The sequence below is a fragment of the Cupressus sempervirens genome, chromosome 7, assembly GCF_028749045.1.
Source record: "Cupressus sempervirens isolate cs-2001-9-10 chromosome 7, ASM2874904v1, whole genome shotgun sequence".
NCBI classification, from domain to species: Eukaryota; Viridiplantae; Streptophyta; class Pinopsida; order Cupressales; family Cupressaceae; genus Cupressus; species Cupressus sempervirens.
Genome location: NC_143124.1, coordinates 172,559,447 through 172,631,535, shown reverse-complemented (window position 1 = coordinate 172,631,535; position 72,089 = coordinate 172,559,447). Strand labels below are relative to the sequence as shown.

Below are 72,089 nucleotides of genomic sequence, written 5' to 3'. Positions count from 1 at the left end.
ATTGTCAAACTTTTTCTCAACTTTTTCAATCAATTTTTCTTGACCTATGGAGTCCTCATTGAATTTATTTATTGCTTCCTCTAACTATAGCAAAATATGTTTAGATGAATCAACATCTACTCCTATGGCTTCTATCAAAATATTCTTTGCACTCTCAATTATCTTGAATTCTCTATATCTTTCCTCTCTAAGATGCTTCTGTCTAGCCTTCTGTTCTGGAAGTTGGCTAACAAATCTCATTTGTTCCATAGTAGCATTGTCAAGATCCAACTTAGGAATTTTAATCTCTTTGTCCAAATCTATATCTTCATCAATTTCTTTTCTAGTAATCAGAAGTTTAAGAGGTGTCCTTGGTTCTACTTTTGATATAACTGCCTTGGACTTAGAAATAGAAACAATTGTAGAAATAGTAGGGCTTGCTGTGAAAACTTGAATAGGGCCTACTGAAGGAATACTGATTGGAGTACTAACAAAATCCAAAACTGAAGTGCTACCCAAAATTGAAGTGATAATAGGTGGAATACTGACTGAAGTACTTACAGGAGCATGCAAAATTGAAGTTGAAAAAATTGTAGAACTTGATGTTGTACTTAATGCTAATGTCCCTAACTCAAGAGCTGAAGAAGAGGAGGGCTACAGCTTGGTGGATGAAGTGGTAGACACTTCCATTATTGATACCTAGATCTAAGAGGTAGCAAATAGTGATTGAACAGATGATGTGTCTATTGTGGTTGCAATCACATTTGTTGAAGTTGTCTCCATGCCAGATGATGTAGCAATCTTTGGTGAAGAGTGAGGAAGAGAGGCTATAACTTGTGCAGCTATCCTTACTAGACCATTCTCTTCTTCTTCTTCTTCCTTTTCTTCCTCTTCAACTTCTTCCTCATTCTCTTCTTCACCATCCTTCATCACTGCCTGATAGTCCTCGACATCAATAGTGACACAAGGTGTGTTATCTTCTTCATTATCACTATCATCATCATCATCTTTGATCTCCACTGTATCTTCACTTGGTTTGTGTACATGATGAACATTTTTCCACATATTTGTAGCATCTCTAACTACATGCTCAATGTCTTTGACCAAAATCAAATAGGTATGAAATATGATCATCATTTTACCTTCATTATCCTTCATTATTGCCTTAACCTCTACATTAGTAAGACTCGGTAGCAATTGTCTCAGAGATTGCTCATATATATCCTTTGTTGTCTGCACAGCTGATTACCATCTTAGTTTTATCCTTGCCAATAATTCATTAGAAATCTGAGGGACAATTTGATTTGGGGAATATTTACATTTTCCCATCTTAATTAGCACTAGCTCCTCAATCTGCATCTTTTCTGCATCAATTCTTGTTTAATACTTTAAAGCTTTGAAATTTGTAATACCAGCACCTTCTTCTAATTTCTTTAGACTTCTTGGAAGGTGAGTAGGAGCTTATTGAACACAATCTCACTGCCACCTTTCTTCTTGGATCTTCTTATGAACACAATTATGGAGGCATTGGGTGGCTTGGTTATAATCACCTTGCCTTTCTTTCTTGCAGGCTCTTCCTCCTTTTCTAATAGCTCTCTTCATCCTCAGACTCTTCTTCATCTTCTCCTTTGCCCTCAATAAGCATAAGAGGGGCACTTGAAGTTTTCAACTTTGCTATCTTCCTCTTACCTTTGCTTACCGCCTGAGGTAGCTCGATCTCAAGCTCTATTCTAGCCTTTGCATCATCATATGTTCCAAAGATAGGTAACTTTGGATCTACAAGTTCATTCACCAAGGTTTCAATTATTTCTTTTGTTTCATCAATATTAACCTCATAGGGAAGAGGTTTCACCCATACAATTCTAGGCCTAACTGCCTGAATGTACACTCTGTCATAATCAACCATGAAACAAACATCATCCTTGTAGTCTTCAACTAGTTTTGGTGGAATCTAGAACATGTTATTCATTTTCTCCTTAAAAAATTCAAAATAGTTGTCCATTATACTGTCAAAATTCTCACCCATTTTTGCAATAAACTCATTGATTTGGTACAAAATTGGAGTATCCTTTCTCCATACCACTAATCCTTTTGATGGGAAAAAATTTTGATAAAAGAACACAATATCACTACCACCTTTCTTCTTGGATCTTCTTATGAACACAGTTGTGAAGGCCTTGGGTGGCTTGGTTATAATCACCTTGCCTTTCTTTCTTACAGGCTCTTCCTCCTTTTCTAATTCCTCTCTTCATCCTCAGACTCTCTTTCATCTTCTCCTTTGCCCTCAGTAAGCATAAGAGGGGCACTTGCAGTTTTCAACTTTTTTATCTTCCTCTTACCTTTGCTTACCACTTGAGGTAGCTCAATCTCAAGCTCTATTCTAGCCTTTGCATCATCATATGTTCCAAAGATAGGTAACTTTGGATCTACAAGTTCATTCACCAAGTCTTCAATTATCTCTTTTGTTTCATCAATATTAACCTCATAGGGAAGAGGTTTCACCCATACAATTCTAGGCCTAACTACCTGAATGTACACTCTATCACAATCAACCATGAAACAAACATCATCCTTGTAAGCTTCAACTAGTTTTGGTGGAATCTAGTTATTCATTTTCTCCTTAAAAACTTCAAAATAGTTGTCCATTATACTATCAAAATTCTCGCCCATTTTTGCAATAAACTCATTGATTTGGTACAAAACTGGAGTATCCTTTCTCCATACCACTAATCTTTTTTATGAGAAAAACTTTTGATAAAAGAACAAACAAGTTAACAAAGAACCAAATTTACACGAATTATTCTTTGATGTCCTAATACTTTCCACGTTCCTGTTAAGTTGTTTCAACATCAAATCTGCCAAATCATACACCAAATTCTTCTTCACAACTTTGTAAGCTAAGTCTACAGCCTCACACAGCACACTATTCAAATGACTGGAGTTGTATATCTTATGGGCAATCATATGAATACCAAACCTAAGTTCCACATTAGATACATTACTGATCTCCAATCCTCTACCATCCCATTCAGCTAGAATTTTCTTCTGTAGCTCATCCTGATGTAGGGTTTTGGTAACCTTAACCTTGTTGAGCATGGGGAGACACATTATTCTATGAATCATCTTCTTTGTTACCAAGACGAGTTGCTCTACTCATAACTTACCATTGTGCACTCAGCTCAAAATATACATAATCCACTTAATTTGGAAGTTCCTTGGCAGGTGTGAAATGTGGGTCAAGCCTTTCTCCTCTAAGTGTTTATGCTCAAGTTTGAGGGTTCCATCCACACATAATTTAGCTAGAGCACTGTCCATTGCTAGGGTTCCAATTTCTTGCACAACACATTTAAAATGAGTACAAATATTATTTATAAGTACCATTGCCAAAATTTGAGACTGAGCTCCATTAGGGTTGAGTGATTCTGCAATTGTTGGCACTAGCTTGAAGTTTGGAGCCTTCCATTTGACATGATGTACCAACACCTCCAAACCTTTCTTTGCCTTGATGTTGCTACTGGTGGATGTCATGATTGCTCGATAGACTGATAAAATCTCCTTCAAAAATTTCACTGCAAACTATGCTCAAGATCGCCTGGATGCTCTAAAAATTGCTTTGCTCTTGGATATACTGCACTTGCAGTGCAAAATGAAGTCAAAATTTTTCCTTTTTGGTGAAAACCTTCCATTAATACTCGATACGATGAGAGCCATAATGGCATAGTGCTTGACAGGCTGGCATCCACTATCTATCCACATAACTTAGTAGAACCTTGTAACTTAGTGACCAAACAAAACTTTTTACTCCCAACCTCGCTCGATATGGTCTAGCCTCGCTCAATGATTACTAACACTAAGCTTTCTATGACCCCTTTGTATCTGCAATATTGATTTGGATCTTTCCTTTCTTTTATTAGAACTGCTTAAGATGTGGCTTGAAGATGCAGTTCCAGTTCTTCCTTAAGAACCTAATTGGAAATGGTGGAGTCACCCACTTCTTGAGCGACATGACCATCATTTGAACTAGCTTGCTCGGTAGATTTGAGAATCCACTATTGTCTCATATGTTTCTTGATGTTGTCAGCTTTGGCTTTCTTTTTATCTTCAACTCTACCTATATTCATGCAATTCTTAGCTATATGACCAAGTTCAATGCATGTATAACATCTTATTGTTCTATCCTTCTTTCTCAAGTGATGCCTTGCACAGTTTATGCCAATGTGTCCATATTCTCCACAGTAATGACATGTACACCAAGTATTGTAGTCCCAACCAAATATTGCCTTTGCAAATTTTTTAGCTGGATCGAATGGTTTAGATCTAAATTCAAATGCCTTATGACCTTGTTTCTTGCATTTGTGACATTTACCTTCAAATTTTGGTTTCTCCTTGCATTCATTAGCTTTATGACCATGTTGACTACAATTGTAGCATTTTTCATTGAATTTTGCCTTTCCATTGCTCCAAAATTTGTTTGATGTGTGACCTATCTTACCACAATGATTGCAAGTAGGTCTTTGATTCCTTTTAGCACCTTGTTTGGAGGATTCACCTTCTTCTTTGTATCCAAGTCCTATTTTACACTTTTTCCTATAAAGATTCTGCACTTTGTTGATTTAGTTGATCCATGTCTGCTTGGGATCTCATTATTCTTTCATTGAGTTACTTCTCAAAATTTAGATCAGTTTTCAACCTTTCATTAATTTTTCTTTCAGTGCTTAAGTCATTTCTTAACCTTTCATTTTTAGATCTTAGACTCATGATTTCCTCATTTGCATTGGAGAGATGATTTATAAGATTTTCTTGCTGAAAGCATTGATTTTGAGTTTCATTGTTCCTTGCCTCCAAGTCTTCACTTGCCTTATTCCTTTGTTCCAGGATTTCACAAATTCTTATTGACTAAATTTCTTGTTCTCTTTTCAATTTTCTTACCTCTTCTTGCAGAGAGCCATTCTTTTCCATGAGTTCTTTGATTGCTTCATTTTCTTCATCTGAACTTCTTGAAGGGAAAAAGTCTTCAATCTTTTCTTCAACATACTCGTGATCATTCATCTATTTTTCAAATTCCTTCCTTCTTTTTAAAGATTGGGAAAGATGCTCTTTTGCTTCCTTGAGTTGAGCTATGGCCATCTCCAGATCTAGCTTCTCATTGTCAATAGTTTTGTCAAGTCTAAATATCTCCATTGTCCTTGATATTTTCTCAAGTTGTCAAACTTTATCTTGAGAACCACAAAGCTCTGATACCAATTGTTGGAAATAATCAAGACTAGCTAGGTTATTGAGAGGGGAGGGGTGAATCAGTAACCTCAAATTTTTTTATCAAATTCAACACTTAATTAACATAATTCATTCACCATTAATTGATCTAAACTTCTGCATGCATGAGAAACTAAAAGATAAACATTCATAGCACATGAACACAATACTTGGTGACCCAAAAACCTTCTAAATAGAAAGTAAAATTGGGGTGGGGATGATACCCACAAAACTTCAATATTGTAGTATAAAGTTAGCCTATTAAGGCTTACAATGATCACTTCTGATGATCTACCCTATTAGGAGCAATTAGGACTACTAGGTCCACCTTGTTAGAGGTTTTACAAACATACAATGAAGTATGCACTATGTTAAGAGATTTAGAGAAAAGATTGTTAAGTCTACCTTGTTAAAGGATTTAAATCTGATTCACCTATTAGGAGGAAACAATAGATCTAACTTACAACTTGATTTCTGATTAGATCATTGAAATGTTGATCACCTCTTGTGATGGATGTAAGTTGACTGCTCCTTATAGACCTTGTTGAATACTCTACTCTTCTTTTGATTCACATTCACTTTTCTCAAAGCATTACTTGTCATCATGTTGAAGAATGATATAATACATTACATATATACCATTCTAATTCTCATAGTTACAAGGTTAGCCAAAACACAAGTTAACACAAATATTACTGAGTCAGCCCAAATGTAGAAACTTGGATTCTAAATAGCTAACTTGGTGACCTTTTGATACTCAGCATACACTACATTACTCGGCATTGTTATGCATTTGGTAGAAGTAAAGGCTCGGTCCATACTAGTCACTCAACATAGCTTCGAACTCAGTGAACATTGGAGACTTGGTAGATATAGTATAACTCGGTAAGAACTGAACACTATGTTTACCTTGCTTGCACTTAGTAAACATTGCTCATCCCATCACTTGGTAGACACTGGCTTCACATCACAATAACTTATGACTCGGTAAATACAATGAAGCTTGGTATCCACTAACTGCTTGGTATGAACTACTAAATTACTGAACTTACTTGGCAACCACTGAATGCTCGTTAAACATTGGAGACTGAGTGATGAACTCAGTAACCATACAGAATTATGAATAAGTTTTGTCACTAATGAAAAAAATAACTTAATGCCAACACAAGTACAATGTGGTCTTTGTTAAATGGAAAATCCCTATAGTTATGCTTTTGAATATTATTAGAAAAAGTCTTATTTTCTTGATTGTCCTCTTGTACATGAGTCGTCACATACTCCAAGTGTTTCTCCTCATAAAATAATTTTGAAGATAACTCACATTTACTGAACACTACTTCTCTTTTTTCAAGAATTTGATCATATTGGACACTTAGGGAATTTTTAGAACTATTATTCAACACATTCTCCTCATTATGCTTGTTTGGCTTTATCTAATCTTTAATTGTTTGATATACTTCTTGCTCATAGAATGAACTAAAAGATGTCTCATCTTATAAATGCACATCATGATTCTTATTAACCTCAAAATCATCATTAGGCCTACTATCATCATTATGATGTTGATGAACTTGATTGCATAGAAAATCCTCTTCTAGTAATAGATTCAAGAACACAGAGAACCTAGACATATCTTCTTATGCTTCCTCTTCAAACGATGGGTTCAAGAACATGAAGAGTTCATGCATACCTCCATGAGAACTTACATCTAGATCATCTAGTGTTCCATTACACAAGATATCAAAAAATTGTATACCTTTACTAAATTCATCCTTTTGAGAATCATCATCTTCTTGATCAACAAGACTGGTATCTTTATTAGCATGATCTCCTGAAACTTCCTCATCTTCACCTACCATTTGTAGTGTTATTCCATCTTCACTATTTGATTCCTAGGAATTATGTTGAAAATAATTGAAAAAGATTATGAATGAAGAATAATGGAACTGGTAAAGAATGTTTTCAATCATTGTTTTGTCATTGATGTCAAACTTGCTACTTGCAAGAATGACAATTGCTTAAGTGATCCAAGTACTATCAATTGGTTGATTGACAAGGAGGAGGAAATCAATAAGATGTAACTAATGCACCTAGAGAAAGGTTGAAGTTATGATGTTGTAAAGAAGTATAAGGATCGGCTAAGCCATTGATGAAATAGTGTATTGATGACATACTCGAAGAGAATGGACACACTAAGACACATCAAAGATGTAAGGATTAACTAAGTCATTTTTAAAGCCTAACTAAGTTCATTTGAGAAAGCAGAGCAAGCTAGTTAGAGCCGAGCAGATTCTTAGTTGAAGTCGAGCAAGTTCAACTTCAGTGTGAGCTGAGTGATTATTTAGGTGTCGAGTAACACAGAATCCTTTAGGTGATGAGTATCAGAAAAAGGTAATGGATGTCAAGAAAATTTCTTCAGGTGTCGAGCATCAGTAAATATAGTAGGAGTTGAGTAACACAGAAGATGTCGAGCATAAGTAAACCAATTATGCCAAGTTGTTGCATTATTTGTTAAGTCAAAGATTCACTAGATCAGTAACGATAAGTTTGTTACATTCAAATTTGTGAATTAGTTGGATGATAAGGATGATGAGTAGATGTCACAGAATTTTATGTAAACCATGCAAACCAATTCAAGGTGAATGCTAATGTACTTATCATGAAGTTTCTAGAAGAAGCAATTTGGAGGGAAAATGATATAGTTTTCTCAAATCAAATCAATATTTGAGTGGGAAATGAAGAACAGAACTTCTTTATAAGGAGTTACAAGTCAGAGATCATAAGAGTGTAAGAGGGAGTTGGTCATAAGTGCGGTCATGCAAAGAAGCCAAGAGAAGCCTAGTGTGAAGTGTCAAGAAGAGGACACAATGAGGAGTAAGGACAGAGCATCAAGACTCTGAGTTGATCAAGTGACCATAGATTCAATTGGCATAATGAGTGGAAGAACTCAAGGAGACAGATCTTGAAGGGTGAACAAGTTGTCAGCACTGCAAGGGAGAAAAGCCAAGCAAAGAAAGGAATTGAAGAGTGATCTAAAATTTGCAAGGTTAAAGTTGCAATCTTTATCAGGTCAAAACCTTTCTAATACTTTCTTACCATCGTATTAGATATTGAAATCCTACATTGCTAGGTTAGCTTAACAGCTAGGTGGATAAGCCTCAGGAAAAGGATAGAAGATCCCCAGGAGAAGGATAGGAGATCCTTAGGAGAAGGATAAGAGATCCTTAAAGAGGGGTAAAAGATTCTTTTGAGAAGGTGACTGTAAATCCCATGGACTTGGGTGGGCCTAACAGATCTATGTAAATCCCTTAATAGGGTGGCATTCTAAGTTGAATGGTCTTAAGTCCTCTAACAGGGCACACTCCTAACAGGGTGCACAAATCCTTTAACAAGGTCAAATTTAACAGTGTGTTGTAGCCTTTAGCAAGCCAGACCATTAGAAGTGGTTGAAATCAATTGTGCAGTTATTTTGTGGGTATCATCCCCACCCCAATTTTACCTTCTTATTCCTGGAGGGTTTCTGGGTCATCAAAATCCTCTGTGTTATGGTGTGATGCATGTTTACTTTTCATGTTTAATTCTATGCATGTTAAGAAAGTAAAAAAGGATAGTACCCTTGATTCACCCATGTTTTATTAGAAAGTTTGAATTGGACATTACAAGACCTTGAATAACTGATTCACTCCCCCTCTCAGTTATTCCAAAGAATTCTAACAAATTATCATCTCCTTCATCTAGTATCCCTATATATGTGTTGATCCGTCAACCTATTTATAGTGGTGGATTGAGAAAAAATTCAACCATCTTTCTTAGCATGTGTTTAATACTCTAATTCTAACAAGGCTGAAATTTCTTCCACGCTAAGAGAATCAACTTCCTCATTTTCATTTTTCATACAGTTTATTTCCATGCAAGTCTCATCATGGTTAGATTATTTTTCATAGTATCTAAAAATTTCTTCTCCGTTCAAATCTGAAATATCATTATGTTTTCGTCTCACTTCAGTATATTTTTCCTCATCTTTATCTTCTTCTTCTAATATCTACAAAAGAAGCTCAAATCATATTCATCTAGAAAGATTCCCAACTCAAAAAACTTTTTTGGAAGTCCTTGTGTGAAGGTATGATGACTATTGATATCTCATGATAAATGCTTGTTATCCTCATTAACAATTGTGTTCAAGAATTCCCTTTAAATCTTTCCAAATTGAAAAATGCATCAAGCATAGACATGTTAGGATCTTCGTCCATGTTGCAGCTTTAGTCTTTATATTTTTCATAACACACATTATCTAAATTTCTTGCATCATGAAATTCATATAGGAACCATTGTTTTAATTCTTTCTAAGATGAGATACTATGTGTAGGTTACTCATAAGCTTGCCTCACATTGTCTTTTAAAATCCTAACAAATAGCTTCATCACATGATCCTCTGCATAAATCTCATAATCTTCTACAAATGTATACAATGCATTTAAATGTTTAAGTGTTGATTCATCCCATTCTCCATGGAACTTTGGTACTAGTTGTGAAAGATTTGGGAATAACTTGTTAGGTTTACAATCAAATATTCTAAGATCCAAAAGTCTAATGCCATCTAGAATAAAAGGTTTTCTTTGAATGATTGATATATTTACAACTAGCAGTTGTATGTTATGTACATGCAACAATAAGCCAATAGAAGTGATTTGTCTAATTGAATGTAAGAAAAAAAAAAGAGGTATCTTTGCTATGGAGACAAATAGGTAGTAGTATAATTTTTAATGACTAGTATAGAAATGTAAATTTAATTTATGGTGTTGAGTTGACATAATAAGAAATATTAAAATTAAGCAAAGATAAGAAATAGTAAAAGTAAACAAAGATACTCCTTGATGAAGTGCCAACATAAACCAGTCTATGTGATGTAACAATTTAGTACAATGTTAAAGAAAACATAGGTAATGTGACAACTAAACAAGTTAGAACACAATAGAGAAGAACTATTTTTTTTTTTTTATTAATATGCATTTCAATAAATTCTCACTTTGGTGTACTTTAGTTACATGTTGCTTTTGAGAAAATACATATATTTGAAGAAAACAAAGTATTCTTCAAAATAGAAATATTGTATTTGAGAAGAACAATTAGAAATCATCTTGTTAGCATATGATCTAAAACATAATAGTAAAGAGTTTCAATTTTCAAGTGTTGTAGTTTGTAGTGTTCAAAATTGTGATGTGTAGCATATGAGATGTTATAAGAAGGCTTGTAGTGGAGAGTTGAAGTGGGCATACTGTGATATGCAAAAGAACATTAATTAGAATCCTTTTAAGTTAGTTGAAGGTTCTTTTCATGCAATGTTACATTAATTTTTTGTTGTATAAATATATATTTATACAAACAAAATGTTACGACAAACATTTATAATTAGGATTAAACTTTATTAATAAGATTAGGATTAAGATTTATTGACAATTAGGATTATAGTTACGCATAGAGTTTAGGGTTAGCTTTAAGATTGAGGTAGGGGTATAAAATATCAAAGTTAGTGATAAGAATAGGTTTAGGGACTCAATATAGTTTAAGTATAGGATCGGGGTTGTGGTTAGGGTTACAATTTAAATCATCTTTAGGATTAGGTTTAGAGTTAGTGGTATTATTAGGGAAAGGATTAGAATTATGATTCATGTTAGAATTATGATTAAGGTTTCCTACTATGCTTTGGTTAGGGATCAAATTAGGTGTTTATTAGGGTTCATATTAAGATTCAGTTAGCGTGGTTATTAGGGTTGTGGTTAAGATTACGATTATGGATATAGTTCAAATAGGGATGGAGTAGTTCAATTAATATTATTTAAGGACATTTAGGGTTAGATTTAAGATTAGGTTAGTGTTGGGGTGTAATTGGAGGGAAATCTTAGTATGATTATTGTAGGAACTTGATTATTGATATGATTTAAGTATACTGAAGGATGAGATTATAGTGCAATTAGAGATAAATTTAGGGTTGTGAAAATATAACTTTAGATTTAGGGGTAGGTTTCAAGTCAATTGATTTATCTGTGTCTCTTAAACTTAATAATATAATTTAGGATTATAGTCATCTTGTTCATATTTTATGTTAAGGTTTCATTAGGTTTAAGATTAATGTTATTGTTAAATTTGGTTTAGTGTAAAGGTAACAATTAGGTTTAAGGTTTAATGTATCAAGTGATACTATTTTATTTATCTAAACTTGGAATGGACATTTGAAGCTTATAATTAAGCAGGGGTATTTAAATAAGAATGAGGTTACATTTTGAAATAGAAATTGGGTTAGCGTATTAAGGATAAAAGAAAAAAATTGTGTTTAAGTTAGCTTTATCAAAGAATTGTAACCTAAATTATAATCCTAATATTTTTGGAATGCTAACTAAGCTCATCCTATAATTCTAACTCTAAGCCTAATTATCTAAGTAATCTACCTTTGTTAATCATAAGTTTAAATGATATATTATCTTGAAAATAATTAAGTTTTAATTAGATCTTAATAATTTAAAGATTTATGTATCATACATTCTTTCTAATTGTTAAAATATTTGAGCAATATTTCAATTGCATGCAAATCAATTCAAAGTTAATCATTAATAGTTTTAAAATAAAACATAATTTCAATATAAACATTGGATTTTATTTTTCAAAATTTAAGAACTATTTGTATTTTATTTTTAATATAATTTACAATTGCTAAATATGAAACAAAAACAACATACTTATAGATTTATTACAAATATAATTATAAAAATATTTCTATTACATGCAATTAAATTTCTATTTGTTAAAAAATTTAAATAATATTTCAATTACATGTCCATAATTCAAAGTTCATCATTACACTATTTTCTTAACGTATTTAAAAATTTAAATAATATTTCAATTACATGTCCATAATTCAAAGTTCATCATTACACTATTTCCTTAACGTATTTTTTGTTATTGAATTAATAGTAGTTTTAAAATATAATATTATAATGAAATCTTTCTATTTTTATCTTTCATATTTTTAAAAAAATCTATTTTTTAACTATAATTTATAATTGATAAATAGAAAATAGAACAAGCCACTTATAGATTTATTAGAAAAGCATATTTAAAAAATATTTCTATTAAATGCAAATCAATTAAATCTATTTGATTAAATTATTATTTTAAATATTAAATAGTTTTAAATTAAAAATTAAATATAAATAGAATCTTTCTATATTTTTTAGATACGTAAGAACAATTGCTAAATAGAAAATAGAAACATTATATTACAAATATAGATTAATATAATAATTATTATATTAAAACTTTACAACATTTAGAGAATGTAAATTCAATTACCAATATTATTTTTTCTCAACTATGCTTTATCTCTAATTGATTATGCCCTCATCAAATTTTAAAATGAAAATAAATCAGATTTAAAATGAAAATATCTATTCTATATCAAGAAAAGGCATGGAACAACAACTAGGAAACAAGAGATAAAACATAAATTAGAAAGTTTATCTTTGAGACTAAAAGGAAATTAAAATTTTACTTATGAAAAATTAAGTTTATCTCAGTAATTTTTTACAAATGCGTCATGAGAAAAGCCACTTAAAAATCTAATAATCGAGAGTACTAACAACATTTTCGACTAGAATTTAAATTCTAAGAGATAACCTCCCACAAATAGCATAGCAGCTAAACTAAATCATCCATCATTTTCTTTTGAGTCTTCTCTGTTGGTAGGGTTATCAATTCAAATATTATTGAGTAGAGTTCCCACCTCTTTCAAGAAATGTATTAGTTTGTTGATCTTTCCCACCTCTTTCAGGAAATGTATTAGTTTGTTGATCTTTTGGATTCTCACTTCCAACAAAGTATGCTTTCAAACAAATTAATAGAACTACTTTCTAATTCTGATCTAGAAAATTGAAATTCTGAATAACTTCAAAACATATATTGTGAGAAACTCTAATAGAGTTTCCAATATGTTGGTTCCCAAAACCAAAAATTTGAAATCTAAGAGATTTGTCAATTTTTCAATAGGATTACTCAATCAGTTTTGGTCGATGAATAGGAATGATCTCCTGATTCAATTCCCCTACACTTTAGGCTTTACTAAACCTTCCTTAAACCCTTATGACTTCAGTCAAATCTTTTCTATAGCTAATTGAAACTTTTTGAATTCTTTAAGTTTCAAAAATCTTTAAACTTGATAATTATAAAGTTATATGGATGCTTTATTTGTTTACTTATGAAATGAATATTATTTGACTGAAGGCAACAATATTTATGAGTTATGGATATGATAGGATATCAAACTTCAAGACCTCATACCTCAACCCACTCTTACAAAATAAACTATAGACCAAACCCTTATCTAGCCTTGGGAAAATAAAGACAAACTTCCCAAGACCCTTATATACAACCCTGAGAGACTATGCGTGTACTATCTACTACTTTGTATATTGAAGCTTCAATTGGAAGCACAAACCTTAGTCGAATTGACTTTAATTTCTTTGAAAAACCAATTAGACAAAATTCACATAGACAACATTTAGTTTGCAAATTTTGATATTCAAAGACTTGTATTGAAATCAACCTATTCAGCATTAGTAGAAATTAATGTCACAAGGAATATAAATCTAAATGAAATATTTTTAACTTAAATTTTTAAGACAAATAAGAAGAACAGAGCTCTTGCATTAATTTGTAAATGAATATACTGAGTCTGTATTTTAATTACAATATCCAATTTATCCAAAAACTACATGAATAACTACTCATTTTCTCTTTTTCATCTCTCCTTGATGCTCCTCTTATATTTTTATGCTTATGTTATTATGTTGTCTCTCAAAAAATCATCTTCTATTTATGCTCCATAGATGATTCATATGGCCATGTTTAATAGATTGACTTTTAATAAATATAAACATAACTGATTAATTACCAGTGAGTGTGTTTGTTTAATATAATTAAGACTTAGTATGCCATCGGTTTCAAATCGTCGTGCATAAAAATATATCCTGATACTATTAATCCTTGTGTGGCCAATGTCGACAACCAGGTAATGATAGATCTTGTGTGGTTGTATAAATATTACTTCTAGCATTTTGTAGAGGATACATTGTGGTGATGATCAAATCTCCCCATGTGATGATAGACCGCAAGCTATGCACACATTGAAAGAGGTTTTCAGGGAAGACGGGGAGAATAATGTTTTTCCATCTATCATTACAGTAATATATGCAACTAACAATGATCATAGTGAATGGATGAACCTCTTGAAATGTTGCCTGATGTGGTTCAATAGCAGAGAACTTCAACAAATATCTGCATTCCAATGTAATGATCAAACACCTAGCTTTTCCTGAATATCGTTTCCAACCAACAGTAGTTGCAGATGCGAATGAAATTTTGATTGTCACCTACATACTAAAAAAAATTATGGCATAGCTTGTATAGGTTTCCAAAATATACTTCTTGCTCCACGATAGCAGTCACCAACTCTCTAAATAATATTATGCATGTCATTTCATCACAATCCTCCACTAACAAACTCATTACAAGCTTGCTCATATTTAAAATTGTGCGATAAAAATGAAGAATTAATTGCGTTGGAGATGGCTTCCTAAACTTCTTAGCCACCAGGAAGACACTATGGTTGTTTTTTTATTTCTTTAGAATAAGCATAAAGTAGGAGAATGACAACAAGGGAGACATGTACAGCTACGGAATTATTTGTTTTTTGAAATGATGTCAGGACATAATCCAATGCCTGAAATGTTTAGTAGAGACAACATGGATCATTTTTTTGTAGTGAGGAACACTATCACTAGAGCCACCCAACAGGATCTTTAGTGTCCTCTTTCCGCTCCACCAAAGCTATCCAACCTGCTTTTCCTTCCATCCATTTGAGGGCCTTGTCATGTTGAATATGTTCGGTTTATGGATGGTCCACCAAGGCTATAGTAAAATATAAGTGTTTTCTACAGGTGGTATGGTAACAGTTTGTGCAATTGCCTTAGCTACATAATCCCCCCTTTGCCTATGCTAAAGGATCTCGGCCATTAGATTATGCAAGTCCACCTCAGAAGGTAACCATTCCTCTGTGGTTCTTGCCCATGTGTGTTCATGGGATATTTCCCCACCTGAAACTCCTTATTGCGTCATCTGGTAACAAATATCTTAAACCTTTTCCTAGCAATCCTTAATTACCTTTCAGTAGAAATAATTGCAAAGCTTCCCATAATAATATCAATTACATCATGGACAGTCCTACACCGGAAAGGATCTGGATTTTAGAACGAAAATGTTTAATGCTAAGTGACATTAAAACCAAAAGTATAGGAAAATGTGCATGTATGGAGATGCAAAAATTTGGGCTCCATTAGGTTGTTCTACATCTCGTGCTCCTTGGAGATGTGAGTTTGATGGGTGGTTAGCCATCATCTATCAAAACTCTTCATAGTTGATGCACTTGATATGAGACAGTCTATTTATGGATTCAAGATTATGATATAGCAAGGGTTGTATTTATTGAATCCAAGGTTCACCCACCTAGGTCTTGTAGAACCGAAAGTGTAGAAGGATTTATCCTTGTTAGTTGGTCTAGCCCTTCCTAGATTCGAGCATTGGAGTTGGCTTGCTCCTTAAACTTGGGTCCTCCCTTCGCTTTATTCAATTACTCAAAATCTCTTTTATGCTCCAAAACTAGGTTTTCTCATAATTTGTGGCTGATTTCCTAAAATTGAGACCTATTTTGGGACCTCAAGGGATTCCCATGTTGACATATCAATCAAGTTTGTTATTAGTGACACACACTTATTCAAATTTTGTATGGCTACTGAGCTCATTGAACAGTCTACAGTGTTTGCCATGTAATCTAGTAGCTACCAAACAATTCAACAGTTAACAAGTGTATTTAGTCAATTTGAAGCCTAGTAGTTCAAACCAAGCAAATTCAGTCTAGCAGTTCAACTTGAGCATTTCAGTGTTACCAAGCATTGCAATTTCTACCGAGTTCATAGTTCATGTAATGCGAAGCTAGTGTAAACCGAGTTTATGTGTTTACCGAGTGATTTTGTTTATGTCAAGTTACATAGTATCTATCGAGTCACCAGTGCAAACCAAGTTCAAGACTACTTTGAAGTGATTAGTATGGACCGAGCCTCTATGTCTACCGAGTGCATGACGATGCCGAGTAATGACAATGGACACTGAGTATCAGAACTTCACCAGGTCAGTCTTCAGAACCTGAATGTCTTCATTTGGGCCGACTTTGTGATATATGTGTTCACCTATATGATGGCCGACTTTTTAATTTTCTAATTTGTATTGGTATATATATATGAAATGTATTGTATCACATCCATAAGTATGATAATGAGCATGTAAGAATGTGAATGTGAATAGTTGAAGCTGAGCAGCAGATAAAGAGTGAATTGTGAAGGCCATATCAAAAAAGAAGTAGCAAAGACATATTCATCACAGAAAGGTGATCAGTACAATTAAGGAATCTCTATCAGCAATCTAGTTGTAAGTCAGAGATCTATTGTTTTAGCCTAACAGGTGAACCAGTCAAAATCCTTTCACAAGGTAGACTTAATAGTCTTTCTTAAATTTCTAAATAGAGTGCATACTTCATTGTGTGTTTGTAAAACCTCTAACAAGGTGGACCTAGCAATCCTAATTGCTCCTAACAGGGCAGATCATCAAAAGTGATCAATGTAAGCCTTAACAAGCCAAATTTATGTTGTAGTATTGAAGTTTTGTGGGTTTCATCCCCACCCCAATTTTACTTTCTATTTGGAAGGTTTCTGGGTCCCCAAATCATTGTGTTCAAGTGTTGTGGATGCTTTTATATTTTTAGTTTCATATGCATGCAATTAGATCAGATGTGATAAATTAAATGTTAAATGGTTTATTGGATTCAGAATTGAAATTGGTGTAGAAATTTTAGAAGTTACTGATTCACCCCTCCTCTCTCAATAACTTAGCATAGTCTTGAATATTTCCAACATCCCAAAGATTTTGCAACCTACTTAATATGGATGCAATACATCTATGCTTGATAGGGAACACGTTACAACCCTTTTAGGGACCTATTTTTAGATCTCCTCCTTGGGCCTTATATCATGAAATATTCAACGAATTGATTGCAAGTCTAGTGCCACAATAGCATGAGGAAATTAGAGAGAAGATCCAAACGAACAATTTGTAATACAAAGAAAGTATAATAAGAAAACGAGAGTTAAGTTATTTGTAATTCGTGATTTAGATTAGTATTACAAAAGGAGAGGTTTCCAAAAGGGGTTTGCAATAAACTTAACTACTATAAATTTGGATGTTGCAAGATTCTACAAAACTGTGAGGAAGCAAGGTGTGCAAAAATGCTTCCTACATCTTGACAATAGCCATTAAGAAGATGCTCAATATAAAAAACATTAAAATATTACATAAATAATGTTCACAACATAAGACGTGTGTGGAGAAAACCCTTTAGCAAGAAAAATCCCTCAGTCTAGAAGTTTGCTCAATATATAACAATAAATACTTTGGTTACATACACTTGTAGAGAAAATTTATAATATCCTCATTTTTTGCAAGCTTCTATAGATGATCGAGTTAGTTCATTATAGAGACCCTCCTAGGTTAACATGGTGATTTGAGGATCTCAGTGGTGGACTTATTATTTTTAGTAAGTCTAATTCGGGCAATTGTCTTATTTGGCAGTGTAGATGACAGCAGTGGCAGTCGGTCATCACCAAATAAGGCTATTTATTGCATAAGCTCATATTTATTAATTAATTGTTATATTTTATATTATTATAAAGATGTTTTATTTTTATTATATGTTATAAAGTGATGTTGTGTTGGTTAAGCTTCTTAAGTGAAGTATCATTTGGGAAACAAATGCCTTCGGGGGATCATAAATACGAGCTCAATGTGAAGGAAAAAGTAGTAGATTATTCGATTATCTATTTGGCTTTTGTTTTCTTTGTGACATTTTTAAGTTTGATGATTTATGTGCCTTTGCTGAAGTAAAAGTATTTGTTCCCAAGAATTGAATTTGCAATCATTTTGTAATTTAGTTTTTCAAGTATAGCAAATTGCTTTGCTTGTTTACTATTCCTATTGTTTCTAAGAAGTCTATTCATGCTAGGAGATTATCAGTATTCAGAGAATTATGTGGTTGTGTTATTTTTATTATACTTGCATTTGAGGTTGGAGATGCATGTACATGTTCTTAGTGGCTTTGGTCCCTTTTGAGGCAGAGTTTTGCATTATTGTGATCAGTGATCAATGGAATCAAACCTATGTCCATTTCTATAGGCCTGCAATTCATTATACAGGCCATGCAACTCACATTACAAGCCCTACGAACATAACTAGGGCCTTGTGTTTGCACTTATAAGACCTATGGATACAATTAGTGCCTTGTGATTTGATCCCAGTACTTGCAACTTGGTTATTGGGAGTTGGGAATGCCTACGAAGGCCTTGCATTTCCAAGATTGGTCTACAATGAAAAAGTGTGTGGTTGTGTGAAAGTGATGCAATTACCTTCTAAAATTTGGCATGGTAAGAGACACTATTGGTCTGAGCATTAATGTCATTACTTCCTTATCTATGGTGTTATTTCCTTGTTCACTAAACCCTATCAAGTGCTTGATCGAGAGCTGCAATTGGATGTTTATTGCGCATGAATTTTAATGTCCCTACTGGAGTGATATTTAGATCTATTGTGAGACTGCTTGACATTCAGTCAGGCCTTGACACATCTTATTAAGACCACCTTCTCGCCCCCAACTCTGGTTCGGGGTGTGAAGCATCCATACAGTTTCCTTAATACGAGTCATTCTAGATCTGTGAGACATCGCAAGGGACCTCTTCACCAATGACACTCCTCTCGTAGCACTCAACTTCATCACAGGACCTCTAGTAGCCGCACTGATCAGTCACTGTTGGATTTTTTTCCCAGTGAGGACAAGTACCTAATTTTTAATGTGATGTCTCATGCTTTCTTCTTCTTTTGTTGTACTTGTTCTTTTGTGGACATCGTTTATTTTCTTGGTGTAAGCTTCCAATCCCATAGACCCTCGTTGTGGTCTTTTGTTGGACATTAATATTATTATCTTATCTTATTATTATCATTATTATTTGTTGGAAAATATAAGAGGGATCGAGTCTGAGGAAATAGCTAGAGAGAATCATTGGACTAACCTTCAATCAACCACAACAGATTTCTTGATATTTGAAAAGATGATTTTAATATTGTTTGAGCTAGTACTAATTAGGCTACAATTTGACCAAGTTGTGTATTGTTACAAGTAATATTGCATCGATTTTAAAGATAAATTGATTGTATTTTGAACTAAATAGTTGTGATTTCTTATTAGCTATGTGTTGTGGAACTTCTTATCATGTTTTCCTTCACATTTGACTCTACAAATCTCATTTAATGAATAAAGGAGGAATAACTTACATTGCCAAAACTATATGCAGTTTATGATAATTCATATACAACCAACTATGATCAATTATTTATATTTTGAGATTTAGTTTTTAGCATTATGTATGGTGACAAGAGCTTTGGAAATCTTCTCCACCTAGAGATGGAAATCTTGATATTCAGTTTGGTATAGTGGGTGACGACGGAGTTGGTAGATTGGGTGGTTATGTTGGCATGCATTTTAAGGTCAATACTGAGGTTTGGGCTACATTGTGGGACTTGGTTGTAGGACAGAACCAACTGGCAAGTGGATTGGTGTATCTTTCTGATAGTTTGCAATGGATAGCACTCCCTCGAGGATGGAGTAGGGAGAGGGATCAAGATGTTTCTATTGGTTCTTATAGATCTCAATTTGATGATAGAACCTAAGATGGTGATGATATAGAGATGGAGACAAGGTTTGAATTGAGCATCAAGGTAGGTTACCTGAAAAAGTTGACAAATAGATTGGCACATATGATAGGTTGCAAAGGCCCACATTTCTAAGACCTAAGGTGGACGTGTCAGCATTGAGCCTGAGGCCACTCTTTTTGTTGATGATACAGTGGAAAACTTTGCAAAGTGGGATGCTTTACCGTAGACAATAAAGTAGTATTTGAATTTTGGTAGGTTTCTAAGTCAAAAGAAGAAGTGTTCTAGAGTGAGGTTGATACCTAAAAGATAGAGGCCTCGATAGACTAATTTGAGAGATATTGTCAGTAAGATGACGTTGGAGCATTTCAATGGTAGTGAGTAAGTTACAGCTCAAGCTTGGATTCATAAGCTTGAAACTTATTTGGCTTTGCATCTTATGTCTGAGGTAGATGCTATCAAGTTTGGAGTTGATATTCAGAAGGATTTTCTCATGACTGGTAGTACCATGGGTTAGTTTTCTTGTGACATGATCATATCACTACCTATCAGTATTTGTGGATCATCTGATTGTCAGGTTTGATAGAAAGGATCTTGAGATGTACTTTCATGAGTTGTCTCAGAGGAGGTAGTCTGGTGGTTTAGAGAGATATATCAATGAGTTCTAGAGGCTCTCAATTATGTTTTATGATATATTAGAGTATAGACGTGTGATGTTGTTTATGGAGGGATTGGTTAAGCCACTTTGTGGACGGGTGAAGTCATTGGATCCATCTTCCTTATAAGAGGCCATAAGGAAGGCAGGGAACTAAGATTCATCTTCTCAAAGAAAGGTTCTTTTGAAATCATTTGTTCCTTCTCTTTTTTATGAGTAGTCCCCACTAGTTGTTGAGAATAACGAGAAGTTGGCAGGGAAGTTTGATGATACATTTAGAGAGAACCTAAGGAGGAGACAACCTTTCTATTGGTGCAAAGGGCCTTTCTCTAAAGGTTATACTTGCACATTAAGGCCAAACAGAGCACAGATTTGTGGAATCTGGGTTTATACTAATATTGTTGAGGGGGAGTTATCATAGCAGCCTGAGGATGGGGATGGGAATGGTCATAGTTGCAGTAGATTTTATACTATGACGAGTGTTTACAATCTTGTATTTGATTCACATATTCAAGATTTATATTGGGTGTAGAATTAGTATATGCCTAAGTTGGATTGTTCGCAAGATGATTAGGTAGGTATAGTGAAGGAAAGTGTGCTTAGATATCTTATGGACTTATTTTCTAGTGATGTCCTGACTTCTACATCATCAATGTAGGTGTTGGGTGCTATGTTGCAAGTCGTGTTATTAATTCTGATAATTTTCTTGGCATGCAATTGGTTTAGTGATGACATGGATGTCACATGCTTTATATGGGATCATTTTGGAGGTTTTAGTGTGATGTTTGATTTCTTGAGGACAAGCGATCTCGGGCGAGGACTGTAATGTCCCAATTTTTGGTAATTTTTGTAGATGATTGAGTTAGTTCATTGTAGCGACCCTCGTAAGTTGACAAGGTGATTTGGGTGTCTCAATGGTAGACATACTATTTTTAGTAAGTCTAATTCAAGAAGTTTTCATAGTTAGTAGTGCATATGGTGGCACTGGCAATTGGTCATCACCTACATCGAATGAGGTTATTTATTGTGTGAGCTCATATTTATTAATTAATTATTAAAGTTTATATTATCATAAAGGCACTTTATTATTATATGTTATAAAGTGAGTTGTGTTAGTGAAGCTTCTCAAGTGAAGTTTCATTTCGGAAAGAAATGTCTTTGAGGGATTATAAGTATGAGCTCATTGTGAAATAAAAATTCTTTGATTATCTGATTACCTATTTGGCTTTTGTTGTCTTTGTAATGTTTTTTGAGGTTGGTAATTTGTGTGCCCTTGATGAAGTAAAAGGGTTTCTTCCTGAGAGTTGCATTTGCAATCATTTTGCAATTTAGTTGTTGAGGTATAGAAAACTGGTTTGCTTCTCTATTGTTCTTACTATTTGTAAGATGGTTGTTCATGCTAGGAGATTATTAGTATTAAGAGAATTATATGGTTGTGTTTGTTTTATCATATATACATTTGAGGTTGGAGACGTGTGTACATGTTCTTAGTGGTTTCCATCCCTTTTGAGGCATTTTTTTTTGCATTTATTGTGATCAACAATCACTGGAATTAGACTTGAGTCCATTTCCATAGGTTTGTAATTCATTATAAAGACCATGTGATTCACTATACATGCCCTACAAACATGATAGGGACCCTAGGTTTGCACTTACAAGATCTGTGGATACAATTATTGTCCTATGATTTGATTCTCAATGTCTGTGACTTGGCTACCAGGAGCTAAGAATGTCAATGAAGGCCCTGTGTTTCCAAGCTTGTCATGTAATGAATCAGTGCATGGCTATGTGAAATTGATGCATTTACCTTCTAACAATTGGAATGGTAAGAGACTCTATTGGTATGAGTATTAATGTCATTCCTTCCATGTCAGTGGTGTGTTTTCATTATTCACTAGGTGGCTTCTAAACCCTATCAAGTGCTTGATCAGGTGCTACAACTAGACATTTATTGCACATTAATTTCAATGCCCCTACTAGAGTGACATTTAGATATGTTGTGAGCCTTCTCCACTAGTGTTGGAAAATACGAGGGATTGGGTCTAAGGAAATTGCTTGAGGGGATCATTGGACTAGTCATCAATCAATCACAACATATTTGTTGTTATTTGTAAAGACGATATAATATTATTTTAACTAATAATAACATATTAGGTTCCAATTTGACCAAGTTGTGTATTATTGCAAGTAACATTACATCAATTTAGAGATAATTGAGTGTAGCCTAAATTGACACAAGAAGGAATCTGAATAGCTAGGGCCAAAGGCTTGCCTTGCTATCCAACCACCTCGTTGAGTAACACATCAAAAGAAAACAACATAGAAAACATCACCAAGGAGAGAAGAAACAACCACACTTTATTGACTCATCCAATTATTACCATACATGCACCGCTATAAGGCCTTCTAGCTTGTGGCCAAATACAATACAACTTCAAGATCCACGATCCAACTTCAAATTTGCTCTTCTAGAAACATTTTCTCTGAACTCTCTAAGTCCTTTTTTAATCTAAACCTAAATGCCTTGTTTATACTTACCAAAACAGCCTATAGAAGATTTAGATCATTACATAATAAAAAGGTCTACCTTAAAATGGTCTACACGCATCCCAAGACAAGGTCCTAACATTAAATTCATGATCCAAATTAAATACATAAGTCAACTCAAACTAAGAACCAATCACAGACAAACTTGGTCAAAGAAGGAACCGAGCATTACCAAATATCAGGTTCACTCGGCACATGAAGGAACACTCGGCCAACACTGGACACCTCGGCCAACACTAGATAGCTCGGCCAGTATTGGACAACTCGGCAATAACTGGAACTTGGCAATAACTAGCAAAATTCAAACAAAAATGAGCAAGGTTACAAGGCAACCCGAGATGCTCCTGCATCAAACAACTGATGTTGAAAGAAATGATTTTCCTAAATCATTGAGATGTTACAACTTGAGTTGAATCCAACTCAAATTGAGAAATACACGTAGCATCTTCAACTACTCTGTTCTTTCACTTGACCAAATACTCATAGTAATTTTTTCGTCTTATGTTTTTACCAACTCTTTGATCCAACATATGTTCAACCTCTTCAGTATGCTTCTTAGGATAATCATCTGATACAACAACTTTATCATCTGACTCATGATACTTATACAAATCAGCAACATTGAATATAGGAGATATATCCATGTTATTAGGTAACTCAACTTCATAAGAATTACCACTGTCAAACTTCCTCAAGATCTTACAAGGTCCAAACTTCTTCAATATCAACTTATAATACGTTCTAATAGCAAATTTGTCTCTCTTCAAATGAACCATCACCTCATCACCAACTTCAAAAACATGATGTCTTCTAGACTTATCAGAATTCTCCTTATACTTCTAATTACTTTGATCTAACTTCAACTTCACTTCCTCATGCAAAGACATCATAAAACTAGCAAATTCTTCCCCTTTAGCACTTATCTTCTCTTCACTAGCAATGTCCCTCAAATCTAATGCTCCTCTAGGCTGCATTCCAGTGTAACAATCTCAAAAGGTGTTTTTCCTGTACTCCTATTCACAAAATTATTATATGCAAACTCAATTTATGCCAATACCATATCTCAATTACTTGGATTAACTCCAACTAAACATCTCAAAAATTACCCAAGCTTCTATTCACAACCTCTATCTATCCATATGTCTATTGATGAAATGTAGAACTAAACTTCAACTCAGTACCCATCTTTCACAAATTCCTCCAAAAGTAACCAACAAACTTACTGTCTCTGTCAAACATAATACTTTTTGGTAATCCATGCAATATAACAATCTCTTTGAAGAAAATCTCAGCAACATGCATAGCATATGATGTCTTCTTACATGGTATGAAATATGTCATCTTAGAAAATCTATCCACAACAACACATATGGAGCCATATCCTCTTGTTTTCCTAGGTAATCCAAGAACAAAATCCATATTGATGTCACTCCAAGGCTTCTCAGGAATAGAAATAGGTGTATACAATCCAGTATTCTAACTTACTCCTTTTGCAACTTGACAAATTCCACAACTCCTTACAAACTTTTGAACATCCTTATACATATGTGGTCAATAATACTTATCCTTCATCAAACTCAAGGTCTTATCAATTGCAAAATCTCCAGCCAATCCCCCACAATGCTTTTCCTTAATCAAATTAACTCTCATAAAATATCTTGGTATACACAATCGAATTTCTTTGAACAACATACCTTGTTGAATGAAATACTCATCAAACTTACTCATTTGACTTGATAGATTTGATGCTTTGCACTCTCTCCACGCCTCAAAAAAATCAAGGTCAATATCATACAACTCCTTCATTTTATCAAAACCAAGAACTTCAACCTTCATCTCGGTCAACAAAGAACGTTTTCTGCTTAATGCATTAGAAACTCAGTTAGTAACCCTACTCTTATGCTTGATCACAAATGTGAAACTCTGCAAGTACTCAACCCACTTTATATCTCTTTGATTCAACTTAACTTCCCAGATACTATAAAGCTTTATGATCAGTATACAACACAAACTCGTTAGGAATCAAATAATTTGTCCACTTCTTCAAGGCTTGAACACTAGCATAAAACTCTTGATCAGACACAGAATACTTCCTTTTAGAATCATTCAACTTTTCACTAAAAAAGCAACAGGTCTACCTTCCTAACTCAACACAACTCCTATTGCACTACCACTTGTATCACATTCAACTTGAAATACCTTAATGAAATCAAGAAAAGCCAATATAGGTAATTCGGAAACCTTTTGTTCTGAAGTCTCAAAATTGTTATCAGCTCCACGTGTCCACTTGAAATCCTTCTTATCCCCTCTCATTGTCTCAATCATAGCATTACAAACAAAACTGAAATTTTTTATAGACTTTCTATAAAAACTAGCCAAACCATGAAATGATCTTACCTCACCCACATTCTCAAGTGTAGTGTTGGAAATATGAGATAGGCTAAGTTACTAAGAGGGGAGGGGTGAATCAATAACCAATAAAACTTAATCTTAATTCACCAATTAATCCTTCATATATATTATGATCTAATTACATGCATGAAAATGTAAAAGCATTAAAACATTCATAACACTTTGACACACAATATGATAACCTAGAAACCTTCCAAATAGAAAGTAAAACTAGGGTGGGGATGATACCCACGAGCTTTAGTACTACAGAATAAAGTTTTTCTGTTAAGGCTTACAATGATCACTTCTGATGATCTGCCCTATTAAGAGCAATAAGGACTACTAGGTCCACCTTACAAAAGGATTTATAAACATACAATGAAGTATGCACTCAGTAAAGAGATTTACAAAAGATTGTTAAGTCTACCTTGTGAAAGGATTTAACTGTTCCACTTGTTAGGATGAACCAGTGGCTGATCTTGGATCTGCAAGTTAGATTTGTTGAATTAGATTCCTTTGGAGTGTAATGATCACCTTGTTGTGATAGATAAGTCTTTGTTGCTCCTTATACTACTTGTAGCATTTTACCTCGCACTTATGCTTCTTAATACTTATTACATTCTTTCATACTTCTATATCATTTGGATGTGATACAATACATTACATGTATACCAATCCAATTTACAATTCCTCAAAGTCGGCTACAATATAAGTTTCACCAGAGTATGCAAAGTCATCCCATTTGTAGGTACTCGAGTTCTGAAGACAAACTCGGTGAGGTTCTGACACTCAACAACCATTGTCAACACTTGACATCGTCATGCACTTGGTAGACGTAGAAGCTTGGCTCATACTAATCAATTCTAAGTAGTTTGAACTCAATCTGCACTGGTGACTTGGTGAACACTGTGAAACTCGGCATATAAAATGAATCACTTGGTTGACACTACACAGCTCGATCAATACTATCACTGCGAGATCGGTATAAACTGAATCACTTGGTTGACACTACATAGCTTGGTCAACACTATATTCACATCACTAAAGTTGCGAACTCGATAAGCACTAGAAAACTCGGTTTACATTGAGAAACTTGGTAAACACTATGAAACTAGATTTACACTGATAATCACCAACTTGGTAGATACTGCTAGGTGAGAACTGAATATTGTTCTTGAAACTCGGTAGCAACTATAGAACTTGGTAGAGCCTGAATTACTTGGTTAACACTGTAAATTGTATTATAAGCTTGATAGTTGCTAACTATCTGATTAAGTATGTGTGTGTGTGTGTGTGTCACTAATAAACAAACTTCATTGTAATTTCAACATGTAGGCCATTCCAAAATTGCTTTAACCTGAACTCAAGATCCATTCTCAAATCGTCAGTTAAAATTACAAAATCCAAATACACAATCTCCTCTTGCTTAAAGGAACACTTCTTCCTCCTCTTTCAATCTCTACAATAACATGCTCAAAATGTTCTTCCTTAGTCTTACTGAATATCAAAATATCATTCAAATAAACAATCACAAACTTACCCAAGAATCTCTTGAGAACTTCATTTGTCAATCTCATGAAATTATTAGGTGTATTAGTCAAACTGAAAGGCATAACCAACCATTCATACAAACCATCTTTTGTCTTGAAAGAAGTCTTTCATTCATCACCTTCTCCGATTCTGATCTAAAAATAACTACTCTTTAAATATTGGTAAAATACTTTGCTCCACTCAAACAATCCATTATTTCATCCATCCTCAGCATAGGAAACTTATATTTCATTGTGATCTTGTTAATAGCTCTAAAATCAATACACGTCATCCATTCTTCTTAGGTGTTAATATAGCAGACATAGCACAAGGACTCAAGCTTTCTCTGATCAAACATTTCTACAATTCTTGCACTTGTCTGTTAAGTTCTTCATTCTTTGTAGGTGTCAACCTATATGGTGCTTTATTCAAAAAACTAGCTCCAGGAATCAAATCGATCCAATGACTTATACTTCTTACTAGTGGTAAATCATCAAGTGTATCCTCAACAACAATTTATTTATACTCATTCAGCAAGTTTTCAGTTTATGTTGGTACTCAACTAACGCTATCAGTTTCTACTGTCACTCGGCCTCTACCAATTTTTTCTGCTTGGCTATTATCTGTTGCTCAATCTTTACTACCAAAACTTGGTTCTCTAGGAATTATAGAAAAATAAACTTGATTCCTTTTCATTCCTTTTTCAAATTGCTTTCCATTAATCATGCAAATTCTCACAGTAGTACAATTTATTCATCATGAGACTCAATCAAAGGCAACAATACTTGCTTTCTTCCATTCACGCAAAGAATATATTGCTCAATCTTCCATCATGCATAGCATATCTATCATACTACCAAGGTCTACCCAACAAAATATGACAACAATCCATAGGCATAACCTCACACAGAACTTCATCAAACTAATTTTCAACCTTGAACTTCACAACACATTGTTCACTTACTAGCAGCTTATGTTCATCCTTGATTCATGAATCATGATAGGATTTGGGGTGTCTCAACCTCTACAACCGTGACTTTGTAGCCAACTCCTATGATGCTAAATTTGTTGAACTTCCACTATCAATAATCACTTTGCAACATTTTCCATCCATCTTACATATGGTCTTGAAAAGACTTCTTCTCAAGAGAAGTTCCTCATCAATTCCTTTATTACACAGAGTTATTTCCGCCATTAGATTTTCTCCAGCCTCAAATCCACTTGGTGAACCCTCAAGGTCTCCTTGAATCACGGTATTTATGTTACCTTGTTCATTCTCACTAAAATATCCACACTCAAAGTGTATATATCCTTCTTTACCACATCTAAAATAATTACCACAAAAACCACCTCTAGAAGAATGAGAATTACTTCTTCCTCGATAAGAACTAGTACCTCCTCGGTAAGAATTACCACCTTTCCATTCGATCTTGCCTTTGTCATCATTTTTGCACTCAGATTTTCCCTTATCTTGCACAAAATTGTCATATCTGCCACCTTTTCCAAAAGATGTACCTCTTCCTTTTTGGAATCTACCACCTCTACCTCTTTGTCTTTGTTCATGCTTCTTTGTTAAGATCTGCTTAGCCATCAAGGTGTATTGATAGGCTTCTTTGACACTTTGCAATTTCATAAAACTTATCTCATCTTGAATTCCAGATCTCAATCCATTCAGATACCTTGCAACTTTCTCAACCTCGTCATCCACATGTCCAGATCTAATGTCCAATCTATAGAATTCCTTAGTATACTCTTTCATAGTCATCTCCTTTTGTCTCAAATTTTGCATCTTTCTCAACAATCTAACTTGGTAATCAACAAGGAACTTCTTCTTCACCTAGTTCACCATTTTCAGCCAAGTCCTAATCTTCTCCTTTGTCTATTAGTTTGCAAATGCTCCCACCACAGTGAGGCATGACCTTTCAACCTAATGATTGCAATTTTCACCTTCCTATTATCAGGAGTACCTTCAAACTCAAAGAACTTCTCCATATCAGAGATCCAATACAACACAGCATTGGTGTCCAATTTTCCACCATAAGGGAAACCTTCTACAGTGGGCTTTGAATGTGCCCTAGACAATACTCTCAACAATCTTTCTTCATTCTGATCTTCCTTAGGTTTCGGATTAGGGTTTGGTGCTATTGCTTCATCATCACTCACATCATCAAGATGCGCTCCTCTCCCCTAGGTTGTCTCCACAGCATCTAATCTGGCTGCAATTTGTCTCAACATGTCCATAATAGCAGTGTCAGCATTTCCTCTACCTCAAACCATCTTTACAAACAAGTTCCTACAATATCATAACCCTATGCAAGTTATAGGTCAAATCCACAGATTTGTCACCCTACAACCAAATTCGACTTAGGGTTGCATATGATCAAATCTCCATAAGGATGAACCTTAAGCTCTGATACTACCTAACGCAAGAAGGAATCTGAATAGCTAGGGCTAGAGGCTCGCCTAACTATCTAATCACCTCGCTGAGTAACACAACGGAAGCAAACAAAATAGAGAACAGCACCAAGGAGAGAAGAAACAACCACACTTTATTAATTCATCCAATTATCAACATACATGCCCAGTTATAAGGCCTCTGAGTTGCCGCTAAATACAATACAACTTCAAGATCCATGATCTAGCTTCAAATTCGCTCTTCCAAAAACATCTGCTTTGAACTCTCTAAGTCCGTTTTTAACCTAAACCTAAACACCCTATTTATACTTGCCAAAATGTCTTACAAAAGATTCTAGATCATTACATAATAGAAAGGTCAACCTTAAAACGATCTACACACAAGACAATACCCTAACATTAAATTCACAGTCCAAATTAAATACATATGTCAGCTCAAACTAAGAACCAATCATAGACAAACTCGATCAAAGAAGGAACCAAGTATCAGCAAATATCAAGTTCACTCAACACATGAAAGAACACTCTACCAACACTGGATAGCTCAGTAAATATTGGACAACTCGACAGTAACTAGCACTCAGCAATAACTAGCAGAATGAACAATAATGAGCAAGATTACAAGGCAACCTAGATATTCTTGCATCATAAACTGAATGGTTGTAATTGGCAATTAGCTATGTTGTAGAACTACTTATTATGTTTATCTTCATATTTGACTTTGCAAATCTCATTGAATAAATAGAGGAGAAATAACTTGCATTACTACAACTGTATACAATTTATGATAATTTATACACAACTAGTCGTGATTAGTTATTTCCATATTCCAATATTGTGATTGAATTTTAGCAATAAAAAATATTTGGTATAGCAAACAGTGGGGATTATTACAAAGTTTCTTCAAACAATACATGTGTTGAATTTCGCAATGATTTGGCAACATAATTATACCTAAAATAATCTCACCTTATAACTCCAATCCTAACACTTGTATTTTGAGTTTACAACTCCAAAGCAAGGCTCAACATGGAAAGCTAGCACCTCTTATAGAAATTTTCCATTTCCAAATTTGTCCCAAGTTATCTTTAACAAATGAAACCCATAGAAAAATAAATAAACATGTTCAGAACAATCAAAGCTTGAGACAAAAATTCTACCATTCTCCCAATTGTTGAACTCCTTTGAAGAGAAAAGGGAGATAACAAGACTTGAACTACTCTTGCCTATGAGGCCCATAGACTTTGAACACCATATGAACTTTTCTATGTTGAAAAGCTTGTCAGGGGCATTTACAACATTCGCTTCTATGTTGATTTTCACTAATTTCACCTTACAATCATTTATGATGCCATAAACAAAAGGGTATATCTATCATCTATAGATAACCTTGTCCACAGCAAAACAAGACTACAAGCTAAAATGCTAAATGTCTTCAACATTGAGTTCAAATACTCACTTGGGCTCAACCAAAGCTTTGTACTAGCTCTATCCCTTTTGACCTCCATTCCTAATATATAACTAGCCTCCCTTAGATCTCATCTCTAAATTATATTGAAAGTTCAAGTTTCAAAATCAAGATGCCAAAAAAGAACTTTCAATGTACAATGCAAAATGAGTGCTACCATTAGTGGTCTTGAAATAAACAAATCAACTAATCTTGATATCAAAAAATCCAAACTCAACACAAAGGCATCAAGATTTTGGTAGCACATCCCAAGAGGTCATTTGTAACCATACAAAGATTTCAACTTGCATACCAATTTTTCTTTATCTTTTACAATGTCATGCTTAGGCAATGACATACCTTTCTTGCTCCAAGTTACCATGAAGGAAAGTTAGCTTCACATCAATCTTCTCAACTTCAAAATCATAAGTTTTAACATGTGACAATAAGGATGTGATTGACATTAACTTTACGACAAGAGAAAATATTTCACCATAATCAATTCCCTCCACTTGTAACCCTTTCCAATCAGCCTTTTTTTATGCTTCTCAATACAACCATTTGGATCAAAGTTCTTGTTTTACACTCATCTATAATCAATCGATTCATGTCCATCATGCAAAGGTACTCAATTCAAGGTCTTATTTATTTAGTGCAACCATCTCTTCTTCCATATGTTTTATCCAAGAATATGCATCACTCATACCCATAGCTTCTATTATAGTCCTTGGCTCATCTGTATTAGGAATCAAAACAAAACCATAATAAGTTTCCAACAACAAATATCTAAACCTTTCATGTTGTCCCCAACTATGTGTAGACCTCCTCAAATATTGAGGTTGAGATTCTTCTTCTTTAAAAAATTTAGAACTGCTAGAGCTTACCTCATCATGAGCTCTATCATGGGCTTCCCAATTCAACTTTCTTAGTGCCAAAAGGAAGTTGGACCACATCTTCTTTCTTCAATTTCACCATAGGATACAAAGGTATTGGAAAAAAATTGTCACTCAAAAGATAATGCTTCTATTGAAGAGAACTCTCTCAATTACCAAATCCTCCACAAGCTTGGACTCTTTCACATCAATGCCTTGCTCTCTGACTTGGACCTCTTTCCCCTTGCACATGAGCATATGCCTTGCAACCAAATACATGAATATGTTTCATTGAGGGCTTCTTTCTCAACCACATCCTCATAAGTGTCTGCTCAACAAGTGTCCAATTAGCAAGTAGTGGCAACAACTTGAGCCCAAAAAAATTATTCAAAACTAGCTCCACTCAACATGCTCCTAACCCTCTGCATCAACTTTCAATTCATCATCTATGCAACTTTATTTGGTTGAGGGGTGTATAGAGTTGTTTTATACCTCTCAATCTCATGTTCTCTACAAACCCTATCAAAAAACTACATAACGAAACTCCATTATCGATCCTCAAAAGATCTTTTTATCACTCTGATTTTCAAGAAAAGCCTTGAACTCTTTGAATTAACTAAAGACTTTAAGTTTGCTTATGAGAAAATAAACCCTCGTTATTCTATGGTAATTATGAATAAATGATACAAAACTAAACTAATCTTGATCAGAAAGGAACATTCATGGGACCATTTACATCAGTGAACAGTAATCTAACACTTCAAAACACTTGTGATAATGTTCATTAAAAAATGAGCTCAAGATTAAAATCAGCTAGACCTTAAAGGATGCTTCTATGGTTCAAAACTCTAAGACCCTTCTCAACAATATGGTAAAGTTTCTATTATCATAACATTGTCTTCTCAATTGGAAGGTGCATCTCCAAAGCTTGCACACCCTTAGGTACTCATAAAGACTGACCATCAGAAAGTAGATTCAACACTCCTCTTTGCTTTCAATTCCAATGGTGAGTGTGATGACTCTAAAACACTTATTTTAATGCATTGTATCACGGATGCATTTTGCAGAGATAAATTGTCTATCATAACACCCCCATCAAGCATCATAGCTCCTCTCATCGTCTTTCTTGCTCCATTCAAGAAGGCAAACTATACAACCACATTATTTAATTGGCTTACAGAGAGCAAGTTCCATACCAAACCAAGGATATGCAAAAACATTATTTGTCCGCTTTACCATTTAAAAATCTCATCTTGACTCTTCCATGACCAACTATCTTCAAGTGAGAGCCATCATCCAAGTAGGCCTTCCCACCATCATATTCTTATTTGAGAACCAACCCCAATGTATGTCATGTCGAAAGATGCATTGGAGTCCATCAACCACACATTTTGCAAAGCTTGAGTTACCAATGCAATGATAAAAGCTTCAACCTTATATTTAGAGAATTCAAATTAGAAACATTTTTTAATTTTCTTCTTTTTTACACTTGCAAAAATGACACAATTCCAAAACTTTGCCTTGGACTTGCCAATAGACTTAGATTTCCCACAAGATTTGGAAATAGACTTTTCTTGTTTTGTATCCTTCTTATCTTTCTCTTTTGGTCTACCACAAATAACAAGGGCCTCAACCATTGTAGAATAATTTTTGCATCTCTTTATAAAATAATATTGCAACCACTTCATTAATCTTGAAGATGGTAGTGGTACTCACAACTGCCATGACAATGTGACTTCATGAGTCCAACAATGAACACACCAGTCATGTAATAATCATCCATTTTTACACCATGGAGTTCATTTGGGCAAAGTTGCAAATACACATATTAAACGTATTTAAATAATCCACGACAATTCTTCCTTCCATCCTCCAAATAAATTTTATTTTGAAAGTACAAGTTATTTACTAGAGGTTTAGCTTGAAGTTCATAACAAAGTTTTCGTGCAATCTTCCCTTCATAAATGTTTGGGAGGACAAAATCAACCAAACATAATCTTCTCAAATGTGTGGCCTTCCAATCCATCTAATCCCAATCTTTATGTTTGATGCCCAATGACATCTTTCTAAATACAACAGCTTATTGATCCTTATAAACCAAAATGTCTTCCATCCTGAGTTTACATAGCTCATAGTTGCCGTCATTATTTTTCTCTCTCTATTCTTCTAATTGTCTAACCATCTCCTTTTTGCAAAGTCACAAAATGCTCTACAACAAACTCCCACTCAAAAGATCAAAATAAATAAAATTTCTACCCAACAATGGGACCAAAACTTCTTGCACCAGTCTATTGAGGAAATGTTGTGCAAACTTTTCCAAGCTTCTAACAATCATTGTGAAGAAGATGCACACTATAGGAAATATTATGGTAAAATTACATAGATAAATGCTTGCAACAAAAAGTGTAAATGGAAAAAACCCCTCCATGAGAAAAGTTCAAAGACTCCAAAAGCTTGCTCAATGTATTATAATAAGCAATATCACGCATATAGTTGCAGAGCAATTTTCTTCCAAGAGTACCTAGTGTTGAATTTGGAATCATTCCGGCAACATAATAGTTTTAAATAATCTCATCATACAACTCCAATTCTAAAATCTATATTTATAGAGTTTACAAATGCAAAATTGTAATGTCCCCTTCCTAATGATGCTTAACAAAGGTGAAGCATGTAGCCTTTTTATTGCCTGCAGCCAGGAATTTAAATAAACGATAAGGGAATGACTGAGTAATTTAATAATAGCCAAAAAGCTGAAGTTATCTGCAGTCCTCTAGCCATCCCAGGGACTACTAGTTGTTTCCAGGACCAAGAGGCAAAAAATAAGATAATTTTATAAAATATTTGCAATTGTTTTAAGTCTTGTTGGGGGGCCACACCTCAAGGAAACCCTCAGTATTAAAATAGGTTATTACTAATATCAAATCTTAAGTATATGATTAAAAATATCAAATTGAGGATTATTTGCAAGTTGTGTATAGATTGGCCCAAGAGAACAAAGTTGTGCTCAAGTGAATAATCGTTTGCACTTGCTGCTAATAGAATGGAAATAGAGTTATTTGTGAATTCTGAAAGTCTTCGGTTAAAATCTGCAGATTGAGAGTAAATCTGAACAGTATTTAGTATTCTCAGACCAAATCTTAGGGCCAGCAACATACTATACTTGATTTCATTTTGACTTTGAAGTTTGAAACCTATAATATAATATGATGCAGTGATGCAGTGATAATCTAATCTTGATATATGAAATGATACTTTTTAGTCTTCGACTTCTCATTTTGTTGAAACTTGCAGCGTCAATTCATTCAATGCTATTTTCTATGATAATCGGATGAATGATAATCAGTTTCAGATTAATAAATGTTGTTGCTATTATTAATGCTACAATGTTATATAGTTCATGAATACATTTGAAAGTTCAGATTTCCATATATGCAGATAGATAGATAGATAGATTGATAGATTGATAGATAGATAGATAGATACCATCCCCAATTCAGTTAAAAAAAAAAACATCCCGGAAACTAGATACCACGTCCCCTTGTCCTGGAAACATGGGGTAACATATGATATCTGCAAATATTTTATTACTCATTATGATCTAATGTGGGGGGCTACTTTGAGTTGCGAATGTATTTAATTTATAACTACACGAAATCTTCATGATGATCATCAATAAGAGATTTTGGATTCAATTGTGTTGAAATTTTCTGTATCAACATTTCGAATCACAATCTGTAGTTTCCTTATGCTCTCTTGCTCATCCTGATGATGAATCACAAAGTGTGATTCAAAACGTTGATGCAAAAAAATTTAACATAATCAAATTGAAACCAAAAACTCTTATTGATGATTTCCATGAATTGTGGAAATCTATTCTCTTTGATTTTCATCGGAGGTAATATTAAATGGAAACTGTCTAAAATTGTGATCTTCATGAGGTGATCATAGCTTTTTGGGAAAGAGGTTGAATTATAATTTATAATGGAGTTCAATGGGAAAGAAGAGGCATTCTAAATTTATGTTTTTCGTTATTTTCTCTCTGCAATATGTATTCCTGGTACTGGATGAAACCCCTGTAGAAACAGTTGTTCTGGATGCAACCCCAGCACACAATATTGATGGATAATTTTATCAGCACGTCAAGTCAAGGAACTGTAGCAGCAAGCCATGAAATATAGTTGTTCTGAAAGCAGTCAAGGGATTTTGGGAGCGATCTGCAAGTACACAAGGCTTCCCTGATCTGAAACCTCATGCCATTCTCTGGTATTGTAATAGCAGGATTAATATAGGACTCACAGCCTTCGATAGTTGAAAATACACACAGCTGCCTGGTGTCTACAGTTGATTTTTAAAGCTCAATAATTCAGGTTTCATCAGCACAGCAATCTGGTATACTTTTAGCTCATATTCATTGTATAACTCCAAATTCTGCAATCACAATTAGATGGTGAATTCTATCAGAACATTTCTAGTAATTTAATTAAAGCAAGTTCCATGCGAATAAAGGGAAACTAAATAATACTTGCATAAGATTTCCTATTACTTGTGTGATTGAATCAGTTTGTAATAATTCCATGACTTTTTTGTATTTCTCCTAAGAGCTAATAGTCAGGATATTTCAAAAGCACATCCATATGAAAAAGACATGCACATGCAAAGCTCACACATCTTATAGAAACTTTCCATTTCCGTCTCTGTCTGGAGTTATTTTCAACAAAAGGAGCCTATGTAATAATAATTAATAAATAATAAAGTAGGGAAATAAATAGATGAACATGCTAGGAATAATCAAAGGTTGAGATACCTGTTTCCGATCAAAAAATTCTCTCATAACTCACGAGGTTGGCCTTCCACCAAGGATAGTTATTTCACCAGTCTTCAATGTTGCTGATCTGCATCCATATGAAGTTGACAATAGTGTTGATATAGGAAGAGGTATTATAGATATCAGTTATTGAATTGATTGAATTTCAGAACGAGGCATAGAAGAAATTAATAAAATTCTACAAGGGTTATGAAGAAAACTAGAAACAGAGATTATAAATAGTATGCAGGAAGCTAGAAATGAAAGGGGTTTGCAGAGGATTTATGGTTCGCTAGAGCATTTTTGTATGATTAAGATATAGTTCATTTTGTAGGAGCTCAATGAGTAGGGAATGACAATTTTGCAACTCAGACACTCACTGCTGGAGCTCCTTAAAATCCAAGGGCGATCCACTTCAAACCAAAAAAAAACAAATAAATGAATTGAAAAAAGAATGAGAGTTTCTATTTCATCTTAGTTGTTTTCTTCGAGTGTGATGAGAAAAAGATATCTGATTCTATTTTATATCACAAACTTCTAGAAGCATACCCAATATTATCTTGATAAGTAGAAGATAAGTTCCACAGCAAGTAAAAATTATGATATTGCTATTAGGATTTAACTGTGTAGTTTTTGAGTCAAACTCATTGACCCATATTTCATGACTAGTGATTCAACACCAATCCATCTCTCATGAGAATAAATGGAACACTTAGCACTCATTGGACCTAGGTGATGCTCACAAAGGTGAAGCACCAGGACTTACTGAGAGGTCACCCATCCCAGTACTACTCTAGCTTGAGCGCACTTAACTACAGAGTTTCCTCCATGGCAAAATCCACTCTACTTGCAACCCCATTTGCAAAACCTTCACAAGTGTTGTGCCTTATGAACCATTCATTAGAAAGCCCCTTAAGCTCATTGATTGATAAGTAGGATATAATTTCCACAGCAAGTCAAATTATGATATTGCTATCATGATTTATCAGTGTAGTTTTTGAGTCAGACTAATTGACCCATATTTCATGAGTAGTGATTCAACACAAATCCATTTCTCATGAGAATAAATGGAACACATAGAACTCATTGGATCTTGGTGATGCTCACAAAGATGAAGCACCAAGACTTCCCGGGAGGTCACCCATCCCATTACTACTCCAGCTTGAGCACACTTAACTATAGAATTTCCTCCATGGTTAAACCCACTCTGCTTGCAACCCCATTTGCAAAACCTTCACCGAGTGTTGTGCCTTATGATCCATTCATTAGAAAGCCCCTTAAGCTCATTGATTGATAAGTAGGAGATAATTTCCATAGCAAGTCAAATTGTGATATTGCTATTAGGATTTAACTGTGTAGTTTTTGAGTCAAACTCATTCTTATTTTCACAAGTTTCAAAAGTACATCAGATATTATCTTATCCTCATAAGTTCAAGAAGTTTCCAAGATAGGAAGAGTAGAAGCAAAGCCTATTTAAAGCAATGTTACACCAGTATGGGGGTACTTCAAGACGCCGAGACACCAGAGTGAGCTTCCAGGACATGAGGGAAAATGGGCCTCATTTTTGGGACGGTCAAGGGACAATAGCAAGGGGAGGACGAGCCAGAGAGGGGGTGTTGTATAGTATACATATATAACTTGAAATGCTAGTTATGAAATATGTTTCAATAGTTCACTAGAACATACCAAATTAAAATACTTGAACATAGCAAAATTGCAACATGAATTAGTGTTACAAACATAAATGGCAAAATACTTGACTGATTAATCAGAGATCAAATGATCTATATATACAAAGAAGAGAGTCGAATAGAATAGAAACATTCTATTCTAGACTACACCTAAATATTAGAAACATTCTAATATTTATAGAGATACAATAAGATACAATAGTGAGCATTAAAAAGAAACATAAATATTATTCTAATACCCCCCCTTAATGCTCAATCTATTTACTACACCAATAGATCCCCTGAATTTAACAAACTTGTCAGGACCAAGGGGTTTTGTGAAAATATCTGCCGGTTGCTCTGAGGTAGGGACATAGAGTAACTGAATAGATCCATCTTCTACTAACTATTGGATGTAATGGCAATGAAGCTCTATGTGCTTGGTTCGTTCATGAAACACCGGGTTGTTAGCAAGTTTGAGTACTCCCTAATTGTCTGAAAACAAAGAAGTCGGACTTGCTTGACAAATATGCATATCTGCAAGCATCTGACAGAGCCAAACTGCTTCACAAGCTGCCTTGACAGCTCCTCTATATTTTGCTTTTGTAGAGGAGAGTGCCCGTGCCTATTGCTTCTTAATGGTCCGGGTAACTGCTGCAGATCCGATATTGAACACATAGCCAGAAGTAGATTTCCTATCATCAATTGAACTAGCCCAATCGGAATTGGCGAATCCACTGAGCTGAGGAGTAGCACTCCTTGTGTAAAGAAGACCATAATCTGAAGTACCATGTACATAGCGCAGCACACGTTTCGTTGCAATCCAATGATCAGTCTTGGGGTTCGTCATGAACCGTGAGATGTAGCTGACTACAAAACTGAGATCAGGTCTAGTAGTAGTAAGGTAGATGAGACTACCTACTAGTTGCCTGAAGAGTGTTTCATCTACAGGAGGAGAATCAGATTGTGCAGACAATTTCAGACCAGTCTCCATAGGAGTGGAGGCAGGTTTGCAATCTTGCATTTGAAACCTATCAAGCAAATTTCTGGCATACTTGGATTGAGACAAAAAAATACTGTTGTCACTCTGCCAAACCTCAATACCTAAACAATAATGAAGCAATCTAAGATCTGTCATATAAAAAGTTCTGCACAGATCCTATTTGATTTTTGAAATCAAATGTTCTAAACTCCCAGTAATTCCACATAGACAACAAGGAAAAGAATATCATACCAGAGTGTTTAATATATAGATTATTGTCTGATGGGCTACATTGAAATCCCTGAGAAACCAAGTACTAAGCAATCTTTGTGTACCAAGCCCGAGGAGCCAATTTAAGACCATAGAGGGCCTTCTAGAGTCTACATACTTTTGGTTATGAACTAGCAACCTTGAAACCTAGGGACTGCATCATGTAGACTTCTTTTTGTAATTCACCATTGAGAAAAGCACTCTTCACATCCATCTGATGAACTTTCCAACCATACTGAGCTGCAATCGCAAGAAGAAGGCGAATAGTGCTCATCTTGGTTGTCAGGGCAAAGGTCTCCTCATAATCAATGCCTTTGCATTGGGTGAATCCTCGAGTAACAAGTCTGGCTTTGTATTTGTCCAAGGTACCATCTGCATGGTACTTGACCTTATAGACCCATTTACAACTAATGGGTTTCTTCCCAGGAGGGAGATCTAAAAGAACCCAGGTGTGGTTCTTTTGAAGACTTTGAAGCTTAGCATCCATGGCCTATTCCCATTCTGGAATTCCTTTGGCCTCTGCATATGTCTAGGGCTCAGGGATACTGTGAATGTTGACCATAAGAGCAACATTAACTATGTTGTGCTAAATACTCTTATTTCTGGAGGTTCTACCCTCAATGAGTTCATCAAGACGAAGATCACTAATCGTTTGAGCCCACCATTTTGGCCGAAGAGTAGAGGAGCCAAATCAGATGCTATCGGAATAGCTGGAGCAAGAGCAGGAGCTGTATTATCTAGAGGTGGCTGAGGTGGTGTATCAGTAGCATCAGATGACTCATATAAAATAGAAGGACCCAAGTTAGAGATTGCTGAAGACTGAATCTTGGAATGCAGTGCGGAGGCAGAGAGCTGAAATGGTCTGAGTTCCTCATCAAACACAACATTGCAACTGAAGATTAAACGATCAGTGTTTACATCAATTAGTCTGTAGTCCTTATGTGTGTGACTATATCCTATAAACATGAGTTTCTAGCTTTTGGAATCCAACTTAGCGCGTTTAGCATCAGGAATCCATACATATGCTAAAGAGCCAAAAACTTTCAAATGGTTGATCCTAGGTTTACGACTAGACCAAGCTTCCTTAGGAGTCTTATGTTTAACTGTAAGGGTGGGTGACCAGTTAAGAAGGTAGACAGTTCTGGATACTGCTTCTACCCAATATTTTCTGGGAACATTTCTATGTTCTAACATAGCCCTAGCCATTTCTATGATGGTACAATTTCGATGCTCTACAACACCATTTTGCTGAGGGGTGTGAGGTGTGGTGAACTAACGTCTAATGCCATGAGTAGTACAGAAGGCAAAGAAAGCAAAAGAACAGAATTCCCCCCATTATCGATCCTAAGAGTACGGATGGGGGAACCAAACTCTTTTTCTACTAGGGCTTTAAACTACTAAAATTCAGGAAAAGCATCTAATTTTTGCTTAAGAAAATATACCCACATTTTGTGACTGAAATCATCCACAAAGAGTAAGAAGTACCTATTCCCAATAACAAGAGTATTCATAGGACCACATACATCAGCGTGGACTAGCTGGAGTACTTTAGATGCCCACCATGATTCACCATCCTTAAATGGTGTCCTATGTTGCTTCCTTACTTGGCAAGTTCTACAAACGCGATGGTTCTGGGTCTGGATATTAAGTAGGCCATGGACTAAATCATCCCGAGCAAGTTGTGCTAGATACTGAATGTTCAGGTCACCGTATCACTAATGCCAGAGGCTGCTGAGAGCGGACGATTTGGTGATGAAAGCACGCTCAAAGGAATTGCCTGAATCTACAAGCTTATAAATACCATGATCCTCAAGACCGACAACAAGTGTAATGCGAGAAGCACGATCAATAATTGAACAATTATTTCCACTAAAAACAACATCCACCTGACTAACAGACCGACAACAAGTGTAGTGCTTCATAATCTGACTAATAGACAGAAGATTATGTTTCATGCCAGGAACATAACATACATTGAGGAGCATGAGTCCTCTTCCTTTGGACTGAATCTAAACATGGCCCTTGCCGACAATATTGTATGCCTTGCCGCCTCCAAAGATTACTGAGTCAGAATAGGGAGTGAATTCAACAAACCAATCATGCCTGTGAGTGAAATGTCAGGAGGCACCGGAATCTATGTACCAAGCAGAAGATTTCACATGATCTGTAAGTATGCTGGCCATAAAGGCATAGTAGATAGATTCTTTCTGCTCTAAGTGTTGGGCGGCATTGGCTTGCTTTTTAATTGAGTCTGACTTCTGATGCTGCTGATACAGATTCTCATAATATGTGAATATCTCAAATGGCACAAACTTCGAAATGAGAAAATGAAAGATCCAAAAAACTCGTAGTACCCAGAAGAGAGCGTGAAAAACCCAGAAATAATATGCTATCCAAATCCAAATCCATTGGCTCAAAAATCAAGGCACCCAAAAAAATTCTGACGACGACCCATTTGAGATCTCGAAAAACCCACCAAGAATATGTAATAAAAAAAAATTTCGAGCCCAAAAATTAGGGTTTCGAAAAAACGGCCCTAGCTGAAAAAAGCTTGAAAAAAACCTCAGATTTATTGATAATAATGGTGGATTTGTTAAACAAAATGCTGTTAGCTTCCATCAATGAAGTCGTTTTTGGAGTATGAAGTAAAAAACGGCACTGTTTGTGCAAGAAAGACACCATAAACTGCATTCAGAAAAAGACTATGCCCAAATTTTCAAAAAAAATTGAAAGAAAACAGACCCAAAGAATTTTGAAAAATTCAGTCACGAAATTATAAGGGTTTTCGAAAAAATCCTTATTATGGCTCTGAGTGACAACAAAATCACGAGGTGCAAACAATTTTCTAGTAATGAGCTAGGAAAAAAAAAGTCACGAGTTTTCAGTCGAGAGGTAGGAAAAAAGTCACGATTTTGCAAGAGATCTTCAACAAACCTTCAGACAAAACCCTTGTTCGAAAATCAGAGGATTTTGATATGACGAAGCAAGGATCACAAAAACATAATTTCGAAAATGGGTCTAATAATCTCAAAGAAGAAATTATGATTTTCGAAAAAATTTAGGAAATAGGCTCTGATACCATGTTACAAACGTAAATGGCAGAATACTTGACTGATTAATCAGAGATCAAATGATCTATATATACAAAGAGGAGAGTCGAATAGAATAGAAACATTCTATTCTAGACTACACCTAAATATTAGAAACATTCTAATATTTACAGAGATACAATAAGATACAATGGTGAGCATTAAAAAGAAACATAAATATTATTCTAATAATTAGAACCATTGACATTCAACATAGTCATATATTACATACCCAATAGTAACATTCAAAAATCAAAATTCAAATACACATCCCAGCGGCGGCATGGTTGAGGAATGGCAGAGGTGGGGGTGCCAAGAGCTACAATAGCGTCTCTCCACCACTCTTGGATTCATGCTGACTCAAACTTGCCATATGTATTATTGTTGATGATTGGATACCTTCGTATTATCCTTCAATATGTGGACGATTATTGTTTGATGGAGCCATTTATATTTCGTGTATCACTATTTGCAATATTATTATAAGCATCATTTTTATTTTATTATCATCAATTCTAATCAACAGTTTTTATTACGACTCATTGGTTCGATGTTCATTTGATCTTGGAAAGCCGTTCACTATGCTCGCTTGGTATTCTCTTTGGCAATGGAAGTGTTTTCATCAAGTGGAGATTTTTGTTAGAGAGTATTCAGTGTTCGGTAATTTCGTAGTGTTCTGAAGAAAAACCTGTGATTTGATCTTGCTCATATTCTTGGAATTCATATATGATTCGTGTTGCATTGTGTTTTTCACTAGCCTCTATATATGAACTACAATATCTTGTTTTATTCTTTATTATGTGTGTAAGCAGAAGAATATATTCTGAGCCTATATATTTGCATCATGATTTCAGTTTTGACATTCTCAGTTCATATTATTCTGATCTTTCTTCGATCAGTTTGTGTGGAAGATATTAAAGGATGCAGAGTTTTGTAATTGATTTTTGGTAATTCTAACAAGGAACTATTTTTGATGGGCTGGGTTGTTTCCCTGGGCGAGGTGGGTTTTTCGCAGGATAAAATTCTTCTTTTGTTTGTTTTCTTAGGTTTATACATTTCATTTATCATGAAACTTATATTTTTGGTTCTTAAATTTAATATGGTATTAGAGTCAGGTTTGGAAAATCTGATTCAGAACCCAAAATATCTAGTTATTTGTATTACTTGATTCTCCTTTAGTTGTTCATTTTTAGCGTGTGACAACACTGAATTGTTTGAAAGTTGATAGATTAGATGGCTCTTTAAATTTTTTTCATGGTAGCCTAGAGTTTTTATTGCACTTGAAGAGAATGAACTTCTGATCTATGTTAATTCTGTTGTTACAGAGTCATGTGAAGAAGCTGAAAGAACTCAATGGAAAACGAATAAGATCATGGTAAAGAAGATTATGATTGACTCCATTAAGGATCATCTGATTCTTATCCCTAAATTGCAATCAGCCAAGGAGATGTTTTAGACTCTTAAGGACCTATATGAATTCAATAATACCAGTAGAGCTCTTGCCCTGAGATGTCAAATGTTGCATGTGAAAATGACTAGAGGCGAATCAGTCGTTTCATACTTTATGAAAATTTTAAGAGTTAAAGGGAAGGACCAGCTTAGTGCAATTGGTGAATCATTTGCAAATAAGGATTTAGTTATGCTTACCATGAATGGACTCCTCCACTCTTGGGAATCCTTCATTCAAGTTGTTAGTAGTAGAGATGAGCTCCCAAAATTTAACAGATTGGGAGTTGATTGCATTTAAGAAGAATGCAGATTAGAAGCTACATGAAATGGCTGTAAAATTCACCATGAAGATGATCATGTACTTGCAGCTCACACTTCAAAAGGAAAGGGAAGAAAGGAAACTTCAAAAGATTCAAAGATAATAACTTTGAGTCAGCTCCTAAATCCAAGAAAAAGAAAAGAGATATTTCTAGAATCCAGTGTTTCAAATGTGATAAATATGGACACTAAGCTAGAGATTGTACCTCTAGACCAAAGCCTCAAGCAGCTGCTACAAATGTAGAAAAATCTTCTACTCAAACAGATTCAAGTGAAAATTCTAAGGGATTCTTATTTATTGTTGCACTTTCTAGCAATGTCCCTACAAACAGTGATACTTGGTTGATTGACAGTGGAGCATCTCGTCACATTACTGGTTACCAAGAACACCACTTCAACTTGAAAGAAAGGTATTCTCATCTTCAAGTTATTATGGGTGATGATGCAAGTTATTTTGTTAAGGGTGTTGGCTCTACATCTTTCCAATTGGATTCCTGAATTCCACTACACTTGAGTGATGTCCTCTTTGTTCCTGGTATTAAGAAGAATCTAATTTCTATATCGGCATTAGAAGACAAAGGTTATCATGTTGCCTTTGTTGATGTAAACGTTCTTGCATGGAAGAAGAACTTCAACATTCAATCAACTAGTGAGATTGGAGTTCATCATGATAGCCTCTACAAGCTTTCGGTTCATCCCTTTCAAGCTTTAGTTCATGATACTTCAAATTCAAGTGAACTTTGGTACAAGAGGTTTGGTCATTTAAATTTCAGAACTTTATCTTCTGTGGAGAAGGTTGTGATTGGTATTCCAAAGCTGAACCAATGTCATGAAGGAGTTTGCAAGGATGTGCTCTAGGTAAAAACATTAAAAGTACTTTTCATAGTAGTGAAAATAGAGCTAAAGATATTCTAGAGTTGATTCATTCTGATTTATGTGCTCCTCTGTCAGTTGCTTTTCTTAGTGGTTTCTTGCATTATGTTACTTTCATAGATGGTTTTTCTAGTAAATGTTGGATTTACTTTCTTAAGTCTAAAGAATTTGATAAGTGTTGTCCCGGTTCTAAGAGTTCAAAGCACTTGTTGAAAAGTTATCTAACAAGAAGATTAAGATTTTAAGGTCTGACATTCTCTGGTACCTTTCATAACTTTTGTGCTAAAAATGAGATTAAGAGGGAGTTTTGTGTCCCTTATAATCCTCAATGAAATAGTGTAGCCAAAAGAAAAAACAAGACATTGTTAAGGCAGTGAAGGCTATGATTTATGATCAAAGCCTTCAAACTTTCTTATGAGTTGAGGCTTGCAGGACAATAGTTCAAATTCAAAATCGTAGTCCTCATTAGATTCTAAACATGACTCAGAAGTTTTTACAAATATCAAAACCAAATATCAATTATTTCAGAATTTTTGTTTGCCATGTCTATATTCATGTTCCGATGGAGAAAATATCAAAGTTGGAACCTTCAAGAAGGAAAGGAATCTTTGTTGGCTATAGTGATTCTTCAAAAGCTTACAGAATCTACATTCCAGGTCCAAAGAAAATTGAAATCAGCAGGGATGTTTCTTTTGATGAAGATGTAAATTGCAAGAAAGCAAAAGAATCTAACATGGAATCTAATAGAGAAGACTTTGAATATCCTCAAAATAAAGATATGGATGATTCGGATCCACCTCTAGAGATTCAAAGGGAGAGTACAGATTTTAAATCTTACCACTGATTGTAGCACTTGTTAAACCTATACAACACTTGGTGACAACTCTAGATTGTATGACATTCATGGTATCATGTATCACACTTAATATGCAGACATACACTTCCAGAAATCTGCCAACTCATTAAAATGCTATCACAGTCATTGTATTTCTGATCCTAACACCAATCTTCAGATTTGAACCCTCCTAGTACTGCACAATGACACTCAAAATGAATCACAATCAGATTTTACCTTAGAACCAAACCAAATCCTCCTGGCTGTATAATCTCAACAGTGAGGAAGATGTAATTCTTGAGAATTAACGTCCTCAAGAACCCCAAAGTTAATCTCCAACAAATGACTTAGTTTCTTCTTCCAAGATAACCAACCATGCTGAAAGAGAGCTCTTCAATCTCTTTTATGACACTTTCTAAGAGCTCTTTCACTCATCTTCACAATGTGGGACTAACAAAATCACATTTTTGGCATTTCCTATAATTTCGGGATTTTGCATTTTTGCCCCCTATTTTATTGCGATTTTTTTTCTTTTAATATTTTCATGCCATATAACATGATTTTTCTTCACTTAAGTCCCCACTCACTTTTATTTATGCTTCCCATGTATTATAGAATAAAGCGGGCCATTTAATTAAATATTTCCCACAAACTATAGACTGCATTAATAAAGTGAAATAATTAAGTTTAACTTTATAAAAGGCTTTATCAATTTATAATAAATTATATCAATAATAAATAAATGATCCTATCGATATTGATTAATTTACCATTCACACACCATTGCACCGGAAGTCCAAGTATAGCCATAATAACTTACTAAATTAGTAAGTATGCTCAAATTTGCCTCAAAACCCTTCAGAATGGTCTGCAACTAAAACCGCTTAAACCAAATATCATCAATATCCCTTAGAAGTCTTGGTTAGCCTGTGGGGAACATGGAGAAATGGGCTAACAATAACATCATACAATACGTGCTTGAAAAGGGGACATTATGATCCACCCTTCCTGAAATTCCTTGTCCTCGAGCAATTCCAATGCTTCCCCCAAGATCATTATGTAGAACCAAACTAAAATTGAGTATGATCCTAGGGTCCCAAGCCAACCTAGGAGATCTATAGCACCAACTCTTGAAAGCACTAGCCTATTGGATGACCTTCTGATAGCAACTAGTATGTAGAGCAATCAAATACTGCACTATTTCCACCAACTCTTCTGGAAACTGCTCTCCAAAAAAACTAAACCGGAACACCATAAGAGCAACCTCCAATAAGCCCTGATTGGCTTCCTCATCCTCAATTGCTATACTATAAACCCAAATGATCCCAGGGTTCCAAATCAATCTCATAAAGGAACCACCATGCTGATACTGCACTACTCTGATCTCAACATGAAACTTTTTTTTTGTGACATCCCAATGAAATCAATAATTGCAACCCCAATAACTAACATGATCCTGGGCAATTGGAAGAAATATCTACTCGACCCAAAACCATAATCCTCAGTATGTCTGCTCATGAAGTCCCAAATAAGAAACAAATATATCACAAATGAGGGACTAATACTGATGCTTGTACAACTAACCCTGAAATTAGCTAACCAAGTAGTGTATCTGTGATTAATAATTGAAATTATATGACTGGTACATAACCTTCAAGTGTCAAGGTAGGAACCTTTAGTACAGCAACAAACCCAACTCACTGCAATCAACCAATTATTATTGAGAGGCATGCATACTAACATCATGAAGTGACTGCAAGGATCCAAAGTCTCTCGAGTGAAAGTGGAAAATAATTGTACTAAACCAAGAGGACCTCCCACTGGCTGTACTGAAATCTGCAAGTATTCAAAATCAGATTGCCTCAGGATTGAGGTCAACATAAATAATATGAAAAATCTAGGACAGCAGTAAACAATCGAAAATCTCACTGGATACATAGAACTAATATGGGAGTAACATAAAACTCATTTCCTATGATCAAATCTCTTCTACCATCAATCCTCAACCAAAAATTGCTCATTTGCTGGACTAAATAAACCATCCTACTCATTTTGCAAATCAAAATTTGAACTCATCTAATCTGACCAGAGAGTGGTCAATGATGCTAACAATTATTATTATAACTCCAAAGATCTCTGAAAAATGAAGCAGAGCATAAAGAAATTTCTTGTCCTGGACCAATTCCAAAGGTAAAATCAGCTAAGAAGCCAGATTCGTCCCCTGCTGCCCGAATTCAAATCGGGGTCCGCACGAGTCCAAATTCACCGCAGGCTCACTGCAGGTCCAGGCAGGGTCCTTAGTTTTGACTGTGAATTTGTCCGGGTCCTTGCTGGATCGAACCTAGACAAACCCACAGTGAACCCGGGGCTAAAACAACTTTTAAGAGTGTTTTTTAAATTGTTTTCTTATGTAACTCTCAAAGGAACTTAATAAAAAACATTTCACTCATCTAATCCCTTATGTCAAGGAGGAGGATGATGATATGGCAGCATATGGGACTAGTGGAACCAGTTTGGGTTCCAATGATGAAGATCTAGATATAGTTGTAGTTGGGGATGAAGCCACTGATCCCTCATTTTATGATGATCCATTTGACTCTTGAAGGGCATTTGATACTATGATTATTAATAAACTATTAAACACTTGTCATCTATCATCATGTTTCAAACTTTATTATTTGATGAACTTGTCTATGTTTTGCAATTTAGTAATTCAATGTATTATTTGATGAACTAGTCTATGTTTTGCAATTTAGCAATTCAATGTATAATTTTCTTTACAATCATGAAAATAGATTAATGAGCGAGTATTTAATGTTTATCGTTGGCATTTGGCATTGATCAATGATCAAGCAACAATTGTCCACATTGTGAGATGACTTTGTTTTAAAACTATGCATGTTTCTCTTGTGTGTGTGTGTGTGTGTGTGTGTACTCACGAACCCACCCATGAACCCAAATGAGAAAAAAAAAATTGCCCAAACCCACGAACCCGAACACCGAACCCAAATCGGCAACTTAGGTAAAATGTTGAAGCTCCAAGCAATCTACAACTGAAAATCCTTACTTCCTTGACAAAAGATATTGTATCAATTCCCCTAGACAAGAGCAAACCATAAAGTGAAGTGACTGATCTGCAACTAAAAAGCAAGCTCAAAACTGAAGTCAATATCTATTATTTGCCAGGTAACAGTTTCAAGATTGACCATTAGTTTAATGCTCCAATCCTACTTAAAATCTCTCTCACCAATCCATTTGTAGATGAACCAATGGAATAATAAGATGGCTGGTAAGGAATGGAACAACACTATCAATTCTGAAATTTAGACCATCACCCCAATATGTTAATGTTTTGCTCAAAAATAAAGATAACAGCAATAGGAAAAAGTAGAACAAAATAGGTACAAAAGATGCAACGACTTTATCCTAGGAAAAACCAAGCAACACCAAAAAAATGCCTCTTATTGATAATAAAATGTTCGAGTACATGGCTTTCCACTTCATTGATTTACAATATACCAAGCAATCATATAAATAGATTGCATAAGACTTCATCTTACACATGAAGGTCTCTTTGAGTCCTAAAATAAGACCCTTCATATTTCCACATATTTAACACTTTACATTTTCATATGCATGCATCTTTGCATGACATATGACACATATCTTTTTGCATAATATTAACTTAAATTTAATCACAAGTATCTCTTTCAGCTGAATATAACCATAATAGTCATAACAAACATATTTCTATATCATAAAATCAGAGATAAAAATTAGTATCACAGCTACCAACTTCAACACTCAATCTTAGCAAGAGAGAGATCTTTAGTCAGGCATGCACACATAGGTACAACCAAAGATGATATATTCACTTAACATATGTTATATCAGCATAACATAAATTACCGTAGTTATTTCATAAGCATATAGAATGGAGTCACACACGTGACTTTCACCATGCTTGCTTGCAAAGGGTAAAACGAAGACTTTTATCTCAAAACTTCTCCCAAAAAAGGATACATTTACACCATGCCTACTCTCAGAGAGTGATCCACCATACCTACTCGCAAAGGGTGGAACAAGGGCTTTTACCTCAGACTTTTCCCAAAGAAGAATGCATTTCCACCATGCCTACTCGCAGAGGGTGGTCCACTATACCTACTCAAAGAGTGGAACGAGGGTTGTCGCCTAGAACTTCTCACAAAGAAGAATGCATTAAAAATTGAGATTTTCCCTTAACAGTGACTCTCTCTTGGCAAGGATAACTTTAATAACTGAGATTTATTTTCCTCTTAATAGAAACTCCTTCTCAACAGGGACTTATTTAATAACAGACTCTCTCTCAGAAGGGAGAGCTTTAATAATAGAGTCTCCCTCTCAACAGGGACAACTTTAATTACCACAATAAGATGACTGACTATTCCATAAAATTGTGAAGGGTTGGACATCTCCCTTTGTCATGTAACCTGTCTCTGAAGCTGATTAGTCTCTCTATCTAAATATGATCTTCACCTTTTAATAATCTGTCATCAATTTAGTATCAAGACTGCAAACAATGTTGCATAATCTCTCACCATTCCATAACATCTTGCAACCATGAGAGATTAAGAACTCATTAAATCAATTTATAATAGAAATTGACGTTAAAATCATACACTATTTTAAGTGATATAACATTCATGATCAATACTCACAAATAGAATACTTATCTCTTTGTAATCTGAGCCCAATAAGAGATGATTCCTTTATTTCGAATCCACTGCAGAATACAAATACAATGTGAAACAGAGGCTAAGAACCCTCAACAATACCACACAGTCCACAAAATGAATTTATTTATGCAATAAGATAGACTAAAAGTTCTACATAGTATGCAAAATTTCTAAGGAAATTGATCCTTCAAAAGAAACTAATCACAAATGAATTAATAAAGCATCAGTACTGAAGAAAATATATACTTTAACCTCAGACAAAGACTGCCCGATATTTTTTGATATATCACTGCTTCAAAATAATCACATGAATACACATCAAAAGAACTCATGTCCATCGACTAATTTACATTAAACAACAGGGACAATGGTGAAATGAATGTCCGTCCTAGCCTTTGACCAAATCCATGTTCCCACTAAATCATTGCTTAAAATGAATTCAAACAGAAATCACCGATGATCATCATGAGTTTGATGTAAATTATGTCTCTCAATATAAACTTTTCGTTTATCAAAAACACATTGAACTATTTTGATACACATATATCAAAGATATAATGCAACAGACTAAGAAGAAAAAACTGTTCAGAATAGAACATTGAAGAAGAATTCATGCCCATATGGGACTAGCAAAAATAAAGATTGACGACAAAATAATTAGAAGAGTGACGAAAGACTCTTTGTTTTCCTTCACAATACACTGCGGCGTTACATATATCACCGTTATGAATACAGCACAAGAAGAAAAATCGCACATATTAAAATGTTTGCCAACATACGGAGTCAACAAAACCAAGATGTTAAGTCACCATTCCCAAATAAGAATAAGATGAATAAATATACCTTGTGACTACGCTGGAAAATCATCACATTCTACAAAAAGAAACACACAAACATGAACAGCAGGACAAAGTAATTTGCAGGACAAAATACTGAAAAGGCCTATGAAGGTAATCCACAAGACAGGGATTATAAAATTTGTTCCCAACACAAAAAATATAAATTAAAAAAAGAATTCCCGAAGAACTGATTTGAGGAGACTTGGTAGTGGTCACTGCAAGGATGGAAATTGAAGAAAAGAACTCTGCTCCACTGTAAAAGAACAATATTGCCTCGCTAAAGAAGGCAGCCCAACGCCACCACTATTACATGTATATGCATACTCTCAAAGAGAGTGCAAGTAGTACTAGTTATCATTAAGTGTTCGAGTCAATCAAGCATATCAAAGGATAACAGATCCTCGTGTCCCACAGGATAGTACTGAATCTTGCCATATAATAGGCAATGCTTTGAGGAAATCTACTAGCGAATAATAAGAATTTGTCGATAAAGAGGAAGACAGAATCTACATGAAGCACCAAATAACTCGAAAAAAACTGAGAAAGGGCAACACTCCATATGATATCCGTCAAGAGATGATAGCTAATACCATACAAACAACAATAGTAGGAACATGCTGACAAAATACAGAGTGCATCTGTTGTCGGTAAATGTATAATGTAGCCGACAAGTAGAGTAGTATCCGAACAGGCGTGTGACGCTTTACTCACCCCTTCGGAAAGGTATATGTACACGTCTGAGATGGACTTTGGAATCATCATTGATCATTGTAGTCATTGTATTTGGATTGTAATCAGCAAGTGCATACATGAATAAAGTACCTATTCTGCATTGAGTCATGTTATACATGTGTTAAACTTCTTACCCTGTACGGTAAACAGCATCAAATTGAGAAAGAGATATGTCACGAAGCTACCTGTTAATTCAACACTCCTATATTGCTGATTTTTAACCTGGTTCGAATATCATGTTAATGTTTTGCTCAAAAATAAAGATAACAGCAATAAGGAAAAGTAGAATAAAATAGGTACAAAAGATGTAGCGACTTCATCCTGGGAAAACTCTTCAACTCAAAGGGGAAAACCCAGCCGCACCAGAAGAATACCTCTTTTATTAATTATAAAATGTTCAAGCACATGACTTTCCACTTCATTGATTTACAATATACCAAGCAATCATATAAGTCGATTGCATAAGGCTCTTCATCTTAAACACAAAGGTCTCTTTGAGTCCCAAAAATAAGACCCTTCATATTTCCACACATTCAAAACTTCATTTTTCTATATGCATGCCTCTTCAGATGACTTATGACACATATATTTTTGCATAATATTAACTTCAATTTAATCAGAAATATCTCTTTCAGCTGAAGATAACCATAACAGTCATAACAAATATATGTCTATCTCATAAAATCAGAGATAAAGATCTCTATCACAGCTACAAACTTCAACACAAAACTCACTCCAACCATCCACAAGACTGGTTTTTATCAACATGTACCCAATAATTTGCATCAGATGAATTTGGAAACACTCCCATGTTTCCTTAAAGGTCACGGCACTTGAATATCCCTTAGTCATTATCTGAGAATTTTCTCTATTGCACACCAAATAATATGGACCTCTAAATTTCAGAAGTTTTTTCTCAGCTGCAGCAATAAGATAAGGGGTTTGTCATGATCCTTCAACTATATCAAAAATTTTATATGCATGACATCTTTTCATTTCAAGTAACACTGTCATATTATCCTTGGCCATTACAAGTAGTACATCACCTCTATACATTCTTCCCTTTGAAAAGATAAGATTCTTAGATGAACTTCACTGGGTTGCCTTGCTTAATTCATGAGGTTGATTTGCTCTTTGATTTGATAAGTGTTGTTTTCTAGGGGCAGCCAACAACTTAGCATCCTTCGTTCCTTTCTTCCATTTATCACATAAACTTTGGGTCTTCAATGCACCTTCCACACTGTTGCAAATTAAAGAAGACCTCTGGTAGGTTGAATCTACACAAAAACATCAGGTATAGCCCTTGAATCCTGAGAGCCATCATTGGGAGACTTGATGAAACTTATGTCTTCATACTTTAGGATTGCCTCTCATGATTGCAAGAAGATAGCCATAGGTGACCAGTGTTGTAACTCAGAAAATTAGAATTCAGTTTACTCCTTAAAGTACAGTCATCAACACACTTAAGCACCTCTCCTTCCATATGAAGTTGCACATTTAACTCGTGTCGTTTTATGAGATATTTTCAATTGAAAATCAAGTGCGTCACCCTTTATTGATGTTGTCACATGACTACAAGTGAACAAGTTATTAATAGCCAAGGATTCTTCATATAGAGAGAGTGAGTCAACAGTAGAATCACTCATATCAGGTGGTATCCAAGGGAGATATCCATCTGCCTCACAATGTGAACCATAATTAATACCAAAGCTGGAAACCATACTCCAACTTAGTTTAGCATCCCATATGCTCTTTCCATCAAGTGAAATACTACAACCAAATGTAGTTCCATTGTCTAACTCAAAGAGTGAATTATCATTTGTCTTCTTATCACCCATCTCAAACAATGGGTTATAAATGAGCACCTCAAGTTGATTCTTCCAGCCATGTTTATGCAAACCAAGCCAACTGCTGCTTTGATGAATATCAAAATCCGAATTGATATATCTTTCATCAATGACTCCAAGGGTGTCCCAAATCTCTTGTGCATCCTCATTATCATTTTCAGCACTATATTGTGGATTCAAGTTATCCAAGCTCCTAAACTCCTACTCAAAGTCAGCCATGTGCAAAGATAAAATCAGATTTTGTTTCAAAAAAATTATCACAATCATCAATACTATCCTCCATACATGCATTATGGTCATCATCACAATCAAAATGAAATTCATCTTCTGCAGGATCTCCATCATACTTAGGTTCCACCACACTCAGATCCCATTTGTCAAAAGATTGATTGCTTTGTTCAGAAATTAAGTGCTTGTTGTCCTCTTTTTGTGAGTGGTTATCTTTGTGAGAGACTCACTAGTATTGATGTCTTCATAGACAATTCTCTCCAAAGGTTGTATATGATTATCCAACCTATATCTATTTGAACCATCATGTTTGGAAACATCTGATCTCAAATCCAAGGCTATTGTTTTGTCTTTCTCTTCATGCACAAACTCATCAATAGTAATTGTGTCCGTGTCCAAATAATCGCTCTGAAAATCTACCACCTGATTTCTATCTACCTAGGCACTATCTCCATTCAAATGATTTGCTATGAACCTCTTTTCATTTGTTTGTTTCTCGTTGTCTCTTGCACTAGAAGAATATTTTTCATTTACTTATTCCTTTTTAAGGGTGGATCTTAACCATCCAGGATGCTCAAGCAAGTACTGAAGATCTTCTAGCATCTCATCGTAATTCTTCATCTTTATGATAGCACTATTGTTTCCTCCATTATTTTTGTCATTGTTGACATCAATACCCATTTGTCTAGCCATCATTTGAATCACTACGGCATTGGTTGATTCTGCTCCTGAGCTCTGTATTCGTCCATATTCCCCATAACCTGTTCACCTCAAGTGTTCTTTTGGATTTCTCTGCCCTCCTTGCTCTACGTTCAGCAATCATGTCACTGTCTAATCATTTTGTATTGTAGCCACCAAGATGGCAAGATACACTGATCTTATACCACTGTAATGGCCAGCCCCCTTTATTGCTCCTAAAAAGTTTATCATTCAACACTTCTGAATTTTGTTAAACAGTTTGAGAGCAATCTGGAAACTTAGTTACAGAATGAGTTTGTAAGCTGGAGTAGGAGAGCATGATGATGTTTGTGTTTACTAAGTAGTTTAGCTCAAGAATCAAGGGAAGTGTCATGTAACAATATTTGCACAAAATGAGTATGACATTCAATACAAATTCATAGAAGTTGACTGTATTCTATTTACTGGTAAACAACTGTAGTAACTTTTCAGATCAATCAGTCATAGTAATGCCTTTCAAATGAATGTTGGTGCTTATTTCTTACATACTAAAAACAATGATTGATGTTGCAACACTAGAACAGCTTCAGAACTTCTCTAACATGTGAAGAGCCTCTGAACCCTATTTTAGCTACTCCAAGGACTCGTAGGAACTTGTGCTCCACATCATGGCTCTAGTACAGCATAATAGCAGCAATATGATGGCTGTAAATGACTCTCAAACAGACTGTTGGTCCAACATTGCCACTGTGCTTGATGATTGCCCTACAACAACTTCCTTATGCCCAATTTATGGCTAGAATGGTACTACTGTAGCACTTCTGAAACCTGTACAGCATCTCAATGACAACTCCAACTTGTATGATGTACATAGTATCATGTATCACAGTTAATATGCAGGCATACACTTCCAGAAATTGGCCAACTTGTTAAAATGCTATCACAGCCATTGCCTGTCCAATCCTAACACCAATCTTCAGATTTGAGGCCTCCTGGTATTGCACAATGACACTCACAATGAATCACAAACAGATTTTACCTTTGAAGTTTGAACCAAACCAAAACTTCCTGGCTGTGTATAGTCTGAACAGTGAGGAAGAGATGTAATTCCTGAGAATGAACGTCCTCAAGAACCCCAAATTTAATCTCCAACGAATGACTTAGTTTCTTCATCCAAGTGTAACCAAGCATGCCGAAAGAGAGCTCTTCAATCTCATTTATGACACTTTCTTAGAGCTTTTCACTCATCTTCACAATGTGGGATGAACAAAATTGCTTTTTTGACATTTCCTATAATCAAAAGATTTCACATTTTTGCCCCCTATTTTCTAGTCGCTGCTTTTTCAGCCCCTATTTGTCGCAATTGTTTTTTCTTTAATATTTTCATGCCATATAACATGATTTTCCTTCACTTAAGTCCCCACTAACTTTTATTATAAAATAAAGGGGGCATTTAATCAAATATTTCTCATAAACTATAGACTATAATAAAGTTAAATAATTAAGCATAACTTTATAAAAGGCTTTATTAATGCATAATAATTAATTAATTATATCAATGATAAATAAATGATCCTAGCGATATCGAACAATTTACCATCCACACGCCACTGCAATGGAAGTCCAAATAAAGCCATAATGACGTACTATAAAGTAAGTTTACTCAAAACTACCTCAAAACCCTTCAAAATAGTTTGCAACTAAAATTGCTTAAGCTAAATGTTATCAAGATCCCTTAGAAGTAGTGTAACACCTATACTAGGGCACATCAGGACGAGGGGCGTAGGGAAAATGGGCCTCATTTTCGAGAGAGCAGGGGACGGCTAGGGAACGGTGGCAAGTGGTGAACGGGGCAAGGAGGGTGTTCCATAGTACACATATAGAACTTGAAATGCTGATTATGAAATGATGTTTCAGTAGAATATACCAAAATAAAATACTCGAATATAAAAAAATTGCAACATGAACTAGAACCATTAAACATTCAACATAGTAACATATTACATACCTAATAGTAACATTCAAAAATCAAAATTCAAATAGAAATTCAAGTAATGGTGGCATGCTTGTGGAATGGTGGAGGTGGGGGGTACTTCAGTCCTCAAGTACCCAGCACAAGGATGTCTCAGGGACGGGTACTTCAATTTTTGGGAGGGGGGTGCGAGTCCTCATGTTACACTACTTAGAAGTCTTGGTTAACCTACAACGACCATGGAAAAATAGGCTAACAATAACATCATACAATATGTGCTTGAAAAGGGGGCATTATATGAAGAAGCTTCAATTAAGAAGGTATGGAAGCATGCCATGATGAAGGAATATTAGTCCATCATCAAAAATGATGTATGGGACACTGTTCAAAGACCAAAAGGAAAATCAATTGTTTCATCTAAATGTTTGTTTAAAATTAAGCATGCAGTTGATGGAAGTATTGAAAAACATAAAGCCAAATTTGTAACTAGAGGCTTTTCACAAAAAAAAGGCAATGACTATAAAAACCTTTGCACCAGTAGCTCGTTACACTTCCATCCGAACCATCATAGTTATTGCAACAATGAAGGGCTGGAAACTTCATCAAATGTATGTGAAAACAGCCTTCTAAAATGGGGTAATTGAAGAGAAAGTATACATTGAGCAACTAGAGGGCTTTGTTATTCACGATAGGGAGTCTCATGTGTGCAGGCTGAAAAAGGCATTGTATGGCCTTAAGCAAGCTCCTTGTGCTTCATGTGAGAGAATTGATCACTATCTTCTAAGTTCAGGTTTAAATAAAAATGAAGCATTATACTTTAAAGTAAATGATGACAAAGTGTTGATTCTTGTATTTTATGTTGATGACTTTTTTCTCACTGGTAATGATAATCTCATTGTCAAATGTAAGGAGTGAGCTTCAAAATTTGAAACGAAAGTTCTTGGTTTGCTTCACTACTTCCTTGGGCTTCAAGTATGACAAAGAACAATGAAATCATATTAAGTCAAGGTTGATATACAATTGATATTTTCAAAAGATTTGGCATGTAGAGTGTAAATCTATGGTTACTCATAAGGAAGCAAATTTGAAAAAGTTACATGATGATGCAGTTGCTTCAAATTTGCTTGATCCTATTATGTATAGACAGTTGATTGGCTATTTAATGTATTTGGTGAACACAAGGTCTGATCATATGTTATGCAACTAATAATTTAAGTCAATTTATGTGTGAACCAAGAAAAAATCATCTTTTGGCAACCAGATACATATTCAGATATATTTGTGATACAATGGGATGTGACTTGAAATATTCTTCATGTGTAGTGCTGAACTTGTAGGGTGTTTCTTGATTCAAATTGGGCAAGGTGTGTGCCTGACAAGAAGAGTACTTCAGGATGTTGTTTCACCCTAAAGCTATGATTTCTTGGTGCAGCAAGAAACAATCTTGTATTGCTCAGAGTACAGCTGAAATAAAAAATGTTGCAGCATGTGTGCCTACAAGAGAAGTTGTGTGGTTTCAAAAATTGCTTGCAAGTCCATTTGGGCAGCATTTGCAACCTACAGTGACTCTGTGTGATAACCAAAGTTATGTGAAGCTTTCAGTTAATCCAATGTGGAAATTAAATACCATTATTTTGAGAGATATGGTTCAAAGGAAAGTGCTTGGGCTCAAGTGCATTTCTATGAAGGAGCGGACTATGGACATTCTCACCAAGCCACTTTTGAGAGTAAAGTTTTGCTACTTCCGAGATAAGTTTGGTACAGTGGAAAATGACATTTTTGCTGAGAGAGAGTCTCAGTTTCAATAATTATTTCACATATTAATGAGTTCTTTTCTGTGAGAGAAGTTTGAGGTGCAAAGGAAAGTGACCGGGCTCAAGTACATTTCTACAAAGGAGCAGCCTGCGGACATTCTCACCAAGCCACTTTTGAGAGTAAAGTTTTGCTACTTCCGAGATAAGTTTGGTACATTGGAAAATGACATTTTTTTCTGAAAGAGTCTCAGTTTCAGTAATTCTTTTCATATATTAATGAGTTCTTCTCTGTGAGAAAAGTTCGAGGCACAGTCCTTGTCATTGAGTTCTTCTCAGAGAGAGAAGTTCAAAGTTCGAGAGAAATTTGAAGTGCAATACCTTATTAATGAGTTCTTCCTTGAGAGAAGTTCAAGGTGCAATCCCTTGTTATGAGTTATCTGCGAGAGAAGTTCAAGGTGAAATCCCTTGTTCCACCCTCTAGGAGTAGCTATGGTGAATCCACCATCTAGGAGTAGCCATGGTGGAGGTCATGTGTATGACTCCATGACTTAATTTTTTGTCTTTTATTTCACCCTGTAGGAGTAGTTATGGTGAATATTGTTATGCTGAGATAACAATTTTATTGTGAAAATCTGTGATGAGATTTGTGTTGACATTATCCTAGTTGCAGCTATGTGCACTTGCCATGAGATGGCTCTCTGAAGATCTCTCTTGCTAAAAGGGCATGTTGAACATTGTAGCAGCAATATAGATATTCATTTGTCATATTCCTGCTCATTCAACTTATGCAAGTTCTGTTCCTACTTCATAAGCTCACTAGTCTCAGTTTGTGATAGTTCGTGGATAGTATATTTCTTCATATTTTGGTGGTGTTCTCTGGTTACCGCAGCTCTGTTGTCTCCTTCAGATTGTATGATGTTCTTCTCATACTTCTCAGCTTATAGCATTAACGTCTTGGTATAACTATATCATACTGAAGTCGTAACTTCTCTCCACCACTCTTGGCTTTGTGCTGGCTCAGATTTGCCATATGTATAATTTGCTGATTACTAGGAAACTTCATATTATCCTTCAAGTGTGTACGTAGATGATTATTGTTTGGTGGAGCCGTTTATGTTTCATGAATCACTATTTGCGATATTATTATAAGCAACATTTTTATTTTATTATCGTTGGTTCTCATTGACAGTTCATATTATACCTCATTGGTTCATATTCTGCAACTGACAGTTGTTTGCTCTTGGAAAACCATTCACTATGCTCGCTTGGTATTCTCTTTGGGGATGGAAATGTTTTCATCAAGTGGAAATTTTTGTTATGGAATATTAAGTGTTCGCTGATTTCATATTGTTCTGAAGAAAAACCTGAGATCTGATCTTTTATCGTCTGTTTGCAATTCATATTTAATACATGTTGTATCATGTTTTTCACTAGCCTCCATATATGAACTACATATCTTGTTTTATTCTGTATTATGTGCCTGAGCAGCAGAATATTTTCTGAGCCTATACATGTCTGCATCGTGATTTCATTTTTGACATTCTCAATTGATTTTATTCTGATCTCTGTTCGATTAGTTTGTGTGGAAGATATTAAAGGATGCAGAATTTTGAAATTGATTTTTGGCAATTCTAATTAAGGAACTATTTTTGGTGGGCTGGATTGTTTCCCTCGGTGACGAGGGTTTTTCCCAGGATAAAAATCCTTGTTTTGTTTGTTTTCTTAAGTTCATGCATTTCATATATTTCTGGTTCTTAAATTTCCCAAAAAAAACATATAAATGAGTCAGAAAACCACTTCAAGGTCCAAGGGCAATCCACATCAAACAACAAAAACACACAAATAAATAAGTCAAAAAAAGAATAAGAGTTTCTATTTCATCTTCTTTGTTTTCTTCAAATGTGATGAGAAAAGCATATTTGATTCTACAGTATTTTATATCACAAACTTCTAGAAGCATGACTAATCTTATTTTATTCTCACAAGTTTCAAAAGTACATCAGATATTATCTTTTCCTCACAAGTACAAGAAGTTTCCAAGACAAGCATAGTAGAAGCAGAGCCCACATAAAGATGACAAGATAAACCATTTGGAGACAGCTGTTTCTGCTTGCAAGTGAAAGGCTGCCTTCCTCTGTCTGCAACAGGTATATTTTAGATTGGCTGCATATTGATCAGCACAAATGTAGGTCTATGTGCCCAAGTTTTAAGGTTGTGATTTCAGCATGATTACCTGATCACTGCGAGCCTAAGTTTCTTGTTTGCTGAAATTTATTTTGGCTGGCCGTTAAAGCCTGAGTAGCTGTATCTAGAACTAAGATTGCCTTGTGCTGAGGCTGAATCTCGTTGGCAATGTATTTAAAAGCTTATGGTTATAATAGGTTCTGTGTTTACTCTTTCCATTGATTTGTTTCCCTAGCCAACCTTACATGCTGTGCTACCATGTGACCAATATAATAGTGAGTTAAAATGTGCCTTATGAAATGATCCAAGAACATGGGATAAATTCAGGTCACCCTTAATTGTATATAAAATTTAAAGTGGAACAAACCGATCCAATAGCTCTGGATACCACACTCCTCTGCAACAGCTACCACCATAATAACAAAAATATCAAGACTCTCACATAAGGCAGTATTATAATGTTATAAAAGTGAGGTTAAAAGTCCGGAGAGACATCCATAGACCAAAAATAAAAGCCAATGAATGCTCTTCCTTGCTTTTTTCAATTATGAATCTGATGAACTTGGATAGGAATTTACAGATCTTTCACATAATAAATGCATACAGTTATAGTAATCACAAAATTTATGGATTTCCATAAAAGACTTGAAGTTAGTATTTCAATATATCAAAATCAAAATGAAATTTGTGGTCAGAAAGCAATTGGATTCTTCGAAATGATACCAGAATGGGTACATAGGTTACATTATTAGCCATATGCCTATGCAAAAACGAATATTTTGCTTCAAATCAACATACATTATATATCTGCCAAAGCTAAATGTTGCTGTAATTCAAACTCTGTGTGCTTGCTTCATTTTGTTCGCCAGCTGCCAATGTAGCCTCCTTGTGCTTGGTAAGCTTGTGACAGAAATCAAGAACATTTGGGTGTGCTTTTATCTTTGATGGATTAAACCCTATGAGTCGAAGTCCATCCAAACTCTTTACACGTGAGAGGGCTACATATACCATGCCATAATCAAATGCCCTCCGAAGATCTGTCTCAACTCTATCCAATGTCATCCCCTGGCATTTGTGCACACTGAGAGCCCATGCTAAAATAAGCGGCACTTGTGTTCTTACAGCCACCTCTTTGTCCCCTTCCAAAATGCTCCATTTCTCAGGTCCTATTACCCTCTCCTGTCCGCATTGAAATTTTACTTTTGGCCAGAGGCGTGTTGCACTGATTTCCTCTGGATAGCCGTCCTCAATAAAATCAACAATTTCACCTGTTGCACCATTCACCAATTTACTTCCTGTTTCTATATTTTTGATAAGCATCACTTGTGCCCCTAAGCAAAGACCAATTTGATCAGGGGCAATTCCACTTTGCAAAAGTTTCTTGGCCTGTTCTTTCCCTGTATCCAGTGCTGTGAAGGTGATAATTTTCTGTCCCAGAAGCCTCAGTTTCTCCTCGTTCTCTCTCCTCACATCCTCATTCCTCGGATACAATCTAACCACAGACCCATCTTCAGCTACAGGCGGACCATGACAGTGGTTCAATTTTGCCAATGTCAATGGGTTCTGCAAACCCTTCCTTATATCCTGCAACATGTCTATCAGACCTCTATCTGACTGCCTGAAAACATGTTTCAGCTCTATCTGCTCGTCAAAGCATTCGTCCCAACAATCTGCCTGAAAGGCGAAGTATTTGTTTGGATTCGGTGGTCTCACAGGTGGAAGCTGAAAGAAATCCCCGGTTACAACAAGTTGCAAGCCACCCCACACTCTTTTAGTTGCCCCCGCCACCGGCTCCCTCAACTCATTGGCCACATAATTCAGGTGATCAAAAAACTCTCCATCAATCATACTTATCTCATCTATAATCAATGCCTTTGCTTCCTTCCATCTCTTAGCTTTATTCCTGTTTCTTTTTATCCTCGCCAACAGCTCAGTTTTACTAATATCCCCAGGAATGGCCCCAACAAAGGAATGTAATGTCATGCCACCCAAATGGCAAGCAGCAATCCCCGTCGAGGCTGTAACAAAGACTGAACTTGAACCATGCATTTTTCTAAGGATTTTCACAACAAACTCAAGCAAATAACTCTTACCTGTACCTGCGGATCCTGTCACAAAAACGGATTGCCCTTTTACAATAGACTGAAGAACTCTGACTTGCTGCTTGGACAATGAAATGGGTTTGCTACATCCTTCGCAGTAGGAATTATCAGAATGATTCCTCAATATATCTATATCTATATCTGGTTGACAAAAGGGCACGCTGTGTTCTACAGGCATTTTCTCCTGGGATGCAATCGGTATTTCCTCCGATTTCCTTCTACTCTTCTGTCTGGTCAGTGCCATTTTCTTGTTTAGCTCCATCCTGTCTTTCTGTTGTTGGGTTAAGGGCTTTTGTACTGGAGATTGTAGCTCAAAACTGTCATATCTTTGAAACCCAGAGCCGTGAGCACCTTCAATTTTAAGTGCAGAGATGTCAGTATTCTCCATATTCGAGCCTTGGATTCCCACAATAAACATTGATAGCCAAAATAATGACAACGCACGGGCCTTAGAACGGCTTAAATAGGTTTGCTTTTTCGGTATTCCCGGGTTCTTAATATTTGGTTCTTCCAACAGATCCATATTACCGATTTTGCCATAATATGGCTAAGTTAAATTAGGTTATGTTGCAGTAAGGCAAGCGTTTAAAATTTGCCCGCGCAAAAATGAGACAAGTTGGCCTTTTCAAAGGGCTGCCGCGGGTTTTAGCAGTTGTTCAACACAAATTTATTCTACCCCGTTTGGTTGTCGGAATTGGAGGGGAATAGGAAAATCCTGCTTCAATTTGGCAATTCAATGTTTCGTTAGGGTCCGTTTGGTTCTTGGATATCAACAAGAATTAGAATTCGCAATTCTAAAAAAATTGTAATCAACTGTTTGGGTTGACGAAATGAAAATTGGAATTCGAAAAAATTAGAATTCTATGTCCTCATTTATCCCTGGATTCGGTCTTCCTTCCAAATAGTTGGTATTGCTCAAATGCCTATTTTAATTCCAATTTTTGAAAAACAAGCATTCCAAATCAATAAAAAGAAAAAAAAATTCATGTCTGTCATTGCTCTTTTTGCTCTCATAGGAGGCATGTAACAAACCATTGACTTTCGTAGATGCCTACAACAAACATGAATAAATGTTGGAGTCCACTGGACTACCGCGCTTATCCAGATCGCACAAGATGGACATGGCCTCTTCCAGTCGGTTCTCTCTACAAAGTGTTTGAATACTATAGCTATACATTTTGGCAGTTGTATTCATTGTGCTTAGTTATTTAACTACTAATTTTCTTATGGTGTTGCTGAAGAATTTTAGGGAAGTAAAATGCGTTGTAGAATGCTTAAGGGTGATGATAAGGACGGAATCAATGTCATGGTTGAAATAGCAGAGAAGCCATAACAAAAAATTGATGCCCTGTGACATTGTATCATTTATGGAGTTCTTACATTCAATAAGCAAGCAATATGTAAATAATTGAAATTCATGTTTTCATTCATTTAGAACAAGAAATGTTTTATTTGAAACATCTCCACCAAAACAAATTAGGCAGGGGTGAAATATTTCTCTGTTTTGATTTTCTTTATTCTCGATGATCTTCAAATCAAAGAGCGGATTCTCTTGTTCATCTCTGAAATCGATCGATTGAGACAATAGATCACATGAGCATCTTGATTTTGTGGATTTTGATGGTTGTCTAAAACAATAACACAACATCTAAGCACCCACCTTCGAGTCATGCCAGTCGGACCTATCCTAGCTTGCTTATTCTGGTCGGTATTCCATTCCCAGAAATGTGCAACCAAACGTGGAAATGTGTATTGTCATAATGAAATCTTGCTGAACCAAATGGTCCCAAATCAAATCCTTAAAACAGTAATCTAGATTTCAAGTTCCAAAATCCCAAATCAAGGTTTCTAAATGCCAATTCTCGAATCATATTCCAGCAACCAAACGGGTTACATAACCCAAAAGTAGAATTAGAATTTAGTAATTTTAATTTAGTTCAAAATGGGCATGACTTCCCACTTAATAGGTGGAATAGGAATAACCTTTTCTGATTCTATTGTTTTGTAAACCAAATTTTATATGTGGTCAGGTCCCATAGCATTATTCTTTTGTGGGAAAAAATAGGGTTTGTGAAAGTGAAAACCACCCAGAGTTTGTTCATTGTTATTGTTTTAAAGCAGATATTTCCTAAGGTGAGCCACCATGGTTTCTTGTCCTGCAACGTTTATAACATTTTCCATTTGTTTTGTTCTTTTCATTAGCCTTACTCATCTTAAATGGCTACAAAAACTTCTGAAGCAACCAATGAGAAATCCAACTTACAATTTGTAAAAGGTTTATTTCATCATCTGCATCAAGTATGACATTACTTTGTGGCCATGTATGAATGATTTATTTTGTTCTTTTTTGTTTATAGATTTGAAGATCTTGTTAGCTCTATCTCACCTCAAGTCCTATGGCTCCAACTTCAACCATGTGGTCGCCCTTTGCCCCATGTGCACTCATCTTCTCTTAGTCGTCATCCCTGCATACACAACTCATTTTTGTCCTCAACATTATTGGCGTATTAAAATTTACAATACGGTTTATATTGATTAAGTTGTGTTTGTACTTACCAAGCCCATTCATTGAATAAAATATCTCCTTCTGATGAAGAAATGAAGTGAGTCTTATGCACACCAAACACATTGGAAGTTGTGGGTATATGAATTCTATCAAACGACAATTTGTTGGTAGCAATACCATCCTTTATTTGTCAAGAATCTTCAAACCCAATTAAAAATTTTTGATTCCCTCTGTCTACGCTACCAAATCTTTTCATGCTTTGTAATGTGTTATGTGGATTAACAAGTTTTCATAAGTTGTTGTGTTTTGTAGTTTGTTAGAAATTGGTGGTAATTTTATGTAATGGGATGCATTTAAATATTTTGATATGTATGGATAAGATTTTAGATTGCATTTAATGTTGTTTTTCTTTTTTGAGAAATGTTTTGATCTAAAGAACTATGTGGAGTTTTTTATTTTATGTAAAGACTTCCCCTACAAAATAGGAGCCACATCAAAATCTTCGTAAAAAGTGGAAAAGTCAAAAAGCATCAAGGTCAATATGCACTTTGACTAGTCAACATTAATGTTTACTTACCATTAAAATCAAAAGAAATACGTATACATATACAAGTATGAAGATAAGAGATAAAATGAAAAGTTGTAAAAAAAAAACATAACCAATTACCAAAATACCAACATGATCTGAACTTGTCTTCCAAGTTGACAGAGACTCCATAACATTTAACCTTAATAGATTTCCACAATCCATTTGTAAAGTACTAAGTTTTTTGGATTCGATTGTGTGTGTTTCTCAAGGTCCAGTCTACATATCTTACTATCCTACACTTTCTTATCCTGATGATGGATCATGTAGTGTGATCCGAAACATCGATGATAAATAAACACACACAATCGAATTCAAAAAACTTAGTACTTTACTCCATAACATGTCCAAGAACACAAGGGCGGGAGTATTGTAGGAGTGCTTTACCACCTTGGTACAAAGTTGTTAATCTTCCCCAGAATCTTTCCTAACATAAAATATACCTGGCCTGGCATCAAAGAAGTCCAAACAAGGAAAACTAAGAGAGTAATAGAACTATGCTACTTAATGCATCCAAGTCTCAAGGTCCAATCTGCATATCTTACTATCCTGCACTTTCTTATCCTGATGATGGATCATGTAGTGTGATCTAAAATGTCGATGATAAATAAACACACACAATTAAATCCAGAAAACTTAGTACTTTACTCCATAACATGTTGAAGAACACAAGGGCGGGAATATTGTAGGAGTGTTTTACCACCCTACCACAAAGTTGTTAATCTTCCCCAGAATCTTTCTTGACATAAAATATACCCAGCCTGGCATCAAAGAAGTCCAAACAAGGAAAACTAAGAGAGTAATAAAACTATGCTACTTAATGCATCCAAGTCCAAATTTCAATTATGATATCGATATAGACATATCCACCCTATATCTCCATTTGATTATATTTCATACACATGAAAACCTAAAATGGATGACCTCAAGGTATATACACAAGGAAAATAATGACCACACTACCACAAGTAACCACAATAGAGAAATCTTTGCTATTTTCAATAAGGACATTATTTACAACCATAGCCTAACAAGGATAACAAACAAAGTAAAGAACTGTTTCATAATTTTATTTTAGTCAATCTCATTTTCAAGTAAAGTAGAGTAGTTAGCTATCATACAATAGACTACTACTTTGATAGCAACTTATTCACAAGAATCTACATAAATAAATAAAGCACATTATTAGTTCATAAGTAAAAGATACAAACTTACATTCATAACATATACCAAAATGTCTCCCATTTCATGCCCACCCTAGACATTCACTTCCCAAAAGTATATCAGCTAGATCTTCAAAAATAAATTAGTTTTCATTCCCTGAACATTTTCAAAGATGAATTTATACCGACTCCTAGCTACCCACTTCCCAAACTAAACTAGTTAACAAGCTTATCACAACAATCATCTAATAAAAGTTAGAGTGCCCAACAATCTTCTTATGTGATGCATCTTATAACTTCTTAATCAAAGAAAACCCTTAACTAAATTCAATGCTATGCCTAATTCCATATGTTTAAGGTAAAAGTGATTTGAATCTCATCTTTGTCTACTCATTCCATAAAATCTATATGTAAAAATAGATTTAAGCAATTGTTAAAAATATTAAATAATAATAATAATAACAATATAATCTCCAAAAAAAATCCTAGTTCGCAAGATAAATCTACATAAGAATGTCCCTTGTAGATTTATAAAAGACAATTTAAAGATATATGTTTTCTTCAACTTTCTATTCACGTTAACATATATAACTGGTCATCCACAAAGTACAAATAAAGTAATTTTGCTAACCATTTTAATAAAATAACATTTATCTACTATCTTATTAAAATGAAACAAACTAATTTTACTAACTATTTAAATAAATTACTTTAACATTTATCTTTACTATCTTAATTTTATAAAAAGGGATAACTATCTTCGTATCATTTTACAAAATGAAATCAATCAACTATATTTACTATCTTAACTTTCATATTATTGTTTAAATAGAAAATAAAGAGAGAAATAAAATAAATCTAACTTAACTATGAAATAAAACTTATCTCAGTTATAAAGAATTACACTTACTCGAATTATATATAAAAAGAGAACAAAACTACCCACTATCACTATTTAATCATTAAAAATAAAATCAATTTCTAATGTTAATTTTTAAAACAAAATGGTTTGATGAGAAAAGAAAAATGAGCTTTGTCAACCTGCTAACAAACAACGATCCATAGGCAGACATGCGCCAAATCACACAAAGAGAGGGGAAAAAATGTCAAGTTGGAATGCTCTCATAGAAAATAGAAACATCATGTGACTGAAAGGAGCAAGGATAACACTGATTGATGAGAAAGCTTTGGAACAAAGAATAAAGCAAAATTTGGGTAGCAAGGAATGCACAACTGGGAGAGGCAGGCCAAATAGTCACAACCAAACCAATGGTACATAAAAACAAATGTCCAGGAAAAGCCAGCTAAAACAAATGAAAATACAAGAGACCCAAAACAAAACTTTTAAGAACCTAATAAAAATAATGCAGCAATTAACTTGCATCAGTAAAGTGTAATCAAAATTTGAAACCTGGGAAGGAGGAGAAGTCAAACAGGTTGGTAACTCCACATGCAATAATTAATACCATAATTGTTATTTATTGGCAAGATATAGGTTTGAAGTTTCAATTTTATTAGGTAATTTCTATCCAAAATCATTTTTTTTAAAATTCTTTGATCCCAATTAAATTTATATAGTATTTTAAATTAGAAACAACTGAAAAAAATACCGATATATTTGGCATGCACGAAATGGGTTGTGACATCCTTCCCCCCATAAAAAGTGTGTCATCCTCAATGTGTTAATTTAACTTTGCAACTATATTCAAGGAAAGTCCAAAACTTTACACTAACAATTTGCAATATCTAACTTTAATTATTCAACTAATACATGAAACCATATTCATCTTCTATACAAATCCACAAGATTTTCCTTCATCTACTTAAGAAAGGTGAAATTTATTTTCTTAAATGAAACCTAATTTCCAATTTACCACATTCAAATAAAAGCAACACACAACTTCCTAAAAGAAAAACTAACATATATTAAAGTAAGCATAGTTAAAAGAAAAATGAACACACACTTGAAGCAAGAAATCAATTATTTGAGAATATTTACTATGTAAGTGTATGAATTCCATTACCACTCTATAGTTTTACAAGGTTAGACTACCTCTCTCCAACAATATTCCCCCTTTCTTATGATATGTCGTTCCCTGTGTTGCATTACAGGAACAACACCAAAATATCAGTCTATTATATATCATCAACCAAATAAAATATCAAATCAATTGCTTCCTTATCTCAATGATTCTCAAAACTAACATATTACCTTAAAATCACATGATATAAAACACATACCTATGCTTATTTATCATACCATGACATCACATGGATTTGACCCCGCTATTAGGTACTTCATATCCACTTCCTACCATACTCATACATATGCACTCAAAATACTTTTAGCATAGTGAATAAGACCCTAGAGTGGAACCTAGAGCTCTAATACCGCATGTGAAGACTGCCCCTACAAAATAGGAGTCACATCAACAATCTCCATAAAAAGCAAAAAATTCAACAAGTGTCAAGGTCAATATGCACTTTGACCAATTAAACCTAATTTTTACCTACTGTTAAAATCAAAAGAAATACATATACATGTACAAGTATGAAGATAAGAGATAAAATGAGAATTTTTAAAAGAAAAACATAACCAATTGCCAAAATACCAGCATGATTTGAACTTGCCTTCCAAGTTGACAAAGACTCCATAACCTATCCAAAAATAAAAGGGTGAGAATATTGTAGGAGTGCTTTACCACCCTACCACAAAGTTTTTAAGCTTCCCTGAAATCTTTCTCGACATGAAAGATACCCAGCCCGACATTAAAGAAGTATAAATAAGGAAAACTAAGAGAGTAATGGAATTGTGCTACTTAATGCCTCCAAGTCCAAATTTCAATTATGATATCAATATAGACATATCCACCCTATATCTCCATTTGATTATATTTCATACGCATGAAAACCTAAAATGGATAACCTCAAGGTATATTCACAAGGAAAATAATGACTACACTACCACAAGTAACCACAATAGAGATATCTTCACCATTTTGAATATGGACATTATTTACAACCATAACCCAACAAGGATAACAAACAAAGTAAAGAACTGTTTCATAATTTTATTTTGGTTAATCTCATTTTTATGTAAAGTAGAGTCATTAGCTATCATACAATATACTACTACTTTGGTAGCAACTTATTCACAAGAATCTACATAAATAAATAAAACACAATATTAGTTCATAAGTAAAGATACAAACTTACATTCATAACATATACCAAAATGTTATCCCATTTCATGCCCATCGTAGACATTCACTTCCCAAAACTATATCAATTAGATCTTAAAAAATAAATTAGTTCTCATTCCCTAAACATTTTCAAAGATGAATTTATACTGACTCCTAGCTACCCACTTCCCAAACTGAACTACTTAACAAGCTCATAGCAACAACCATCTAATAAAAGTTAGAACACCCAACCATCTTTTTATGTGATGCATCTTATAACTTCTTAACCAAAGAAAACCCTTAACTACATTCATTAATGATATGCCTAATTTCATACTTAATCTATATCTAAAAATAGATTTAAGCAGTTATTTAGAATATTAAATAATAATAATAACAATAATACAAAAAAAACAAAAAATCATAGTTTGCAAGATAAATCTACATAAGAATATCCCTTATAGATAAATAAAAGACAATTTAAAGAGATATGTTTTCTTCAACTTCCTATTCATGTTAAATATATAATTGGTCATCCACAAAGTACAAACAAAGTAATTTCACTAACCACTTTAATAAGATAACATTTATCTACTATCTTATTAAAATGAAATAAACTAATTTTACTAACTATTTAAATAATTTACTTTAACATTTATCTTTACTATCTTAATTTTATAAAAAGGGATCATATCATTTTACAAAATGAAATCAATCAACTATATTTACTAACTTAACTTTCTTACTACCATTTAAATAGATAATTTTTATAAAAAATTAAAAAAATCTAACTTTAATACGAAATAAAGCTTACTCAATTATAAAGAATTACACTTACTCGAATTATATATAAAAAAGAGAACAAAACTACCCACTGTCATGATCTAATCAATACAAATAAAACCAATTTCTAATGTTAAATTTTAAAACAAAATTGTTTGATGAGAAAAAGTAAAATGACTTTTGTCAGCCTACTAACAAACAATGATCCACAAGCAAACACGTGCTAAATCAGCCAAAGAAAGGGGAAAAAATGTCAAGTTGGAATGCTTTCATAGAAAATAGAGACATCATGTGACTCAAACGGGGAAGGGTAACATTAATTGGTGAGAAAGCTTTGGAACATAGAACAAAGCAAACTTTGGGTGGCAAGAAATGCACAAGTGGGAGAGGCAACCCAAGCAATCACAACCAGACTAGTGGTACATTAAAATAAATATCCAGGAAAAGCCAACTAAAACATATGAAAATACAAGAGACCTAAAACAAAACATTTTAAGAACCTAATAAAAACAATACAATAATTACCTTGCATCAGTAAAGTGTAATCAAAATTTGGAACCTGGGAAGGAGGAGAAGTCGA

General features: G+C 34.7%; 1 protein-coding gene across 4 annotated transcripts; it reads right to left on the bottom strand.

Moving 5' to 3' along the window:
- Nucleotides 1-35,897: 35,897 nt before the first annotated feature.
- On the bottom strand, nucleotides 35,898-63,859 carry LOC149546071 (uncharacterized). 4 transcript variants are annotated; one of them, XM_089790981.1, is made up of 5 exons: nucleotides 63,281-63,859; nucleotides 61,986-63,205; nucleotides 50,936-51,000; nucleotides 36,753-36,840; nucleotides 35,898-36,376 (listed from the first exon to the last, which is right to left on the bottom strand). In XM_089790981.1, exons 1-2 carry the CDS (start codon nucleotides 63,810-63,812, stop codon nucleotides 62,004-62,006), a joined length of 1,734 nt encoding a protein of 577 aa, XP_089647107.1. In that variant the 5' UTR covers nucleotides 63,813-63,859; the 3' UTR covers nucleotides 35,898-36,376; nucleotides 36,753-36,840; nucleotides 50,936-51,000; nucleotides 61,986-62,003. The 4 variants fall into 4 exon arrangements, with proteins under 4 accessions (XP_089647107.1, XP_089647104.1, XP_089647105.1 ...); XM_089790978.1 differs by having other exon boundaries at nucleotides 61,986-63,858; XM_089790979.1 differs by lacking the exon at nucleotides 50,936-51,000 and having other exon boundaries at nucleotides 61,986-63,858.
- Between the last annotated feature and the right edge of the window lie 8,230 nt (nucleotides 63,860-72,089).

Bases quoted from the DNA above. Each gene is read 5' to 3' on its own strand.
- LOC149546071 (XM_089790978.1), bottom strand. From the start codon at position 63,812: ATGGATCTGTTGGAAGAACCAAATATTAAGAACCCGGGAATACCGAAA.